This window comes from Echeneis naucrates, chromosome 17 (assembly GCF_900963305.1).
Source record: "Echeneis naucrates chromosome 17, fEcheNa1.1, whole genome shotgun sequence".
Taxonomy (NCBI): domain Eukaryota; kingdom Metazoa; phylum Chordata; class Actinopteri; order Carangiformes; family Echeneidae; genus Echeneis; species Echeneis naucrates.
The window spans coordinates 12,704,943-12,776,828 of record NC_042527.1 but is presented as its reverse complement, the minus strand read 5'-3'; the positions used below and the strand labels follow the sequence as shown (position 1 = coordinate 12,776,828).

The following is a 71,886-nucleotide window of genomic DNA, read 5'->3' as shown; positions in this document are numbered from 1 at the left end:
GATCTATGGCGTTGATGGAGAAAGAGAATGCACAACGATTCCCAAAAGATGTAAGAAAGAAGCTAATCTCTGTCCTGCTTTGCCCCTCTATCTTGACTCTATTGGCAGAATATAATTTTAACAGTCGTGGCGATAACACTAAACTGCTGGAGTACGCCTGATTTTCAATATCTTCTCCTATCATCAGCAGCTTGTGAAAGCAGTTTTGAGCAGAATTCAGCATTGGCATTTAAAACAAAAGCATGTCCCATAGCAGCGTTGTTAGTGTATGTGACCATATCTGAGTTTGCAGATATGCAAGTGATGCAAAAGACACTTGGGGGATGCCTGGAGATTGCACATGCTTTGCTTTCATTGCAGCGATAATGTGCAATAACTGGCTGCATTATCAGGGGACTGCTGGCATGCATATTTTCTTACAACCAGTGCAATTGTGTTTGATTACTTTCTATTCACATTCTAATTGTATGCATTCTGCATCCATAGTTAAATGCATCTACTCTGATAAAATTGAAGATAATGATGAATTTAAACAATAGACAACAGTTGACTGAGGCTTAGACCATTAAGTCTAATTAGATCATTTAATTCCCAAGTCACGTACAAATATTTCTGACAGCTTGGAAAAGGTTTTGTACATGCTCATAGGGCAACACCAGAGTTAGAAACCCTCTCCAGGCAATATGGTTTGATTTTGCTGAAAGCTTCTGTGTCAGACATAATTCTTTATAAACCGCTGTCTGTTCCACACCTTTCCAGAGGCAGTGCAGTCTGTCACCCAAACGGAGCATGTCCATCTGTCCATTCCCATTTACGCCCTGTTGTTCTCACTGCAGCTGAGCCCGTCATGTAACGCAGGCATAGTTGACAGCTGTTTGTTGATTCAGTGCCATGGCTTATTTCCTCTGTCTGTTTGTTTTGATGTCAGCATTCAGCGGGATCAGTGGGTGAGTCAGCATGTGTCTTGTTTCAAGGCCCATTTTTTGACATCAGGACACAGACACCAAAATGTTGTTGCTCTTTTTCCGGTATGTCGGACCAATTTCAGGAGGCCTATTCGAGATAGCCTCTATCACCAGTTTGAGCAAAATCACCCCTAATGTGGATGTTAGAATAATTGAACAGTGTTGGTGATATAATGGTCAATGTGTTCATCATATTAGTGAGCATGCAACCATTTTCTGTCCAGCCATTTTCTGTTTTTCCGTTTCTGGGTCATGGGTGTGCTGGAGCCAATCCCAGCTCACAGTGGGCGAAGGTGGGGTCACCCTGGACAGGTCGCCAGTCCATCACTGGGCAGACAGAGACCAACAACCACTCACACTCACACTCAGACCTACGGACAATTTAGAGTTACCAGTTAACCCAAACATGATGTTTTTGGATGGTGGGAGGAAACCCATGCAGACATGGGGAGAACATGCAACCTCCGCACAGAAAGGCCTGAACCGAACCCATTAAATTCTTATTGTGGGGCGACAGTGCTCCCATTTTACTATTTTGCTAAATAGTAACAAATTAGTCTAATGGGAACGTCTAGCATTTTGCACCGATGACAGTGTTGGATAAATTCGACTTTGAACTAACGATGATTCTACAAGTCAGGGGCTCTCCAAAGTTACTACAATTCTTCCTGTGGGGGTGATGAACAATGAATACCTGTATTTTGTGTCAATCCATGTTGAAAATGTTGAGCTCCATTTCCTCTGGCTATTTTGAACCTTTAAAGTAGATTTTTCCCCCCTCCTTTTTATGATTTTCTATTCAGCTATAAATGCTGACATCAAGGACTAACAGAGCTCCCACATAATTTAAACCTTTAAAAAGGTGGAGGCCCAGGTTAGCATTTAAAACTACATGTGACTAGATTTTTTTTATGGCCGCTGATCTCATGAAGGACCTCCAATACACTTCCTCTTAAGTGCACATTCTCATTTACACAAACAGCTTGCACCTCCAGACAGTGAGTCATACTGTATATAAATAATGCATGAGTGTAAAACATGCAAACAGGGTTGAGAGGTTCAGTAACTGTTTGAGTAAACGATTGAATGAACAGGATGTGATCTAACTAACTTTGAATGTTGTGTGATGGTTGATCCCAGATGTGCTAATTCCAACATAAACACATTCACTGTTCTGGGAAATTCATTCACCACAGAGTTTAGTCGGAATGATGCCACGCACAAAAAGTATGAACAAACACAAATGAAAGCTTTCAAGAAAAGGGAGATTTATGGACAGAAACCCCCTGTTGCTCGGAGAGGTCACAGTGGAATGACAAGCTTTGTTGAAACTGACAGTCAGTCAGAGTAACAGCTCAGTATCACAGTGATGTGTAGGAGGGCCTTTGAAATCAGACAACTAGCTGAAACTTAAAATGGATGGGCCGCAGCAGCGAAAACACTGTGCCACGTTCCACCCTGTCAGCTCAGAATGAGTGAGCATAAATCAAAGTACCAAGTATTATCACCACAGCATCACAGGAAACTTTGGCTGGTCTGAAAGTGTTGAGGTTTGTGTGACACCGTGATCGTAGCGGGGTGACATTTTAGCATATGCATCGACAAATGTGGGTGATGGAGTGAGTGAGGAATTTTCTGTACTTCAGCTGCAGAGAATAACAGGCCCGTATTTGAGGCAGGGTATTATTAAAGTCAGGCTTTTCTTTCTAATTGCTGCTATTTGAAATGTGCTTCTGGTGGCACCAGTTGTGTTGGTAACTACACGTGTGAGCCCAGTCTCACAACACTCAGCCCACAGAGGGAATGAATGACAGGCACATGGAGCGGCCCAGTAAAAACTTAATCGATGTTTTGACCGACATACTATTGTGGCAGCCCACCAGGATTAATCCTGGTGCTCCTGGTGTTTTAAGTACGTCGATGGCGCAAACAACAGTTGAAACAGATATTGACTTTCAGTGTCACTGCCCCTGTCTGTGATAATTGCCGATTTATTTTTATGTTGCTAGCACATGATTTTCTATTAAATATTTATGTTTATAAATACTGCTCATGCTTTTATGTTTCTGACTGAGTAGCACAATCTGCGGAGTTGAAATGGAGAGTTAATGCTGTGTGTTAAATTAGCGTTTACCTTTTAGTTTTGCTGTGTATGATCACATCCCCCCATTCGATCACACATAGAAATGACGAGCTGACATGGTTGGCCTGGGAAATCACACTGACGGCTGTTCAAAAAGAAGTGAAAAACCATCCAGTTCAAAGACATTTAAGCTTGTCAAGCACAGATGAGGCCAGGCTTCCTTATAATGATTAAATACTGCTGCTCCACTACAAAGCTAATGCTCAAATTTAAATATATAAAGCTTGCTGATATTTACAACAGGTTAGAATGTTTCTTTCCAGACAGTATTTGCAATTGTGTGAGACAAATTCCCCCTTTGTTCCATGGCCATTAATTAGCCATAATTGAGTAACATTTGTTGATATGGCTGTAACAGAGCTTTTTCTGGCCAGTTTGTGTTGGGTTTAATCAGCACAGAGAGCTCTAATTAGAAGGCTGGTTTGTGGGTTGACCATTTGAAAATGGCACATATTGACCAATGAAAAAGTACTTGTATCCCCTATTCCACATTGTATTATTCATTTTAAACCAATAAAACCACAATTTCAGAAGCAATTGTGGTTATATTTTAATATTTAGCTGCACAGAGAAGGCTATTCTATGAATATATTAATGGCAGGTATGACAGGGGCTGGCCTATTGTTACATGAAAATCAAAATACTGAATAAATGAAATTACTTCATCACACGGCACTTTTATTGAGCTCTATTTTGAATGTGTCTTTTTAGTCTTTTGTTGACAAACAGATTCCCTGAATAAGTCAAGGTAATTTTTTATCTATCTCGCAGGATAAAAAAAAAAAGAAAAAAGAAAGAAAATAAAGAAAAAGAGAGAAGCAATACAAATGAGCACCTGAATCCTTTGAACGTGCCCCAGCATCTTGACAAAGGTTTGGGAAAATTAAAGTGAACGTGACTTGTCTTCTCCAATAAGCGCAGCTAGTCCATCTAGCACTTTGATGCCCCGGCACTTCATGTGAAACGAAAAGTAGAGCCACTCCTTGCATATCAGATTCATTGTGACTGACGTCTACTGCATTTAGAGGAACATTCAGTTTATCACAAGCTGAAAATGTATTTGTTCATTTATTTCATTATTTAACAGTGATGCTGTACATAAATTAACGTTTTTTGTTAACGTAGCGGTTAGTTAATGGCTAATTTATAGCTGAAGTCTTTTAGCTGATGCCGCTCCCTCCTCCAAACAGAAAACATACATTTACAGATAAAAATTATGAAAAAAAAAAGATAAAAGAAAGTTCTCTGATTAGTGGAGGTTATGCATATATGCCAAACATTAACTGAGCTTAAAAACGTTAATCCGAAAGAGCTGAAAATGGCGAGGAACTGCCCCGACATTAACAAGTGCTACTTCAGGCATATAGTTGGAAGAAAGGCAACGGGTGGCATGCATATCTACACCAAGTCATAGAAATGTTCAAAGGTGTTTGTACTTCTTTAATTCAGGGTCATTAATGCCTTTTATTATTGCTCCTTTTTCCTCATGTGGAGGAGGGTATGCTGTAGAAGAACAACCAATCCCTAAGCAGCAGATGACCTCAGCTACATGGTTCATTTTAATGATGACCAGACATGGTCTGACCCAATTTGGATTCTGTGCTGTGTAGTGGTCCGTCACAAACAACATAATTAAACTGTGTAATTGTTTGCACAAAAATGTTTCAACCTGCATGCTTATCCGTTTCCCTCTGTAGGAGGGTTGGAATTTTGAAATGCAACTTAGTTTGCCAGTTTCCTTTTCCAGTTTTATTTAGAATTTAAAACTGAATGTTCTCTAGCATCTATGCTTGTCCTGCTTGTTCTTTGTCTTCCCACTGTTCACATCATCCATCAGTTTTTATAATTCCCTGTTATCACGCACTACCACTCCAGCTCCTACTGCCACCGGTAGCTTCAAGTTGTGGTGTTGTAGCCGCAGATGGCTCCTGCAGAGAGCTCAGTCCAGACCGGCTAAAGCCTTGGACCACACTAACTGTTTCCACTGTGATCAATCTGCATCAAAATGTCCTTTGTTTTTGTTTGCCTCAGTTTTTGTTGATGTTGTTGTTGGTTGCAATGCCTGGCATAGTTTCTCCTCTTGTATTTACTGTAGCTAGCTAGTTTGCTGACCTTGTTTTATTCCGCATTGCTTTTAAAAAATTCAAAATCTGTGCTGCTCAAAGAAAAGCTCATGGTGAAGTGGGTTGTATTTCAGGGTGATAATCTATTCAGGCTGGCATAGTTCACTTGCATCCTCTTAAACTGGCTGGATGCATCATTACAGGACAAGAACAAGGCATGATCCATTGTAATTATGTCATTTTAATTTAACATAAACTAACAGAACACTATAGCAGATAATTGCACCTTATATAACTGGGAACATGAAAAAAAGTAACTGCTCTGAAACTCCCTCCTGCAGTGTTCCAAGTCATCCACTCTGTGAAGAGATAAGTCAGTTATAGCAGATGAAGGCCTCTTAAGTGCAGCCAAGAATATTGCTTTGATTTCACTCCTCTCACAAATGGGGAGGGATCTCTCGGATCCACCAACACTTCTGTGGACAATGTCTTAAAACAAACTGAGCTCAGGGCTTTTTAGTCTAAAGTAGCTCAGAGTATGCTGTAACAGGAGAGGAGGATGGAGGAACTGAACAAATGGAAGAGGTCATGTAATGTAAGGAAAGACAAGAAATAGTCTTTCAGTCTCTGCTGACCATCTTAAATTGCAGAAATGCAAGTCTGCTCTGTTATGATAATAAGACGAGTTTTCTTCGAAATCATGCAGCATGTTTGAAATGTGTAGCTCTACCGTAATGAAGTCATCGCATGTCCTTATGCTTCAGCGGTATTTGATTTACTGTTTCTTTACAGTTAATTCAAATGGCTCAGTTAGTTTTTTTTGGTAATGTTAATATGAATTTCCCAGTATTCCTTACATTTATCAGCCCACAAGCACAAATGTACTCAAAATGACTGAATTATTCTATTGATGATGAACTAAGCGCTTTACGGTAGCTGCATGACTTTCTGAATTTAGCAGAAATCTTTTAATGTTTAAAACTGGATGGCTCCGCAGCCCAAATGCCAGATTGGTTGTGCAAAATTGATGCCAATGACGTTCAAGGCCGTGCAGTGCGTGACTGTGTGTGGATGTGGTTGCATAAAAGTAAAACATGAGCAATGGAGACATGAGCCAATAATGCAAACAGATGGAGCGATATAGGTTAAGTTTTGTAAGACCAAGACATAAGGCACAGAAAGGCTGGCTTTCAAAACCCTTTTTCTGAATTGATTTTTTTTTTTATTTAAATTAAGGAATATGGATTTTTTTTCATGACTATGTTATGTCAGGATTATGTCAAGATAAGCATAATTTGATCACATGAGTATGAAAGCCGGTCCATCAAATGGGGACAGAAATTGTATTAACCTGCCCTGAAGTACTAATTAGTTATTACAATCAGTAACTGTAACTCAGCCAACCTGAAACCTTCTTCACAACTTCAAACTGGCATGTTATAAGCAAGGCCTCAAGAGGGAGAAAGTCTAAAGGGAGCGTCATTTTAAGCTACTTGATTGGCTCAAAACTAGTCCCTGCCATTGTCCGGGATACACTTTGCAATGAACTGCACCTGTGGCACTGCTCTGTTTCGAAATTCCAGAAAGCAGCCGGGGGATGATGCCCTCTCAAATGTAATCTCCACTAAACATTTTGTGCAGAGCTGCAGCCATTCTACAAGAATGTCAAGGACTTATGTAATGTCCTCTGTCTAAACAGAAATCTAATACACTGTGTGTCATTGTTGTGTTTTGGGGAAACTGGTGAAAATTTAATACAACCTGATGGCCAACGTCAAACCAAAAAGAGAGTGAGAGAGAGAAAAAAAAAAAAAGATTTATCACCCATTGAACACATTCAAGTTTGTGCTTCCAGATAATTCAATGCATTAGTAGCAGCACTAAAGATTTCCATTCACAGAAGGCTAGATAAATGTGTTCTGCTACAGTAAATTGCTGTGTTATCATCAGGAGCTTCACAACACTTAGCAACAGATGAACGAGGAGTTAACTTTTACCCTGTGCACAGTTATTTTCTGTTTAGGAGAATACGTGTAGGTTTAAGTAGATCCTGTACTGTTGAACATTTGGGAACTATCAATTTACCTCACGAGCAGAGACTAGAGACAAAAATGCTGCCATCTTTTCATCTGCTCATTCCAAATGGGAACGAATGAGTGAACTGTGGTACATAATATACTGAGCACAGTCTATAGCCACCTCCCATTGTTGTGGACCAAGAACAAAGAGTGTCATGATGCTCGTATTGATTTTGTTGTAAAGTACACACTCTGAGGGAGTATGCAAACAAAAGGTCAAGAAAAATGAGATGGAACTTTCTTATTATAATGCTGACATTCCCCATTACTTTCCAAATCATGAGCTGAAACCTTAGTTATCACTGCTGCCTTAAGAGTAAAAAAAAAAACACATCAGATCAGAAATGCTTGTTTTTCAAGGGCATTGCACCTTTCTGGTGTGGACTGAGGACTGTTGTGGACTGTGGACAACACCATACTAGCTGGGGTGCCGAAAAGGGGGGAAAAAAGAGAAGGATTTCAGGGGCCCATGATTGAAAGGGGCCCAGAGAAGCTAATAAAATTATAATTCATACAAATTATAAATTGTGAAGATTGTTTTCATCCCTAGTGGTGCCCCTGCATAACAGTAATGCATTGCGTCAGAATCTCAGACCAGACAGTTATGAAAAGAAGGTGAGAAATTTGGAAAGTATTCAAAACGCTTGTAATTTTTCATTATGTTGCCATTTATTGCCCACCAGTAAATAAAACAATACTTTCATTCAGTAATTATGGAGGCCACTGTGATTTTGGGAAGCTTCAGTGCAGCAGGATCGCTTTGGGAGGCATCTTAAAATTTAGGGCTTGGCACCTTCCATTGACCTCATGGTTTGCAGTTTGCTTTGATATTTGTTTTGTTTGCTATAAAAGCTAAGGTGTAATCTAATAGCTGAGCATGAGAAGTGCGAGACACCATGTGAATACTTAGGTCGAAATCTTTCCTTTATTTTATTTTACTTTATCTTCTTGAAGCACCAGTATGAAGCTGCGTCATAAGAAACCGTAAATTTAGAATTCTTTCTAAATGTGCCATGTGTGTAAAGTTTTAATGCAGATAAAGTCATGAAGGGTAAGGTATTATTGATACTTAGTGACTCTGCTCTCTTGGAATTTACTGTAAATACATAATAGCCTCTTCCCTTGATGAGGATAATTATATTGCCTTTTCTTCAAGCAGCTTTCCAGCTCAGCATGGCACCCAGGAGTCTAACTTGGATAAATTTTTCATAGCCTTTCAACAGCGTTCAGTTCCAGGCAGTGAGAAAGTGGCATGAGAGGAACAGGATACTTAGCTAACTCAAATGAACAGCGTTGCTGTGTACAACCTGACAGGAGCACTCGGCACTGAATGTGCCACACTGATATTCTTTTTCCTGAAGAGGTAGGAGCGTATTTGTGCCACTGCAACATGTCTGCTGGCTTCATTTGTGATCTTTTTGCCTCTTCTCTCACTCTCCTATCTCTCAACAAGTTGTCAAATTACCTCAGGAAAGAGTGAGTTTCAGTGCTGCTACAGCCAAACTGGAGACAGGAAAATATCCACCTCACATACTCGCCGACTTTTGCACTACTATAAATGAATTCTCACAAATACTAGGTGTCATTTATCATTCTTTCATTCATCCTCTACTGCTTATCCATTTCCAGGTCATGGAGGGTGCTGGAGCTAATCCTAGCTGACATTGGGCGCGGGCGGGGTCATTCTGGACAGGTCACCAGTTAACCCAAACATGATGTCTTTGGACGGTGGGAGAACGGGGAGAACATGTAGACTCTGCATAGAAAGGCCCCAGGCCTGGGAATCAAACCCACAACATTCTTGTGTGCATTCTTGTGTGCGCCTCGGTGCCCCAGGTGTCTTTTATTCGGCCACAAATACATATTTACAGATGAACTACTGTTGACTACAAGTTGGAGGAAAATGGCGCTTTCAATATCTAGCAGCAATTTGTCATAATAGAAAGAGTCACCACAAACCACTGAAGCGCTAGACATTGTGCACAGGTCAAACAAACCATCCATCGGGCTTTATAGGTTTAGCAGTAGCAGTCAAAGATTGTAAAAATGGCAAAAAAGCTTCTTGCATGATCGGGTGTATAACACAACTTGTCAACCTAATCAAATTTCAAGATGGCTTCCAAATCACTTTTGATATCTCAACTAAATCTGACCTCTGACTAGAAATTAGTCCCACTGTGTTGGATCAGCTAGTAGAATAATTTTGTTTGTACTGTGCTAAGTAAAAAGTTGATGTAGACTTTGGAAATGAGCCTGTAATAAAAGAGGGGATATTTACTTGTGCAAGTCTCCCAGATGGTGCAGCTATTGAGAGGACCTTTTCTTTACTTTTATTTCAGCTGCCACAGCCAGCGCTGAAATGTGTGCTGTTTAGTTAAGAAAATTCAAAGATAATCAGAGGAAACAAGCATATTTGTTCACTTTGGAATTAAAAGTAGTTGCTCAAAAGGCATTGCCCATTTAAAATATTTCCTTATTCACTTTTTTTCTGGAATGACGCACATCATTCACACAAACATGGTCATGGTTGTTAAAAAAAAAAAAAAGTATAAATTTCTTGTTTTTGTGGTTTATTTTTTTTATTGTAATAAAATAAAAGTAGGCAGAAAACTTATCAGATCAATGCACACACTGACTCTCATTTGTTATGACATTATTTCCTTGTGCTATGTATAGAATGGAGAGTTTTGCTCTAATGTGTTGCCATGTGGGAAGAGTCACGAAGCCAGGGGCGAACAACAGAGCCCATCAAAGCCAAAGTCAGAGCCATGTCTGCCCTTCACACGTACCTCCCCACACATATATTAACAGGCCTACAGTATTTCAGCCACTGATTGTCATTGCAAATGACTGTCCTGTGAATTTTTCTAGGCTAAGTACATTCCTCACAGAAAAAAAAAAGGAAAAAAGTTTGCATCGTGTATTTTACAGAGATTATTAAAAGTAATGAAAGCCGTGATTTACATGCTCATCACCCTCTTCTTATTTTTTGCCCAAGAAGCAGGTTTTAGCCCATAAATTTGAGTCTATATACAGTATCTCATGCCTCTGGTGCATGAAGAGGAGGGTTTACCCCTACAGGGACCGGCCTTTGGCAGGCTCACTAATGGGATATGGTCCAGAGCTCCACCTGTTCCAGTGAATTTCTCTCCTCGGATCAGCTGGGCAGCATCACGTGAGGCTGAAATAGGGAGGTAATGAGGGAGGTAGTGGTTTGAGAGACAGCAACGATCATCCCTGATTTCATGGATGTTATTCCAGGAGCCATTTAAAAATCAAACATTGCCACTACTGGCTCCGAGGGGAGGAGGCAAGAGGTTGAAAAATGACAAAAGGCTTCAAGGACAAGAACCAAGCAAAAGAGCCCTGACAGCCCAACTTGTCGGGATTTTTCAGAGGATGCGGCAGTGTCAAATATGATTATTTTATTTGACCACCACAGAGTGACAGCGTGGAAAATTCCTCCGCCTATTCTATTCCAGAAGGGTTTCTCTGCACACGAAGAAACCTATATTATATACAAACAGTTTTTGACAGGTAATTATTTTAGACAACATAATGGGAAGGAAAAGTTAAAAACATGCAGGAGCAAAGGCCGAGTCAAGTCTACAGTGTTCCTTTCACCTCGAGCTGAGGCTCATTAGAAATATAGATCATTTTTATTTCAACGCTCACGCCACCTTATCTTTTCAAATAAACTGTGGCATTATGTTTTATTGAAAATCCATCTGGATAATTGGCATATGCCAAATACACTGTGGACAGAGTGAAACACTGTCACGCACCACCTAGTATGTATGAAGGAGAAAATGTTATTTCACTGGCATTCACAACCTCTGTGTACAGTATATCATGTAAAGTGAGAATGTGCTCTTTTGAGCAATGATATTGCAGACCCGAAGTGACAAGAAGGATGTGATATAAAGAATGGGATCATTAAAATGAGCATTAATATTAAATTGGACTGTCAATCTACTGTTCTCTTATCCTTCAACATATTTATTGCCATCTTACCTAATCACTCTGCATTTATAGCCCCGTTTGCATGCTGGATTTGTGTGTGCGTGTGCGTTCCTGTGTGTGCACAGATGCGTGTGCGCGTGTGTGTCTGACCCTGGGGTTCCTGTTCACTAATAGAGTTCTTTAGTCACAGATCTGTGTGACAGGTGGCCCTGCTGTCCTCCAGTGTGTGCTCAGTGTGTGCTCAAGTGCTCTCCTGGGTGAGAGCTGTCACATCCACTTACACAAGGGAACAATTCCTCAGTTCCTATTCTTTTAAACAAAACTACTTTCAACCTTCTAAAAACATCCTATTTCTACAGTTCCATTGTTCAAAGTCACAACTCAGCCACCTCCTCCAGCCTCACAGCGGCATGCAAGCACATGTTGTATAGCCCGCTGCATGCACCGATGTCTACACAAAAATATCAATAATCTGAAAAATTTACTGGGGAGTCTGGTACCCGAGTTTAGAGCAGCTAAAAATAATAACACCTGCAAAATTTGACCATTTGGCCATAAATACAAACACACAGTGGCTCACAGCACAAACTTCTCCATATTGGACCAAACTGTGTGAAGGTCTTTATGTGTACAGACCCTTTCTGTGTTATGGCTGATGATGCGAGGGCTGCCTCATCACAGAAAACTTTGTTTCTGTAATTTTTATGTGGCAGCTGAAGCAAACGGGGAAGAAAATGTCACTTTTGTTCTCCATCAACTATGTGTCACCTTAGGGAAATCTTCTTCCTATGCATGCTCTCCAAACATTCACTGTGGACTTGCAATTATGCAGTTTGAAGTCAGGCATAAGGGCGACGGGTTCCATCTGAATCTGCTGCAGATAGAGTCTCATGTTACATTATTAAGTACAGGGAAAACATTATCTCACTGGTTTGGTTCATTTGACATTTGGCAAAATAACGCTTATTTGCTTTCATATTTAGATGAAGATGAGAAAATTTCTCATGTCTTTATTGCACAGTAAGCTACCCCGAGCAGCCTGCTCATTTTGTTTAGCAAAAAGCCAGCCTGCGTCTGTCCACAGATTAGAAAATCCACCTAGTAACACTCGTAGAATGATAAATATCTCATTCACTTAGTCCACAGAAAATGAACAAAGGTGTGAAGATAACTCCACAAGGCATTATGCTATGGGCTCGTTCTTGGCAGGATTCGGTAACAAGTAGTCTAGCACATGCAACATGGGAATATTTTGTTGAAATGAGAATTTTACATATCTTTCTTTTTACAGGAGCAGTGAAAGCTGTATCCCCTTAATCCTCAGTCTTTGTGCTAAGCTAGGCTAGCCAGCCTGACTGCAGCATTATATTTACTTCACAGACAAGAGACTAGTATTGATCTTCTAATATAACACTTGACAAGGAAGCTAATAAGCGTATTTCCTGAGATGTCAAAGTGCCTCCTCAGTGTGGGCGGTGTCCCATTCACCACAGTGTGATGGTGCTTGTTTGCCCAGTGCTTACTTTATTTGTCACATAACGAACAGTGGCGGCCCTGGACGTAGTGTCTGGATGGCAAAAGTAAAGGAACTGCCTTATAAAACCTTAATGCTTTCCAGATAGCTCACCTAACAATGGCCCGAAAGCAACAGCTTGTTAAATGAACACACACAGCTGACTTCTATTTTTTTCTTTTTTTGAGCAACCATCGCGTCTTTGGAATTGAAATTCACAGAAGTGCCAGTTTACTGCGCTCTACTAATACAATTACAATACAGAGGTATGCATAATTGCCTCTCCAGCCATGGTTTTGTGCAGCTATCCACTGTTTTTGTACATTTGAGATAACATAAACAGGGATTTTGGCGCAACTGCAAAGCTCCGGTCATAATTTTTATAAGCAAACTTTTCCCTGCTGATGGAGGCACAGGACTGATAGAAAGATGAATAGCGACAGAGTGTTGGCAGGGAACTCACACTGTGACAGAACATCTACCATTAAGTTAGCATTATATAATACCACCAGGGTTGTCACTCAGAAGATAAAATAGTGGGCTTGTGTCGAATCAGTAGGCAGCTGTTGCTGTGTTTCAAAGCACACTGGCTCCATCCGGAGGCACCACACTGCAACTGCATCAGTACTGGGGAAAAAAAAAAGATTATGAGGGTCACTGCCAAGCATCTTTTGTGTGTGTGTGTGTATGTGGGGTGGGGGGCTGCTGTGAGTATGAGTATTTCACATATATATCAGAATCATGTATGGCGTACACTCTCCATGTGAACACCTGCACATTAACGTTTATGTATTATAAAGGGGAAGTGTGGTGATGGTGCAAACTGTCGCCAGCTTTGTTATGTGTCATGTGGTGAGGTAAATGAAGAATAAAATAAAACGTGCATTACACTGTGGATTCAAATTTGACCTATTTACAGTCCTGTGTCATTTCCTCTCCTGCTATTATTAATCTGCTTTTGGTGTATTTGTTTGTTTCGTCACTGGTGTAATAGGAAACTTGTTGCCATTTGATTTCCAGCTTTTTCCACTGTCTGTCTGGGCACGGCTGCCCTTTCAGGCCACCAGGAGGCTCTCTGTTCTATCAACAAGATGACAGATGAAATGAGCAGATGATAGGTTTCTTTCTGTGGGCCCAATTCCAATGGCAGACTATTTTTGGGAAAATGAAGAGGTATAAAATGTTTCAAGGACTGAGCTGGATGGGCGAACAGAGTGCAATGAAGAGGATGTGCTTGGCAGTGGGGCCAAAGAAGCCATGCTGTCCACGAGAAGCAAATTTATTAGTGACTAACAAAGGAGTGCATCAGTGAATATTATGACTGGTGCACCCAAATAGCTTGTTTCATTAATGGCAACAGGGACCACGGGACCCATTTTTGAGAAATTGTTTTGTAAAAAAAAACCAAAAAAACAAAAACACAAAAACATGCTCTTGTTGTTCTTGTTCGGGATGAAACAGACAGGACGACCACTGTATTGGCATACAGCCTGCTTTTATTTCCATTTTTGCATACAGCTTGAATTCTTCTTTTTCTGTACTACTTTTTCATCAGTTTTTCAGTTTTTCAGTTTGCCCAGGACATTAAAAATAAATAAATAAATAAATCGACAGCATCATTAGAAGACCTTTTCTTGTGGATCAGGGTTTGTGCGTCAGGTTATGCACCACACACTGATGTTTTCTTTAGGGGGTTCCCTGTTTCCCCCATTGGCCGTTACAGCAGTATGGCGCAGAGAGGGTGCAGGCTCTGTGCGTCGTCGGCAGTAGTCAGGCAGTGTGACATTTTATACTCAGAGCTGGTGAGGAAGAATAAAGGAAGTCTTTGGGGCTTTGGCAGAGTGCTATCTGGCAACATTTCTGGTGTAAATAAATTATGTTATTCCTTCTTTGCTTTGATGTCTTCAAGATGTTTTGCACAAGGACAAGCTTTAAAGTTTTTAGTTTCTGTTTGCACTGTGATGAGGGCAGTGTTCTGGAGAGTAAAACATGAACTCAGTGTGAAAGTTGAACAAATATGCTGTGAAAATTGCTGCAATTTAGCATGTAGACATTGCATACATTGTTTCATTTTGTTGCCTTATCATAACGCATGGACATCAATGATCAGTAGCTTGAGCCGACACGAACGCTTTGACTTTGTATTCCCACATTTTCACGTTGTCAACAGTCATTTGTGCGTGTTTCGTCTGCTGACTTTGTCTATACTAGAGTATCTTGACATCTGGCTCAATGGCCATAATGAGGCAAACTCAACAGTATGTGATAAAAACATATTTCTTGTGCTGGTAAAAAAGTACGAGCAAAAAGTTGAAGTGTTGGAGGACTTCCAGCTGTCATATTTTTTTGTTTTAAAAGTTTGTTTAATTTTTTTTCTGTTCTTATTCATCAGCGACGAATTTTGGAAACGCTAACCGATTCTTGTGCTAAAGAGAAATATGCTGCTCTCAGTTCAGCCATATTAGTGAAACAGGTAAATCTACAGACTAGCAGAATTAACAGCAGATTGTACACTCAAACTGGACCCAGTGGACTAACACCTTGTGGAAGAGCTGGTTTATAATCAAAAATTCAGTTTGAATGCTTTCCCTTGTAAATATTTTCTTTTCCCTCCAGTGCTGATGCTTGCAGACATCCTATTTCCTTCGCTTTGGGAGTTAAGGCTGATGGTTTTCAGCATCTGCAGTAGGATCCTATGGGTTTCAACTTGACAGGTTGTCTCCATGAAGGCTTGGTAATGAGAAAGACTGTGTTCATTCTGTCTACATGTGTCAGAATGACACAAACACAAGTGTTTGGAGCTTGTGTATGCTGTGGTTTCCCTTGAACTTAGCTTGACAAGTATCGCAGCCAAACACCAGTGACAACATTCCGACATTTACCCACACCGTCTATTTGTCTGAGTTTGAAGTTATGATCAGCAGCTTTTTAGGTCTTTCTGGTGTAAGTTCAGGTGCTTCATCCATGTGACAATTGTGGAGTAAAAATGCCAGGCAGCAGCTTTTTTGGGGGGGCGGTTTTCCCAGCTCTGCTTTCCCCAATCCAAGTGCTGCAGTCACAGAACTAGTTCTGAGTTAATAATGATAGAGATTCTAGTGAAGGTGAGTTAGGAATATGGAAAAACCGAGAACTTCTGAAAGCTTGCTTTGTAGTAGGCTTGTGCTGCTCCACCCAACATTCAACATTAGCACTGGTGTTAGCCTTTAGTGGAGCAACAGTTGGAGCAAATGTCATTTGCATTTTTATCATATTATTTCTATTTGGTTAATTTGGGGCTGTATTGTTTTTGTTATGGGATATGATTATCCCTTTTTTTATTGGCTGACTGATTTTGATCTGTTTTCTGAAATTTTTAGAGCAAGTTTGACAAAATGTCAAATAAATTCTAATAATTACTCTACGTGACATGTTATATGATTTCTAAAGCAGTAAGAATGAGAAATAAATTTATTCAACATCTTTTTTATTTTTTTATTTTGTTTTTTTCACTCCTACCTCATAAATTATATTAGCTAACAAAGAATCACAAGATATGATATATTGTAGGATAAGCTGGGAACTACTGGTAAACTAAGGAAGGGTAAAGAGCTGAAGCATTCAAATGCTGTTCATGCACCGGTGCATCAGTATTCTTATGAGAAGTGATAGTCACGCAAGCAATTTCCTGAAAACAAGTGCTTTTTGCTTATCGCCGTAATTTTTTTCTTCTGAGATTTTTCCATTCAGAACTTTTACTTGTAATGAGGAATTTTACATCATAATATTGGTACTTTTATTTATGAACAGAGTCTGAATGTTTATTCTGCTACTGGGCCTCATACCATACTTGAAATTGGTGTTATTATTTTGGAAAAACTTCAGTCAGTAGTATTTCATAAAAAAATTAAAAAAAACATCAGCCAGAGAAAGTGTCACACTGGGAGCTTAGAAAGTGAAATTCTGTGGTGGGAAGTAACAAGAGGCCGGAAGGTTAATGTTACTGTCTGAAGAAGTGTCTGTTGATACTGTGTGAAAGCTCGGGAACTACAGTATCAGTGTTTGCTCACACTGGCCATCCTACAACACAGAACAATCCGTTCCCCTCCAGTGAGCTCGCCCTCTGCTGAAATCAAAAAAAGGAAAGATGCAAACAAAACCATTAACAGTTCTAAGCTGCTGTGAAGGCAAGATATTTATGATCTTTGCTCACTGCGAGGGACATCAGAAGCTGACCTAGAGAGAACAGGGACATGCTTGGAGAGCCTGTTGTTTCCAGGAAGTGCAGGGGCCAAACGGCATTCTCACTTCACAAATGTACTGAAATGAAGACATGACAAACTGATTTAGACAGATCATCGTGCAGTTTAAAACAGTTTGTATGGCAGGGTGAGGTTTAGGGGTTATTCGGAGGGAAAGTGTTTGTGTTAGTGAGAGCTAAACTGCTTGTTTGTCAATACTCAGATAAATAAACTAAGTAAACCTCTCTGCATCTGAATATTTGGAGTTCAGCTGATGAGTTTCACATATTTGGAGGGCTTCATTTTTTGTCCTAACATGTGTATACATTTTTTGTTAGTATTCTATAACAGTATGCCATGAAAAATTATTATCAGGCCACTGAATCACTTTGAAGTGAACAGAATTGAGTGAGACAGCCAGGGAGATAAATTGGGTCTTAAAATCAAATCCCCAGCAGGTGATGATGACTTATGCTGAAGATGATTTTTTTTTTTTTTTTTTTTTTTTTTACCCCTGTGAAGGACCCTTGTGGCGTGAGGTATACTCACATGACATAAGAGTAGCATATGTTCAGGCCAAGTAATCTATTTGTGGACCGAGAAGCCGACAAATGTACTTTGGATGCAATTTTACATCAATGCAATAAATTCTTTCCATTTTTCGGCGCAATTCCACCAGGGGCATTTTCTGTAATTTTGTATCAAATCTAAACTTTTTTTCCTGTACTGCATGTCTCAGTGAAAGTGGAGACTAAAATCCAACAATCTTGTGAGCCACTGCACAAATCACAATAGTTATCTGTTCTCTGTAGTACTGTGATTATAGCAAAAACCCTCTAAGCCATCTGTAGTTGTGTGTGCATGTAAAGTTTGCATGTTAATGCTGCGGAAATTAGGCTGAGCCTCCAGAACCCTGTGATGACTATCAAAGTGCACAATGGTCGCACTGTTTCTCATCTGCCGTGAATTAAGTGACCAGTGAATGGCAGCCAGACTTAGGCTTCAGGAGCAGGATATTTCACTTTGGCTGGTGGTGGGATTTGTTGGCACTCTGGGGAAATTGAGGAAAGTAAAATTAATGCCCTCACTAAAAGGATTTCTAACCTTGATAACAAATAATAGCATTTCCTATTGCTGATATTTATCTGTGTTGTTGGTTTTCTGGTTAGCAACAGTGGGTAAATTCTGTTTATGTTATCCTTAAACATGTTTTTCGAGGTGAAACACTGCTGGCTGGAGAAAAAAAAAGTGTTTTTATCTCTAAATTTCGACCCAAGCAATGATGTCCAAGTTATTCCAAGTAGAAAATATGGGTATACTCTCTGGATGATTGAATAGGAGTAATGAAGCTTACATGGAATGTGCCCTCTCCCCACAGCAGAAAACACTGGGATCTTGACAAGTTGTTTTTGTCCAACAGCACTATAATCTCAAGGTCTTTTGAGAGCTTCTGAGAGAAACAAAGAGAAAGGGAGAAAAGGGGAGAGCAAAACAAAAGAAAAAAGAAGTGAGAGAGAGAGAGAAAATGTGTGTGTTTTTGGGCCTATAGGACTCGTGCAGACTTCTAAGAAGTGGAACTAATTGCAATTTGACCCTCTGACACAGAGGGTGAAGTTTTATTGATACGTGCAAAATTAATATGTGCAGTTAATGTTCAGCAGTTCGGCTCTGATGCCATCACTTCCTGCAGCACGATGTTTAAGCCTGTGTAGAGCATTGGCTGTAACAAAATCTTCCCCCGCTTGGAGACTAGAATCAGAGCCTGGAGATGGGGCTGATGAAATACTGAGGAGCAGCGAAGATGATGCAGCCTTTACAGCGTAGGCAGAGAAATAGAACATGCAGAGCCGTAACAGTTGAATTCTTTATTTCAATAAGGTACATTGGTTATGTGTTGCTCCAAGTTGAATGTGTGAGTGAAGGAACTAAGGTTTTCCTCATGAACAACTTTTGCTATATCATGCAATGCACTTATTGCTCAAGTGGTAAATTGGACCCAGCGAAGCTTTACCAGGGGAATCCTCTGAATCACAGCCAGTTCTGGCACACTCATTTACAGGCTCTAGCTGTAATATAGGCCATACATGAAACACCGTGCAAAGGCATAATCGCCTATATGAACAACTACAATGACAGTTACACAAATACTGTTATAGTGTTAGGTGCAAAGGTGAAGCCCAGTACAGGCAATGGATCTGTGTGTGTCGAGCTCATTAAGCCCACTGGTACTGCTCCTCTACGACAAGAGTGAGAACCCTATTTCACATCCATTACAGCTGCATTAACCATAACAGCATGACAGATTTATGGCACTTAAGCATACTGCCAATTTACTCCTTTAACCTTCTAGCAAAGAAATCATCCACAAGTGATTCTGGTGACACGCATGGTGGATGCATGCGAGCTGTACCATCCCCTTGCATGAATGCATGATGGGGAGGGAAAAAAAAAAAGAAAAAAGGGGGCCTTACAGTTAAGAGCTTGTTTTTCCCTCTGTGTCAAAGGTCAAATCAGCTTTCACAGGCTGATTGTTCCTATTTGCCTCATTTACTTCAATAAGAATCAACCCTGTAACAAGTGCTGTCAGTCATTTGGCTCCTTGTCAGTTCTATATATTATATAACAGTGCTGGGATTCTCTTCACTGTGGCATGTAGAAAACTTGGCATGGTGCAGAGCTAACAAAGGCGATAGCTTGTGTCTAATGAAGCACAGCAGTATTACTCAGCAAGGAAAACATGTTTGTTATAACAGAGAGTCTGCTCTGTGTGCCACTTTGGTAAAACTCCACAGATAAAGCGGGGAGTGAAAAATTGAAAAACATAACATCACTGATTATGTGGGTGTGGATATATTTTCAATTTGAACTTTTGGGCATTTAAATCTTCAGTTCGATTTAATGATAGATATGTGTGCTTCTTTCGATGTGACTGTGAATACCAGTGGCACTTATGTATTTGGACAAAATGATGACAAATTGATAAGCTCACAGAATGACTCTAAAAGGGTGAGAAGTGCCAAATTAACACATTGCTCTTCAGTGCACATTGAAAATTCCCTTTAAACAAATTGCATCACTTTAAACTAAACAAGCTAATCTGGAGGACAGTTCTTTAATCAAACAGAACTCAAACAGTATCAACAACATTAATTGACTCAAATGTAATTTAAATGCATGCAAATCCGAAGAACTAAGGCAAGCCTTTAATTAGTAAAGAAAAGACTCCTCTGATGTGTGTGAGATGCCTGGAGGAGCTTATATAAACAGGATCCAGGAAAAGAACTCCACATGATTCTGATTAGCTGCTTTATAACGATTTATGTAGCTCATTAATATTCAAGTTTGTATAGAGTGTAGATTTAAATTTCAATGTAAAATGTGCAAGCCTAATGGCCATATTTACCACTGTAAATAAAAGTGTATTGCATGCATAATTGTCACCTTTTGCATGCTGCACATGCCGTGTTTAATGGTATAAATGTATGCTACAATACATTACTCTATACTCTTTGGTTTAACTGAACTTCAGGAGGACATAAATTAGCATTGGTGGGGGAAACCAATAAGTGACTAACATATCTTCCTTCTTTTCCAGACTAGGCCTTTATATCTAAATTAAGACTGCAGAATCTCTGTCTTTAGATGATTAAAAATACTTTGCTCCTGTAATTTATAATATCACAGGAGGGATCAGGTTCACTCTGATGTGCAGTTGTCTGCAGTATGTATGCATGATATCCTCTCTGCACCTCTACATGTTGAAATGCAAGAAGTTACCGTCTAACAACCCAGTGCCCTCATAGAGCAGGTTAAGTATCCAGAGCAAAGGTTGAGTATTAGCCACCATTTGGTCTTACACCACAACAAATCAGTCATCCATTTTTGTAAAACTCTTAGCTGATATTGACACGTTACTGCATACGAGTGCGAAATGTGAGTAAGTGTGTGTGTGTGTGTGTGTTTGGTATGTGTTAGGCCAGAAATGTTTTGGTGCTCACAGGGAGGACAAACGTAGGTCACTGTATTTACGTCATTGTATTTAGCTTCTGACTTCTTTAAACTGGAGTGCCAGAACCTCAATGTCATGTCAGCTCAGATAAGAAAGCAACAAAGACAGAAACCGACAATGGAGAAAAAAAGAACGCCATTTGAACAAAATTTAATCTTCTTTTTTAATTGTCTTTTTTAATGCTACATTGGGCTACATAGTTATCCCAAAATCACCACCACCTCTCTTTTTACCTTCACGTTCCTTTATGGGGAACATAAGTATTGTGTTGACATTGTTAAGCCAGTAAAATCGTCATTGAATGCATCATTAAGTCTGGTAAATCATTGCAAAGTCACGTCCATAAAACATTATATTAAATCAATTTTTGCCTGTTTTCCAAGGGTCTAGTTTACAGAGGATACAAAGATATAGACTTCAGTGTTTCATGAGCCTTCTTTTTTCCCCACAGATAAAAAATTATTGTTGGTGAATTTGTTTCAATGGTAGAATTGCGTTATTTATTCCAAATATCCTGTTTACACCATAATGATCAGTAACAAGGTATTGAATCCAGCATGCATAGAAAGCTGCTGCTGTGTGTGTTACATGATTGGCACTAAAAATGTGAACAAACTGATGAAAATTTTTGTTCGTTTCTTTCATTCATCTCTACTCATGTTTTAATGTTACACTGGGTCGCTGTTATCTTATCTCAAAATCACTTCACTTTCCTGTTGACCTTCCTGTTGCTTGTTGGGAAACAGAACTCTTGTGTTGGTCTAAGGGGGCATTAAGGATCTTTAGAGCAAATATTAACCAACGAAAACTCCAAGGAATGTCCTTTCAGAATATACTCCCTTGCATTGTCATGGAATGCATCGTTGAGTTTTGTCATTGAAAAAGGTGACCGTTCAGTTCTTGTGGATCATCATTGCAGCTTCTTCCTGAATGGAAATCCTCTTGCTGATTTATGATCTGGACATTAAAATTAATTTATTTATAGGCAGGAAAAAATTCTGTTCGCTGCATCAGAGTTCAGTTCCAAGACTAAATGTAACGCTTCACCCTGGACATAGTATACTTCAGACAGCTGGAGCTGTGTCAGAGGTTCAATATTATTCTTAGTTTGAAGTTATGTGGTGCTTTATGCCAGACGACCAGTTTTATTATGCTCACAGTTATTAAAAAAATAAGATGATCAACCTCCTTTTGCAGCACTCTCCTTTTTTTTTTTTTTTTTTTTTTTTTAAACAACATTTATTAAAATTGCTATGGACATTTGTAATATGAGGCAGCTGTTATCACTTACAAAATTCTATGTTTTTGTGTCTGATATGAAAATTTATTTTTATGTAGCCAAAATATGACCTTGGCTATTTATGTTTTTCATACAGCTTATGAGAAAAGTGATGAGTATCCACAAGAAGCAGGATTATTGCCAGAGAGTAAATGACAATAAAGTAATAATGCTTTCAAGCTGGATGTAATTTTAGGTAGACTGCATACATTTAGCATCTCATTTGTTCATTCAAATACCATTGGATTCATAGAATAAGAATGAGAGAAAAATGCTGTATCCCCGAGGGCGCAGTCATTTGTGCATTGCTGTTTTACTTTGTCAGATAAAACAAAAATACAGAAATTGCACAAATGCACCTAACATGTTCCAGAATAAATGTGTTCACGTGTGATGCTGTACTTGTGTGTTGACATTCACTCCAGTCCAGCTCACCTGCTTCTGATAAAATGTCCAGACACAGCCTGAGTTCAGTTTTCAGACTCCGGTGGAACTGCTCAAGGCTACTGAAAGTGATCTGACCTTTGGAGAATGGTTGAGAGCAAAACCTGCGTTGCAGGTTGAATGTGTGACTTAGAGGCAGAATTATTTTTAAAAGGATCTCTCACCTGAAATAGTTTGACTTTGGCAGTTCTCACATGTTTGGCCTTTCCGTCTGAGGGAGCTACACACAAAAAGGCTGTAATGTTAGTGAACTATGGCCTGAAATGCTCACTGCAGACCAATGAAAACGTGGGACCTTATGGACAGCTAAACTTATGTAGCGCTTCAGATTTTTACATTTCCTGACAATCTATGTTAATTTAGCACTTACACTGAATAAATAAAAAAAGGACACCGTGCTTTCCGGTCTGAGGCAGTTTGAGGTCCTTCCTGCGATAATCCACCTTCAATGTGGATAGTTGAAATTACTAAGTAGTTAAATAATTTTAGTCATTGCCATAAATCACATAATAATATTTTCACTCTATTTGTGTATTTGTTGGGTCTTTTCAAACAGAGGTCACAGAATGACAGTGATGAAAACACTTTTTCTTACAGTGATCACCCTCGCCATAACATGTTTATTTCTCAGAGCTTACTGTGAAACTCACAATGTAAAATGTAGTAACACGTGTGTGTCTGTTTGCTTGCTAATGTACAAACCCTTAAGTACTTGATCCAGATAAAAAGAAAATGTGGAAATTCATTTTTCTTCGCACCGAAGTAAACCTGAGGTTAAGCAGTTTCCAAATCTGATAGGAGGATGACTCTATACTAAGAGATTGCTAAACCAGACCTTTGCTGAGGTTCATTTTAAGATCCTGCCTAATACAAAGTAACAAGATGACTTCAGCAGAAGATCAGAGAAAGATATCTCCCCGGAAGAACCTGATATATGTGTGAGACAGATAAAGATAATGATCGTATACATGTGTGTAAGTATATATAGAGAGAATCTCCTACAACTTCAGTACCACAATTCATTCAACATTTTACACCAGTAACTGTCTCAGCAGCAAATTTGGAGCAATAAAAACGAAAGTAGTATTTCTAATGCAGCATAGCCCCTTTCTGAGATTTATGTCACTTCATTGAATCAGTGAAATGACATATGTAGTGTGAAACCTTGATCGCTGTGGAAAAAATGTAATCAAATAGCTGATGTAGTGATGTAGTTCAGTGATGGTTCATAATATTGTGAAAAATACTCAAGAAAAGTATGTAAACATTCCTTGATTTAGTGCACGAGCCAGCATCATGTCATTATCATTACCATATCTTATGCTGCATCTCCTGCGACATGACAACAACATTGCTGTAATATTTTTACGCTGTTTTCCTGGAAAGACATGCAATAGAATGCCCTATTGAGATAAAATGCAAATATGTTGTGTAGTTCTCTTTGAAATTATGCTATCTCCAGTATGTTTTCTAAGCTCTGACATGACTGAGATGCTGAGGCTGACTCAAACAATGTGTGGCTGCACTTTGTGAAACCAGCGGCTCTCTTTGCTCAGGGCTGTAAAGCCCTTTCTAAATCTGATACCAGGATGACTCTATACCAAGAGATTTCTAAACCAGGCCTTTGTTGAGGTTTATTCTCAGATCCTACCTGTTACACAGTAACAAGATGAGTTCAGCAAAAGAACAGAGCAAGATATCTCTTTGTGTGTGTGTGTGTGTGTGTGTGTGTGTGTGATATAAACATAATTAGCACATATTTTTATTGGAAAAGGAAGAATTCCCTCCAACTTGAATAAAAATAGCAGCACTACAATTACTTCAATATTTCACGTGTAAATGTTTTAGCAGAAAAACTGCAGCATAGTCCCTTTTTGAGGTTTGCGTTACTTAATCGAGTGAAATTATAAGAACTGCTGAACCTTTAAAGCTGGAGAAAATTTTAATCAAGTAGCAAATGTAGCCATACAGTTCAATGATGGTTGATTTACTGAACAATCCAGCACTCTGTCATTATAATCACCATATCTAACATAGCTAAAACATCTTTTCATTGTTTTCGTAGAGAGACATGCAATAGGGTATTGTGACATAAAGTGCATTTTTTGTGTGTGTGTGTGTGTGTGTGTGTAATTCTGCAATCTATGTAAGTGATTCTATGAATCCGGTGCTAATTCCACAATGTTTTCAGCTCTGACATGACTAAGATGCTGAAGCTGACTCAATCTATGTGTGGCTGCATTTTGTGCAACCAGTGCTACTGTTTGCTCAGCAAGCAAACTTCGTGACTCCTCCCCCAGAGCAGCCTGCTTAATTCCCCTGAGGTGATGCCCGCTTAGTAACGTAATAAAGTTGCTGGATGCAATCCCGAGACACAATGTGTGGATCATGTTCATCTGATAGACCTGCTCTCTGCTCCACTCCTGCACTCACACAGCCTGCTGCTCTTCTGTAAGTACTGCAGGCCACAGTAGCCTCAGCTTTTAAGTGATGAAGGGAGAGATGTCTGTGCTGGTTGAATAACTCACTAGGACTTATGAATGAAAGCACATCACACACTACGGAGCCAGAGAGGGGGAGAGCATATTCTTGCTTTAGGTAAGTTATAGTCTATATTTGAAGGGACAGCTGAAGTTATCACTGCAACTTTGTCGACTTGTAAGTTTGCTGCAAACCATCTGATGATATTCAATTTTAATTTTCCACCGTTTTCTAAATGCACACTAACTTGCATCTGCTTTAATTCATGTGAGTAAGCGTGCAGACAAAAGAGACTTGAAATTCACTGAATGACAGAAACTAAACATTGTATGCTTTGACTCGGGGTGAGATAATTTGCCCCCATAAAGAATGTTTAAAGAATGCTCTGTGTGGCATTTTGTAATGGAAAGTCACTGGCTTAAATCCCTGGTGGAGTTATAAATGTTGTGCCCAGAGGCAGCCATCTTGATAGGGTTCAGTACTTTTTCAGCCACATGCACACAGCAGGAATACATAAGTAGGCTAATCATTTACCTCATTATTCTTTTTGCCAGGAGGTTCCTGTCCTGCTGTAACTGTCAGAGCATAATGGTGGCATTCAAAGGGATCTGGACCAAGGACTTCTGGAGGGCTGTATCTGGAGAGTACCTGGCCACTCTCATCTTTGTCCTTCTAGGCTTGGGCTCCACCATCAACTGGGCTGCGGGGGAGGAGAAGCCCCCCCCGGCCGACCTAGTCCTTATCTCGCTGTGCTTCGGCCTAAGCATTGCCACAATGGTGCAGTGTTTTGGCCACATCAGTGGTGGACACATTAACCCAGCTGTTACTGCTGCTGTGGTTATAACGAGAAAGTTGAGCCTGGCGAAGGGGCTGTTCTATGTGGTGGCTCAGTGCCTGGGAGCTATTACAGGAGCTGGGATCCTCTACCTAGTTACACCTGCTGCTGTCAGGGGTTCCCTCGGTGTTACCACAGTAAGAATATGACCTTATAAATCTGAAGCTTTGTGTATGAGGGCTTTCCTCAGTCTTTACAATGATAATATTCTGTATTTCGAGGTAAACTCCAAGATCTCGGTTTTTCACGGCCTTCTCGTGGAGCTCCTGATCACATTCGAGCTGGTTTTCACAGTCTTTGCCACCTGTGATCCGAAACGCACAGACCTAGGCGGCTCTGCTGGCTTAGCTATTGGCATTGCTGTGGCAATTGGTCACTTATTTGCAGTAAGTACCATGAAGTTAGATAAGAGATTAGAGAATATTTATCGAGGGGAGTTATTTTGGCTTCTTAGCCTGTTGTGATTTTCCAAAATTCTCGTGACTCCAGCATAAAAACACTGACCCTAACTAAAATACAACAGCCATAGCAATCTTCTGAATCTACATCTTGTTATTGATTGACTCTTCATGCACTCCCAAGCCCCAGTGGTGAAACACTAATTTAACATGAATCTGAAATTCATGTTAAATTCAGTGCAGTGCATTAAAGGGCAGAAAAGGACAAGTACCAAGTGTACTGAAGAATGGAAATCTGCGTTAGAGCAAGTCCCATTCTTCAATGTGTGATGTTACACACTTTTTACTGATTCAAACCCACGTGCACATCTTTATTGGAGGCTGCGATCGCATGGCAACCAATCTCTCAGGGATGCCCTGAACCCTGCAGAGTAAATGAATGCACAGGGAAGGGGATGTTATCTCTTGCACTGCTCAACTCATTTCACCTTCACCCTGTTCAGCAAATGCACGTATGCTATACTTCAACCTGTACACAAGACATTCATCAGTTTAGGAAGCATATTGGTTGAGACTTTATAGTAATGTTGATGATGAAGATGAAATCATTGTGTCTCCTCATGTTGAGTTAAAGTAATGCTATATTTTGTCTTCTAGATTCCTTATACCGGGGCCAGCATGAATCCTGCCCGTTCCTTTGGCCCCGCAATGGTCACACTTAACTTTGAGAACCACTGGGTAAGAAATAATAATTTATTTATTTCTTTTTTGCAGTAGTTTGCATTGCTGAAATATTGTTACTCTCATATGGATAACAATGCTGGCGAGCTTTCGCTCTTTATAAATTGTAAAATTCTTTGTTATGCAATGGTGTCTTGTCAAAATCTTCTGAAATAATAAGCAGTAGTGCTAATGAGTATCTCATTTTACTGTCCTGGCAAGGTCAAGCACATACTGGATAACATTAACTCAGGTTGGAACCTGATAAGGTCACAGATTCAACACCAGTAAAAATAGGTGTGACCTAAAGACAAAATCAAAGCGCAGTCTTTCGCTTAAATCAGTCAATGTAACTGTCAACTGTAATGTGTGACTGCCTGTTAACTGCCTTACACATATCCAACGAGTTTACAACAACAAAAAAAAAAAAATACAGCTTTTCTCCTCCAGCTGCATAAAGATGCCACTGAACGAGCACCAGCTCAGAATTTATTTATCTAGGCAATTATTTTCACGGCGCTATGTGTGCAGCACGTGTTTGTTTAATGTCACTGTCACTGTGGCTCTTATCATTTTTACAAGTGTCTTCTCTTGGTTGCATGTGCTTGATACTGCAGGCACAGAGTTACCTGTCACCTGATAAAGGTTGACCTTCTTTTCTCAATCCGTCACTCGGCAGAGCACGACAGTTTGATGGCTTTGATAGCGATGTTGGAGCTAGATTGTGCTGACAGCAATAAAACATCTCCCCTGGAGCGCTGATTAGCAAACTACCTCCCTGTAAGGTGTTTTGCCTTTCTGTTTTTGGAAGGTGTACTGGGTGGGACCCATTCTGGGGGGCATTTTGGCAGCCGGCATATACGAGTACCTGTACTGCCCTGACACTGAGATGAAGAGGAGGCTGAAACTGGTTTTCCAGAAGGATCCATCGGGTAAATACAGGGAGGTGGAGACGGAGGATATCGGCATAAAGCCGGGGTCCATCCATACCATCGACCTGGAGAAAGCTGAGAAAAAAGACCCTTTCCAGGACTCGACGGCAGAAGTGTTATCCTCTGTATGACTATCACGTGCACTGGAAATGGAGACTAATCTGTAGACCAGATTGAAAATCTAAGTTTGGAGAATCTATCTTGAGCCTGCCCACCACCCCTCTTTCAAAGACTTTATCCTCATAGAACAATATGATGTCTGTCCATGAGACTTGACAACAGAGTTGAATCACTCTCACTGTCATAAAGGTAATACATTATGATGTTATGGCTCAATTGCACAAACTTCTACAGCCCGTTCAAGGTTACTCCTGAGGCCTTGAATGTAACAGTGTTGGCGTGCATCACAAACTGGACACTGCAGAATGACAGCCCAGCAATATGTTGTCTTAAAGAAAAATGTGTAGGGTCAAGCAATTAGGTCGGGTCATCATGCTGAAGGGGAGAAGTGAGGAAGAAAATTCAGCCTTGTTATTTTTGGATTAGTGTCACATTCGGTCCATGTACCACATATGTAATAACAAGACAGATTTTCCTTGTGATCATTAAGCACATTACAGGTCCCAGGCAATGCAACACAGGTCTGACAAGCATTATTATCAGAGTTATATTAAAGTCTCTATTTTCTCTGTTTTCAGTGCATTAGTCAGGGAATCAGTCATTCATCTTCATGCAGATGCCGTGTTTCTGTCAAGGTTCTGTGAATTTCTACTTTCTCATTTTTATCCTTTCTATTTCCATACAATGATTTTATTTTTTCTACTCTTTCATACTCTTTTTTTTATCTTTTAGGTCTAGATTTGCATTTGAGCCTTGTATCACATTTCTGACTTCTGCATGATGTGTTGTATTTCATACTTAAGCATTTCAGTCATTGATAAAACATTTAGCTGATCTGTCTTTGTGATTTGGCGCTTCAGTTGGCAGGTGTGGCGTTAATAATTTCTTCCTGATTTTCTGATTTCCTCAGTCATGAAAGAATTTGCTTTAGCTTTTTTGAGTTTCAAAAATGTGAAAATTGCTGCAACTTCTAAATGTCTATCAAAAAATGTAGCGAACACAGCTGCAAGGTTTTTCTCTTGAGTCACCACTTTCTGGTTTTAGGAGCTGAGCTTTGGGGGATTGAAGGTCCAGATCAAAGATGGATTGGCTCATCTACCTTTAGATTATTTCTCCCTGTGGCCAGATAAACATCTAAAGCGTGTACCCTTTTTGAGTTAGGTCTCTGAGAATAGCTTCATATAATGTCTCTCCATCAGCAGAAACCACAGGAAATGATAGCCTTTTATGATATGAAATAGAGGTGATCTGTTATGGCTACACCTTATTTCCTTTGCTAAAGGAACAGGTGCAATTCAATCTTTTTTTCTGTAATGTGGACAATATGATCAATTCCACTGATACTGCTGCGTCAAGCGAAGTTGTCTTCGAGGTCCAGCTGTAGGTCTGAATGTAGGTGTAATTCAAATACTACATGATATTCACTGCATCTGGGACTAACTCCCCCCTCACCGTCATCCCAACCCCTCCTGCCATACACAGAGAGCTTTTCTTGTGTTATAACAGCATCACCTACTGGCCTCAGTGCAAATCACAAACTGTGCAAATAATTCTCCAACTTGTATTTCTCCAGGGGAGGGCAGCCACGAGCCTTGGATGTGCAAGGTTACACTGCCGACATAAGTCTGTTAAACTCAAAAGTTTGAGCCACATTTTATTTGAAATTGGTCCAGGCCGTTAACTCAGAGCTAAACGGGAGGAATAAATGTTATATCGCCCTGTTACACGCTCCCAGCACACATCTTGCAGCCCGAGAAAGTTAATGCTAAAGGACTTTGTATTCTCAGCATTTTTAGGAATTAAAGAGTTGTTGAATTGCATCCTCCATATTAAAATTCTGAGCCCAAGTGTGGGTGATTGTTGTGATGGTAACTAATGCTGCCCAGTGCTGGTGCTTTAGCTGCAGGCATGGCTTCCCCCAACCCCTTAAAGTTTCTGTCGCTCAAAACCAGAACCCTCTTAGCTCCCCTTTATCATCTTTATAACCCAAATAAATGAGTACATAAATTTCATTCACCGATTGCTTGGTATTGGGACTGTGGATGGGAAATGAGCTCACTCAGATTTGATTGATCAGATGTGAGTGAGCTCCTAATAATTTTAGGATTAAGCTGAAGAAGACAGGATGACAGCGGTGCACACTTTATTTTATAATAAAGCCCACATTGGTAACCGAGCAAAGTGTTAAAGATCAAAAGTCCTTCTGCTACATTTTCAAATGACAATATGGCGGTTTGATGTTGATGGAATCCTGATAATTTACTAAAAAGATGTGCTGTGTGTATGGTGACAAACTACCCACAGATTACTGCCAACATGTTTGCAAAAAGCAAATAAAAAGTCCGTTAACATGTTTGAATCTGTTATCAGCGAGATGATGAGCAGAAAACTGATAGTGTCTGTATTTGCCCACACAGTGGCTGCTCTCATAATTCATTAATTTAAATTCAGACATATTGAAAACATCAACAATGGCTATATGATGGGAATATTGTTATAGCCAGAGCTTCATTTGCACATCATACAGATGCCAGTGAAGTATATCTCAAAGTGCATCTTATGCTTATCTAAATGAGAAAAGACAGATTTCTTGCGACTTCAAAATTCTGATTCTCAATTCCCAGCATACAACGAAAGGGGCAAAAGATAAAACACACACCTTAAAGATCATTAGCAATTAATATTTGGGGATTCGTGAAGAAAAACAGCGTTAAACACTTGTTTAATAATTCATACTATAAACAAGAAAGTCTCCCACTTCCTTAATAATTTAGACGTAAGCTAATGTTGATTTATTCAGGAAGGTCTCTGCCACCAGCACCGCCTGGAGTGCCCAAATTTGAATTAAAGTAGGACAGTAGCAGGCGAGTCTGTAATAACATTTGTATAATTTTATTATTGCTCTGGGCTCAGTTCATTTCCTCCTCCAGTAGCTGCGTGAAATTGTTTGATTCTGGAAACTGCCTTGAGTCTGCGGCTCTGGGGTTGGAGGGTGGTACAGGAACAGGAAGGCATGCGACACTCTCTCTCTCTCTGTGTCTGATGGTGTCAGAGAGACAGACCCACACATACATACTCAACCCTATGTACACACATGCATGGAGAGAGATAAATAACTTTATTACTCTGGGTTTTGTAATACTGTTACATTCTCTCACTTAATAACTCGAGCTGTCGTGAGAACATGATTGATATTCCCACTCACCTTGTCATTTATGATGAATACTTTACTGCATTTATGTGAGGAAAGCTAAGAAACAGGATAACTCATTCATTACATTATCCCATTACATTATCAAATCTTATAAATGTGAGAGTTTATGTTTACGTCTTCTGTCGGCAGAGAGATCGCCATTTCTTGTAAATATTAGTCAAAGAAAGTCACTTGCGCGATTTCTGTGCAAAGAGTTTGTTTGCAAAGAAGCTGATCTGATGAATTTCCAGCTTTTTGTAACTTTACAACTAAGAAACATTTCATTTCATCGGGCCCACGAGGAGGTATTAAAGTTCATAATCATTTTGGAGGTTTACTAAGCTATCAAGTCTTATCGTGTGATTTCTAGTTTGTGGTGTTCCTCTACTATATTGTGATTTTGTTTACCAATGATAGGACTATCATTTCCAAAATGGTAATTTACAAAACTCTGATTACTCTAACACAAACAATCAAGTTTGGGAGGTATTAGCTCGTGTAACACACACCTGAGACCCCGGTGGCTTTGACACAGGAAGGGAGGGTGGAGAAGTTCTGATTGGTTTCCTCGGGGCTCTGCTTCCAACTTCCCACCCGCACACATTCCCTCACTCCTCCTCCTCCTCCCTTCAATTCCTTTATGCAGAGCAGCCCAAACTGCAGTTTGATGAAACACATTTGTTTGACTTAACTCTTGCCTCGCCATCACGACTAAATCTCGAAGGCCTGTCGGTGTAATGTGGCCCAACAGCAATTGGGTTAATGAGAGGATATATGTGCAAGTGTGGGACTTGACCGGAGGAGCTGTTTTCCATTTGGGTTTGGTCTGCTCGTGTTATTAGGGAAACCTTTATTATTGTTGCCCTCTAGTGGGAACCATATAATAGGATTACATTTTATTAGAGCCTCCCAGCATTACCCAAGCAGCCCCCTCCTCTTGTCTCTCTTCCCCTCTCAGTAGTGTCACTCCTCTGTCCACTGTGGGTGGGATGGGTGCATTTGGGGCTGAGAGGGAAGCTAAAGAGCGGAGCTGCAAGTGATATCATACATCAAGGATCCTCATCTTTTCTGAGTCACCGAAAAAGTGACTTGTCAATATAAAATGTTGATTTTTCATAACTTTTGTCAAATTGCATATTGAAGCACTTTTCAGACAGCAAAATGGATTTTAGTGTGTATGCCAGAGTGAAGTGAAATCAACTGTAATAACTCTGTTGTATTCTACTATAAATGTCTAATATCTCTGTGAAGTGAATTTGGATATTGGATGTCAGTGGAAAAAGGCGTAACGACACAACTGCACAAGAGTCCATTGTTAATGTTTAACCTTTCAGGGCCATGATGATATCACTTGATTTTTGTTGCGGCAGCAGAGAAATTCTACAAAGCTTAATTTTGTAGTGCAAAAGATAATATTTGATGAACAGTTCAGGCCTAAAACTGTGCAACCCTGCAGGGCGGATTGAGTCAGGCTCTGGAGCAGCTTCAGCACTTCCCCTTATCCATCCCACACCCTTACATAACCATGGGCCATCAAACGGGTGTGGTGAGTACAGCAGCAGTTATTAATATGGTCTGAGGCTATAACAACATCTCCCTCAGTCCATACTAGTTTGGAAGGATCAGGTACCCCAAATTTCCCTCTGTAGGTACACTGGTTCTTTAAAGTCAAGGCCCCTCAACAGCATTATCAGTAGACGTGAATGTGTTTCGAGAAAAAGTAGTATCTTTATTCATTGGTAATAAAATGCACATTCAGATGCAGAAAAGTCTAGACAGCAATAATGATGATAATACACGGCCTTCCTTTTGGTCTTAAATTGAGATTAGAGTCCAGCTTTAAAGTGAAATTGTGTAATTTCTGATAAACAGCAGCCAATTTAGGTCACAAATATGAACAGCGAAACAAGATTTCAACAAAAAGGAAAGCGGTATAAACAACCAACTGACTCAGTGATGTCCCTAACAACAGTATTGATTTAAAGTTTACCAACATGAGCTACCACAAGCCGGCGGTCACAGCCTTCCAAGTTAGGCAGGAGCTGGAAACACGTCACTGTATCCTCTTGGATTGTTCAACAGTTAACAAATTTAACTCAGTTCATTCCTTCCCGAGATGTGTTCAGTGTTCAGGTTGTGACAGGGAGGATTGATAACCCAGCAAATGATGTTGTTCCTCTGTTCCACAACATTCCTGCAAATAAAAAAAAAAAACAACAACAAAAAACTCAAAAACAAAACAAAACAAACAAAAAAAAAAAACTTCTCCGGGTTCCTCTATCATTCTCTCTTGTGTGTACATTTATAACTCTATGATGTCATTCAGGCTCGGCAGTCTCTGTTTGGGGCAAATGCACATCTGCAACCAATCTGGATAATTTGTCCACCACAATATGGTGTAGTCAGCCAGCGCTCGCCTGCTGTTGCTGCTGCAGCAGTAAGGTTTAAGGAAAGTACCACCCTTCCACATAGCAGCTTTGGAACAATGACAGATCTGTGCTGTTTAGTTTTAACAACATGTGATGCATATTTAAAATACGAAAGTGAGAGCATCCCATTATGAAAGATTTACATTTTTGTGTGGGAAATGGGTCCTGTATGGGCCTGGGGTGTCACCTGCTCACTACAGTTTGTCAGATTAATGGCATTAAAAAAAAAAATATGTGTATGGATTTGTGGTAGTCAGGACTTAGTATATTGTGATTTTGCTGGCTGGTAACCTCTGGGGCAAAGAACTTCATGGTAACACTTCAATCCCATCGTTTGTTTTTCTCCGTTGGGACGTACTGGTCAGAAAAGTGGAAAGTTTAATGGTCTCTGGATTGGATTGGGGATAGGGGATAGCTGGCCGCTCCTCAAGAGCAATTCTGTATATCATCTGCACAAAGATACAGTGAGAGGGAATTTTTTTTGATTGTTAAAAGAAGTGGAAAATGGTTGTGTGAGTATGCATGCATCCATCAGTCACCGGTCCCTCGACATGACTTTCTTATTCCGCTGTTACTTAAAAAACAAATTTTGGATTCAGTCCGCTCCCTGGGCACACTCTTGACTCCTAAGCCTGTTTATAAATATTTCACTCAAATTGATGTTTCCTCTGTTCTTATGATGGATTCTGTTACAATAACATGCCTGGACTGATTTAATGTCATTGCTGCTGTTAAAAACAGTAGTTTTCTGTGAACAGTAGGGGGCGCAAGTGCAGACATTTCAGCCATATTTCATTGTACACGGATATGTTTAGAAAAAAACAAATGTATTAGTTCTATGTCCAGATGGGCACAAAAGATTTCTCAGACAATAATCGTGCATATTTACAACAGGAATGTCTTTAAACAAGTCATTCCTTCACTGTCTCCATCCCCCAAGTAATTCTAAAAGCCTCGGAAGTGCCTCAATCTTCCTGAAATCATGCATGGTTGAACATTTGAAATGAGCTCGACATCACCCTCAGGCACTGATTCAGACTTGATTGGGGCAAGGCAAGCTGCAAGTGCTTATTTATCCAACTACGTCATCTGGAGGTTGTCCAAAGGGCGGAAAAAGAAACTGAAAAGATTACAAAGGAGAAACTACAGAGTGAGAATTTCATTAAGCACGTTCCGTTAATTTCATAAGTTGATTCCCGGCTAATCAACAAGTAGTCTAATGCACATGGCAGAGTGTATGGCGATGTATTGGAGAGACAGGCTGAGATAGGTTAGATGTTTGAGAGGCAGGAAAATTGAAAAAGAAAAGAAAAAAAAAAAACTACGCCAACAATCTATATAATTATCATCATCTGCTGCTTTTCCTCCCTGGCAAAGAAACACTCCATCCATTTGTAGAAATCGCCTCAGGGAACGTTACATCAAAACTAATCATAACGATTAAAATCAGCTTCTCTGAGAGACGGAGGCAATAGGCAGGTTGGAGGCAGGAGGGTGTTGTAAATGCAGAAAGAGGAAAAAAAAAGATTTCTTTATTTGATTTTATAAAAACATAAACTCAACAAAGACTGAGGCTCTGCTGCTGTGTGATCCCCTTTGCTCGCAGTTTTATTCTGCAGATTGGTTTAGACTGGGGCAGAGACATGAGCTAATTGTATCCTGATCTTTGCCTTGAGGGGTTTCGGAGCCCTGGAGCAAGTATTCTCTGTATTTTGTTCTGTCTACCTTAGCCAAGCTATTGCATTTCTCACTGGTGTAGGAAGAGAAGCAGATCGTGGGCCAAATCGGAAGGGGGAAAAGGTGCTCAAAAAGATACTTTGTGCCCTTCTATGTTTCAGGTAAGCGGGGATTTATTTGGTTTGCTATTATTTTTCCGAGGCTGGATGGACTGGGACATTGAGGCGCAGCAGCTTTTACGCATGTGCCAAGCGATTCGAGCGGTACAGTTCTTAAAAAATATTTAACCACTTCCTGGCTATTGTTCCTTAGTAACTGTACAAATGTATGCGCGGATCTACAATATACCAGGCTGTGTAACATCTCGGCTCGACCGGCGGCGGATTAGACTGCGATCTTGTCGAGCAAACACTCTTAGTTATCCACCGTGTGAATTCGCTCCTGGCGCGTTTCAGCTGCGAACACATCACTGTCTCCGTGTCGCTGTTTGCTGGAGCTGTAACTTGTTCATAACTTACTCAAACCTCGCGTTTAAGGTTTCCATTATGTTCTTTTCTTTTTAAGAAGTCAGTTTTGTCATGAAACAGTTCTGCTTCCTGGCTGCCCCAGATCGTCTAATGAAAGACGCCATTGTGGAGTAATTTTGCCGCAGGCTTTTTTTTTTTTTCCCTCCTTCTTCTTTTTTCTTATTCTTTAAGACAGGATGTACCTTTTACACACATCAGTGCAGATTCTGTGAGGCAACCTCTCATAATAAGATACCGAGAATCGTATTTTAGTCAAATGAACGCAGAAAACAGGAGCGAATTTGTGTCCTCTCTTTTCCTTTCCTGGCTCTCTGACCGCGCCGTGCGTAATCAACTCCAAGGTCCGGATGCGAATCGGCGAAATATAGTTTACCAAGTAATACTCTGGGCCTGTGTCGTATATGGGACTCGCAAACGCAAACGTTTCTCTTCGTTAAGTTTAAACTTTTAAAATGTAAATATATATATATATATATCGATCATGCTTGGTTACTTAAAAGGCGTCTCGCCGCGCTGCAGGAAGGACAGGACGTGACGTTGATTTAATGTGACACCGTGGATTAAAAAATCCTCTAACTTCAGGTCACCTGTGAGGAAAAGCCTGTGCTGGGTTCCACCAGATTTCAGGGGGTATGCATGAATAAACCGTGAGGCTGAGCTGTTGGCTGGTCGGGACCGATCACTTGATGGCGCTGTAGCAACAAAAGCGCTCCACTTTACTGTATGTACAGCATCTGTATCCGCCGCATCTGTTCCCCATTAAAATTACAGCTAACAAACAGACTGATCTCGGTGGAAGACAAATATTTAGAAGGCAGATCAGTGAGTCGATGTAATATTTGTCAGTGTGAGCCATCAGCTGCCTGGCTATGTTAGAAGCCCTTGGATGGAAATGCTGCTGCATTTCATGTTATGGCTGTGCCACTCCTGTGCCCTGAGACAGTTCAGGCTGTGCCAGTGAACATGCACCACCTTTTCCAACACCCTGCAGCAACGCAGTGTTCATCAACTTCCTTATCGGTGATGTCACTGCCACAAGAGCTCCACAGTATTTGTGATGAAACACAAAGAAATGATGTGCTGGTGTTAAATAAATACCAGACTAGAAGTGTGACATGGAACTTGCTTGGACGTGAAGTCAGAAACTGTGTAGGAGTTCAGACTGGCTTTTATTCATTGTTAACGGAGAGGCTCAGGCTCTGTTGCCTCTGTGATTCAGGGATTCTCAAACACAGGTTGAGTCGCTTTGATCCAGATTAACTGCAAATGATTATTTCCCTCCTTATGTGCCACCTCTGCCATCAACAGTTAAATGTTTTATTCAGGTATCATATTTTAACCAGCACAGTTTATTTACATTATTTACATTTATTTTCACCCAGGAAACCTTTTGCTGAACGCCAAAGTGTTTTTACAGTTTTGCATTTACACATTTTGCCCCCCCCCCCCCCCCCCAAAAAAAAAAAAAAAACAAACAAAAAACAACAACAACTACTTACACCAGCGGTACTGCTGTTAAGAAATATGCTTTAGGAAAGAAAGCCAGCTGTAAGCTAACTAAAACTAATAAACTGACTACTCCATACAGACATCTGCATACATTTAAACTACATGTATTGAAGACACACAAAAAACTCCACTATTACGATAATTCAGGATTCACCGGATGTCAAACACATAATTTACTGGAAGCTTAACAGTGATATCAGGAAATGATTGTAGCCTAAGCACCCTTGGCAGCTGTGACTAGTTACCTCACACAGACTAATGTCTGTTTCTAAAATGCATGGATACACACTCCTGACCACCAGCCTACAATATACGCCCAGGCCTTTTTGTTATGACAGTCTCTCTACCTGTTTTTTTTTTTTTCCCCAGCGACTGAAGTCAGCCCAAAGTCTGTAGTTGTCTGTGTGTGGACATTTGAAACAAATGGCCGTGGGCACCAAAGCAGAGACAACCCATCCAGATTATGTAAATACCAGTCTGCCTGCCTCAAACTGAATGTTAATGCTCTGATCTGAAATGCTAATTGTGTCTTGTGCGATATGTCGAAACACTGAAATGCTGCATTGTGGGATGGAAAATTTGAAAGCTAGCTTGTTGGATATGCTGATCCCGACAGGCCCTTTGATTGCTGCAATGACAGACATATACGTGCCTCCCAAGTTATGGGAGTGTTTGTGGGTAACAGCCTCCATTATCGGAGACACTGAACAAAAGATGTAGTGTCTTTTGCTTTGTTTTTTTATTCTAAGTACAAAAATTATGATGTCACTGGTGGAAAACAACAGAATACAAACTACAACAACCAACGTAGGCTACTTTATGCTTCAATGCAGTGTGTCTGTTTTAGATTCGCTTGTGTATACAACAAGATTAGACAAACAGAGTAAGGAGGCAGAAGTATACATGTCGACGTCTTGCACACGGGATGGAAACTTTGCACAGGAGCTTTGTGTAGCTGTGTGCTAAATTCAAAATGGCAACAGGTAGGAGAAGAGTTGATGCAGGGGATCTGGAGTCTGGCTGATGACATCAGTGGTCAGTCCCACGTTCACATGTTGTTGATGTCGTGACCTTTGAACTGTCCTTGAGATACAAGTTTTAAAGGCAGCTATCTGGCATGGACGTTACTCCCAGAAAGGGTCCGCGACACGTTACTATTACTTCCACCAACTTCGAATGATTCTGTGATATAAGCACACAATCCCACCACCCGCTACCCCCTTCCACCTCCCACCCAGCCACCCATTCCCTTTCACTCTCTCTTCTCTCTCCCTCTGCAATTTTCCATAATGCCTTACAGATTTTACACTCAATCCACCTTTGCGATGACAAGGCTTTGAGGAAATCCAATTCCACCAAGCTGTTTTCAGAACTTACTCTCCACAGGCACACACTCACCCTCACACTCACACACACACACACACACACCACCATCTCCACAAATTAGTCAGGGAACAAATTACCTGCATTCTGAGTGTGATCCCACGCACTTTGCCGGCTGCCTTACACAGGTCCCCTTTTGAAGAGCAGCCATGTGATTTCTCTCTCTTCTGCCCTGCAGGCCCCTTTGCCTTCTGCAAGGGATTCTGGAGTTGAATTTTAAAACTATGTATGGCTGCTGCCTGCGCTTATCAGAACGTGCACAAGCGGCATGCAAATCAGACCAGGATCACACTCCGCATTGGAGGCCTACACTCAAAGGCAAGCTTAATTGCTAATTGGGTATCTAGGTGTGAAACTCACACTGCCAATGAGAAATGCGAATGTGGATGTTTTAAGGCCAGTGGTTGAACTAATTAATTTTAATCTGAATGTTATTAAAAATTGTGGATTCCTTGCATTTTCTATGAAAAACAGCCTAGGAGAGTGCTGTGGCAGTACTTTTAACAGCAGTTGGACATGTTGTGTCTGATTTTTTAAAAATTTTTTTACACTCCATGATGTCATTAGTGGGGTGGCCTTAATTTGCTGATGAACATGGTCATCCATTGTTGTACAGTAAATCTGACTTTTGTGAGGCTTTAAGCCAAAGGTAGACTCTTCTCTGTGGGGGGTGGGGGGGGGGGGGGGGGGGGGGGGGTTAGAGGGTTATGGTCTGATACTTTTAATGTGATGTGTTTGTGTCAGTAGAAAGATGTTGACTCAGTCAGGTGGCCACTTGTGTGTGTGTGTGGTAAATAAAAGGTGTATTATTATTCAGATGCTGGGTTAGGGTACTTTTGGTTCGTCATCTATTGAAGTTGGGGACTTTGCTGAACTGTTGTGTTGAATGGGGTTTTTGCTGCTGAACAATGGGGCAGCAACATCAGGAGTCCCATTCAAAAAAAAAAAAAAGAAGGGGGGGGTGAAGACCAGCTGTGGAAGGTCCATCCAGATGTGCGCTTTGACCAAACTGGCACAATCCATTTTATTTCTTTATTTTGATTTGTGCTTTTTTTCCCCCTGTCAATGAGCCTTTGCTGGCTTCAGTTTTTCTGACTAAATGCGGCACACATACCTGCCGCTGAAACAGCGACAGCCCAAAAAGAGCCGCAGGCGCTCCGATGCTAATGTTGTCGGGGGCTTTGACTTCTCCCAGCCATTGCAAAGACGCCGCTCCGTGTGACAGCCACGGCGCCGCGCCGCTCTTCCCCCGGTGCCTCCGTTCAGAGCCGCTCTTTTTGCAGGTGTGTTGGACAACAGAAAGGGGAGGTGGGAGGAAAAACAGAAGAAAAAAAAAATCGCCGATCGCGTCACATCTGTTAACCTTTAATTTAATATATTTTTTTTTTCTAACAAAAGAAAAAAAAAAAAAAGCACCAACAACTCTGCGCGCTAATGGACGAGACGGATATCATGGATCTAACGCATCAGAAAGCGAGAAAGCGGCCGCGTCCAATCAGTTCCGCGGATGAGTCGGTGCACGCTTCCCTCAAACGGCTGCCGATCCGGGCGGCCGACTGCCGGGATCCCTCTCTGATGTTCTCGGTCAGGGCTGAGCCGGTGCCCGCAGCGTCTCTCAAGCAAAATGACCACTCGGTGACTTCATCTCCAACCACAGTGATGCCGGCGCAGGTAAACGCGTAAAAAAAAAAGTCTGCATTTGTGTGGAGAGAAAGAGGAGGAAAAAAAAAAAAGAGAGACACTGGGGGGTCAACCTGTCACTTCTGCTGGAGGAGCCGAAGTGAATGGCTTTTATTGAATGTGTGTGTGTGAATGGATTGTCCTTAAATGTACACTGCCCGCCTCATGGTCACCTTATTACGGCGCCTTCTGTTTTCTGCTCTCTGCTGTAATTTTTACTTAAATCTTCCCTTTTCGCTCTCTTTCTTTGTACATGTTTGGTACATCTAAATCTACTAATCCCCACTAAATGAGATCTTCCAGACATGTTTTCTCTCTCTCTCTCTCTCACACACTCTCTCTCTCACTCTCTCTCTCTCTCTCTCTCTCTCTTTCTCCCATCTTCATTCAGGCTCTGAAACTTTTGGGGATAAAGTAATTTTCTTCTGTGAGCTGAAAAGAAATTGTCTTGCTAATGGTGTTTGTAGGTTAACAGGAGACAGTTTCTCCAAATCCTATTACAGTATTCAAATCGAGAGTCATTATTGCTCATTTCCAAGACTGCAAGATTGATGCTCCAAATTAATTTGGTTTTGGAGATTATGGCCCACAGGAGTGGATGCATGTGCTTTGTGGCAACATTCAGGTCAAGGTCAGTCTGCTCTAACTTGCACAGGAGAGAAAAAAAAAAAAATCTTCCCTTGCTCTCCTGCTCTGTTTGAGTGTGTTGAATAGCAGAAACGTTTCGTTTTTCTCAGGTCAGGTTGTTGCTATTTCGCTCGAAATATTTGAAATGTTATCAAGCTCGCCTAAACGTGCCATCATGTTTTGTTTCGCTTTGTTTTTTTTTTTTTGTTTTTTTTTTTTGCCTTTTGTGTTTTCTGAAACAGGATAATCGCTCAAGCATGTCCAGGCCCATGATCACACGGTCACCAGTGTCTCCCTTAAGTAACCAGGGCATCCCCACACCTGCACAGCTCACCAAGTCCAACGCTCCCGTGCACATCGACGTGGGCGGACACATGTACACCAGCAGTCTGGCCACCTTAACGAAATTCCCAGAATCCCGGTGAGTCTCCTCTGCCATGTTTGTGTATTTTGAGTTTGCGGTGGAGCCCAAGTTTGTGTTTTTGTTTTAGTTTTTTTTTTTGCCCACAAGCGGAACAGGACATGAAATTGTGATCGACTGTGAGGTATTTTTTGGTTTAATGTTCCAGTCTGATGGTGTCAGCATCAGAATTCCCTCACTGTTTTATGCTTAATGTCATCCTGTGACATTAAACAGTCAAATGTCACATCTCTTCAAATCACAAAAATACCTTACGGACGCAGTGAGTTTTTATCAAACATTTGCTCCACGTATCTCTTCAATTAATCAAGTCGTATCACAATATGCCCCCTTGTCACGCACCAAGCCCACAGTTATTTTGAGTAGTAAACAATTTGTGAGTGCTTTCAAGTGCAGCATGCAGCACTCAGACAAAAGCAACTTGGTTATTCTGACAGATGTCACAGCAGCAGTAAAGGGCCAAAGGGCATGGGGCCATCTGGAGGCTTGGAGGCCGCGCTGTCGCTCCAAGCGTGGGCCTGGGGGTGACTGGCACCCTGCCTAAGGCAACCAACAACCAGCTGGGCCTGACCTCTGTAGACCACCTCTGTGTTTAGTATTTTCCTTTCTTATTATTTTTTATTTTGGTCTGTCTCTGTTTCATTCTGTCTGCATGTGTGTGCTAAGGTGTGAAGAAACCTTTCTGAGCTTGAGAAAATTGAGTGAGTCACAACCTTTTTCACACGCTTCTGCTTCTCTGTGTCATCTTTGACTCTCTTTCTGCTTCTTGAATCACACCTATTCTCTTCTCCCACATGCGGTGCAGGAGTGTTCTCCACAGCAGTGCTGTACAGATTCTGTTTTAAGTGGAAGAATACAATGAATTTTTATTTATTTTTTTTAAATTTTGACATGTGCTTCTTCCTCCCTCCCTTTCTATCTAACCTGCCCCCCCCCCTCCTGCGTCTGTCGGTAGAATTGGTCGACTCTTTGATGGCACAGAGCCTATAGTCTTGGACAGCCTGAAGCAGCACTACTTCATTGACAGGGATGGACACATGTTCCGCTACATCCTCAACTTCCTCAGGACGTCCAAGCTCCTCATCCCAGATGACTTCAAAGTGAGTGGCCATCCATCCTAGAAACTAGTCAGCAATCCTACAACTTAACACACACAATGAATGCAAAGGCCATGGTCCACTTTTGCAAAATATATCAGGGCTCTTCCAAACAAAGCTCGACCCTGATGCTTTACTCATTATGGGATGCAGTTTGATCCCCTCCAGCCAAAGAGTCTTTGACATATGTAAGAGAAGCGATAAGTTTGCATCCATGGCATCAATGACCACAGTGCACGTGTTCTACTGTTTCTGCATTGCTCCGTGTTCTCATACTCCTTCTCTGTGCAGGGTGAGTTTCACTTTATGTGACACAATAACATTCCTTCTTTTTTACTCTTATGTGTCATTTAGTCAGTAATTACTTAGCTTGCCCCGAGAGAAAACAAATAACCACGTTATCTGATGGACTGTCCACAGTGTGACTCAATCAGTGGAAAGTATGTCAGCTAAAATAAGCAGAGACAAAAGACAGACTCAAGTTCATGCTAAGGCCACTTTCACATTGGTTAGAACAGTGAGAGGCACATGAGAAAAGTTTTAAGCCCTGCAGTCCTGCAGGTAAAGGATTCCCTCCACTGCCCGTCGCGCCAAATCTCCTCCACTCTTCATCTTTTGTAATTTTTGCAGAATATTTTCTTGGCTAAGGGTTTATGGGGGGGGGGGGATGCACATTAGAAAGAAAATCACAACCTTAAACTGATTAACTTAAGTCTGGTTTTGGTTACTTTGTTCTTTGGCAAAGCAACATGTATTCTGTGCTACATTTAGCAAGGACTCTTCAGTTCATTTCAGCTTGTTTGTAGTGTTGTGTGTTAAAATGTTTCATATTTCCAGTAATTATTTCAAAGACCAGTGAGCCATTATCTCCGCAATTCTGTCATTTTGTTGGTCCAGTTGTGGAGCAATTTTGACTAGTTTAGGATTAGTAGACAAGAGACAAGACAGAGCTGGCAGGTGAGAACCTCAAAGCCACCAAGAAGTCCCAAACCTGCTCCTTAAAAAAGATGTTATGTTAAAAATGTATGAATATAAACAGAAGAACAATATCAAGTATTGATTCATTAATTCTGCTGATCTTACATAGTACCAAGCATGTAGAAGATAATATCCACATTTCCTCTCACTCTTGCAGGATTACAGTCTGCTGTATGAGGAGGCGCGGTACTTCCAGCTCCAGCCCATGCTTGCAGAGCTGGAGCGCTGGCGCCAGGACCAGGAGCTGGGCCGGGTGTCGCGTCCCTGCGAGTGCTTGGTGGTGCGTGTCGCACCTGACCTGGGCGAGAGAATCACACTCAGCGGGGACAAAGCCCTGATTGAGGACGTGTTTCCGGAGATCGGTGACGTCATGTGCAACTCTGTCAATGCCGGCTGGAACCATGACTCCACGCACGTCATCCGTTTCCCACTCAATGGCTATTGCCACCTCAACTCTGTCCAGGTAACAGGAGATTTGAATGGTGTGGGTGAAGGGTCATTTATATTGAGCTTATTCCTCAAAAGGTATAAAAAGTCAAACATGGATACAGTTTTTTTATATTTTTCCCTTCCATTGTGAGCTCAAGGAACTGAAGTGATGACATTACACTGTACACTTTTCAAATTGTACTTATGTCTGACTGAAAAATCGTATCTTTTTTTAAATCGAATCAAATTACAAAAACAGCCTCGAAGAAAAATAAGTTCTTTGATGGGTTCATCAAAGCATCAGTTTAGTAAGTCATCATTACACAACTCTACCACCATCTTTACTTTTCTGTGATCTGACTGATAATTATTTTCACTTTGGGTCTGGAGCTGTCTAATATATAATATAAAAACAGTCGGTCTACAATAGTTTTATTTATTTTTATTTTTTATGTAACCCCTTGCGACGCTCCTAATACAGCCTCCTGTATTAATTACAAAACCGTTAAAAGTTTAAACATTCAATCTTAAGATTACGTTCGTGCCAACCTGCTAAAATTGTACCATCAAGTGCCTTATTGTAGACTTTATCCCATCAAGTGAATGATAATTGGGCTTCTGAAATCAAGGTGGAGAGTTACATGAATGTGCAAACTGGCTGACAGCAAGAGGATGTAGACAATTCAAGATGCAGTGGGACATTTAAGTAGACATAAAATGAGATGATGCCCCTGAGTGTCTGAGGGGGTTGGATCAATGCTCAATTTAAAATCAAAATCAAGCCAAGCAACTCCATATATTTTTGTTAGGGAACAGCCAAGAAACAAATTGGTGGGACACATTTTTAGTAAGATTTCTTACCAAATAGTTGTTCAAAGATAGACTTGCACGGATCCAAAAGAATCCAGATGAATTAGTGTGGGACTAGCACAATTTTTGTGGAGGGTAGTGATACAGTTCTGCAGCAAAATAAAGCAAAGTTAGAAAACTCATCTTGCTGTAACGCTTTTAAGGTGTTGGGAAAGTTGTGATTTGTAGAGCAACGAAACTGTGAGTTGAAGTCTTCCATTATACAAGTTTCATTGGAGGACTGAAGGCCAGTGTAATCTTGACACTGTATAGAAAGGATTAAATATTATTCTACCCTCTGGGTTCTTGGCCAGACCATACTTGTAAGACTAAAAAAGGACTGTAAAATCAAAGCTTCTGCATTCAGAAAAATGTGTTGAATTCATCTCTTACATTCGGCATGCATTTGGCAATATTGTATTTTTCTAATTGCATATTGATATTCTACTAATTCATTGATGGTGAAATCCTCAGTTATGCATCAATAAAAGATGGAGGAGAGGCATATTTAAAAAGATTTCACAATCATTTGGACTCTGTCTCCGTCTGAGGAACTCAAATCTCCATCTCCTTCCCAAAAACACACAAACAAACCCGCCTCTGAAGTGTGTGAGTCGTGGAGAGCGAGCAAGAGAGTGAGCATGCTCCCTAGCAGGTTATCCCCAGGCAGGGCCCATAATCCTGTTTGGTTATTAAAGCACGCCGGCGGTGGATGCTGTATCTGCGGCTAATGGAGGCAGGGCGGGGGTTTTGAGAGAAAGAAGGGGGGCATAGAGAGCTGCCAGCATTAGGGGGACCTTTGTAGTTTTGGCGGAGGCTTGAGCCTGGGGCAGGGGGAGAAACGGAGAGAGGGGGTTTTGCTGAGCAGCCCACACTGAGCCAAGTGGCAGAGAGAAAGCCTCACTGCTCCCTGGGGCCTCTTCGATGGAATGTGATCCTACAGCACCCCCGGACACGTCTGTAGATGTCTGCAAGGCTGCGAGATCAGGAGCTACTACACACACACACGCACAAGCACACATATACGCAGGAAAACAATGAAAATGAGGCATGAGGCAAAATGAGAGGCTCTTGGTTCTGTGGAAGTCTCATCCAAATTCCCGTCACAGGCCGTATGTCACTGCAGCTCGCTCCCAAAGCTGTTTCCAATGCTAGACTTAGTACTAACTGTGCAGTGGCTTTCCAGTTTTGTAGTAATGATTTAAAGGGCAAAGGTTACAAGAATGTGTTTGCACCACAGCTTATGCTCCACAAATAAATTCATCTGGCATCTGGATTACAGCGTTGATATAATCAAAGATACATGAGGAAGAACTGTCGGTCACTGGGCTGTTTACAAAGAGTGGTGATGATGCTCATTCCTTCTAAAACCATTTACCGGTATTATCACTGACAGCTCCCTCCTTCCTCTTCCGACTCTATTATAGGTTCTAGAGCGTCTTCAACAACGTGGCTTCGAGATCGCCGGCTCCTGTGGCGGCGGTGTGGACTCATCCCAATTCAGCGAGTACGTCCTGAGGAGGGAACTGAGGAGGACAGGTCAGCGAGGACCCAATTCAAACAGGATAAAGCAAGAGCAGCTGGACTAGAACCCTCCCGAGCAGTAGGAGGTGCTAGACTTTTCTGTGGCAGAAAAACACTTGATGCTGCAGAGCTCTGTGGACTCAGTTTTTCTTTGTTTCCTTGTTGATGTTTTTGTTTTCTTAAACTCGAGAACCATCCAGAGAATAAAAAAGGTGCAACAGGAGATTTTTGCCATAAGAAGATACAAGACGTTTGATAAGTTTGAGATTGCAAGGACATTTGTGATTGTCTAGCCCCCATAAGCCAATTTAAAAAGGATTTATATACGCTGGATCCCCAAACAAAGTTTGTTTTAAAACTTGGAGCCTACATTAGGTTGAATATGATTTCTATTATACCCATATAAATTAAAAAAATGATTTTATGGCTTATGTAGTATGTTGCATAGCTTGTCACCAGTGACTTGATTTTGACGTCTCACTGGCAAATTGGCAAAGTCTGTTTTTATCCCTCGCTGTAAAAAGGTCACTAATGTGTTGCTTACAGTACAGAATGTCTCAGTTGTCATAAACAGTTAGTTTCAACAAAGCAGCTTTTTTTTTTTTTTTTTTTTTTTTACAATTAACATGATGATGAATATTGTGATACAAATGAAGTGGGCTTTTTTTCTTTTTTCTTTTAAGTTTAATGGAAGTCATTTTATTAAAGTATAGTTGACATTAGTATCATCAAAATTTAACACCAGAGACCATTCTATAAGCAGTAAAGAAAATAATTTAGTAAATTATTATGTCACACCATTTGCCTCATTGGGGAGTGTGAACTACTAACCCCCATGTGCTATCTTGGGAATTATTTAATTGGATCATAATATTCCTCTGAGTGATGACCTGTAAAGCTTTTCATTGTATATGTGTTTGTGTTTTTTTTACATTGAATCTTTTTCAAGCAAATTTGTTGCCTCAGACGTGACTGAACAGATTAAAAGCTTATTGTACTACCCACTCCAAAATCACTCTTACTTGTAGCACATATTGATATGAAGTTGAATATAAAGTATTTCTAAGACGACTGACCCACCTACGCTCCCTAGATTTGAATAAAGAGGAATGTAGCAAAAAATGTGAAATAAATCTCAGCTAAAGTTGTCATGGTGTCTGCTCGCTCTTTTTACATCGCTGTAGGGACGGCTTTCGCATTTGCTATTTCTGCCCTGTGCAGCATTTCAAGCACAGTGGTTAGATAGTCGTTCTGTAAACTTATATTTACTGCAGCCATCCTTCCTCTGAAGGTTGTTTCTATCATTCTGAATGTGTTCGGTGGCAAACAAAGCAAAATCTTTGTACTTTACATTCTGCTTTGGCCCTTCAACCAGAGAGGTAAAGCTAACTTTACTAAAGCAAAATTGTACCTTGGAGGATATATGCTGGCGCATTGGTGACTTCTCTGGGCATCCTTTACTTAGTTATATTGAATAGAGCCGACTTCTCCACGCAAGTCCTGTCAGTTGTGCTTCCTCATATCCCTGCAGGGCCAAAATCCAAAGTGAAATCCCACACAGAGCCCTGTCGTCTTGTCTTCATCGCTTTTGGCAGAATCTCCACTTTCTTTGGCTATCTACATTTTATGCTATATGTCTCCCTTTCAGGCCTCTTTGCCCCAGATTCCCTTTTGACTGACTGTTATTCTCACAGGCTAGAGGTGTAACTGTGATGTGAGTGGTGCACAGCAATGCTTTGCTCTCAATCATAAAATCAAAACTTTCTGTGCCTGTGAAATTAACAAGAATTCATGTGGCAGTTGCAAAACACGCTAACTCCCAGTGGATGGTGCAAGAATTGTATGCAGAATTCAAGTGTTCAGTGCTGATGGAGCACTTATGTTTTCATAAATTGAACTATAATCAGATCACACATTAGACTTGTACAAAGCCATTTTTAAAAAGCGTTTCCATAAATTGAGAGTGTTCAGCATTTCACATTGGAAAAATATTATCTGCTAAGTTTTTAAAACTTTTCACAATTCTACTTTGAGCATTTGGGAAATTGCACGTATTTGTTTTCTTGCACACAGTTAAATGAGAAGTGGGTGTTCTTCTTAAATATGTGCAGTGAATATGATTCTAAGGCAAGTGGTCGATTAGCTTAGCTCAACATGAAGCCTTGAAACCAGAAGGCGATGACCCCATCCCGATGTAACAGAATCCACGTACGGGTACATTGAAAATGGCTTATTTACCTGTGCACTGGCTGGTAAGTGTGGTTAGCTAGACCAACAACGGACGGTGAGTCCTAAAATAAAATGATTGTTGAGAATGGTGTAAGAGAGAGAAAAAAAAAAGTGAACGCGTGTTTAGTTTAAAATTCAGCAGTACTTTTTATGCACCCTATGTGATTTTTAAGTTTGTTACCTGTGGGGCAGCCGATGTATAATGAGACCCTGTCCAGCCCTATTTTCTCCCACTTCCTGGATTTAGACTAACTTGAAAAAGAATTAGAGATATGTTTCTCTCAGGACACAGCCTGATGGAGAAAAGATGAATGGTATTAAGAAACTGACTTCCAGTCCTTTGGAGGACAGGGGTTTTGAGGAGAATAAAGTAATTTGAGATCCTCCTCTTTTCTGTGGCATGTCTGTGATCATGTCTCTTTCACTTCCTTTCTCTCTAGTGATTATTTCTAGTCATCAAAAGGCAGAGCAGGGCCTGGGGAAAGTGGCTGTGGCCATCTTTCCCTTGCTCCCCAGGCTCTGCTTACTCACCACTACTGAAGGTCAGTGGATGGACTCATTCACCTCCTCTTTAAATCACCAGCCCTCACTGTGCTCAGTTCTACAGACTAGTGCAAGCAGTGGCTATGCTCCTAATGAATGTCCTGACTAAATACACTAATTAGATGATGATATACTTTGTACTTTGGATTTATTCTTGTTCTATCTGCAGTCCTCATTCTCTTTTTTTCTGTGTTGATCTGTAGGTAATATTTTGCACTGTAGGTGCCTCCTAACTTTATTGAAAAAGCCTCTTGGCCATTTTTTGCCAGCAAGATAATTATAAATGTAACCTGTGGCAAAAAAGCAAAACACAACTCCCACACCTCTCCCTTGCCATTTCTCTCTCTCTATCTATCTATCTCTCAGTCTCTTGCTTTCTCTCTTTCTATCTCTCTCTCTCTCTTTCTCATTGTCTCTCTCTCTCTCTCTCTCTCTCTCTCTCTCTCTCTCTCTCTCTCTCTTGCTCCCTCCCCTCCTCCCCCACCCTCAGCCTCAGGAACTGATTTCAAATTTTCAAAGATATCTCATAGTCAGGCTGTGAGACTGAAGTCTCATAAATACCTTTATTATAATATAATGGCCACATATTTCGAGCCATTATTTCTAGTGGAAAAATTAGTTCATCTGTGTGATGAATGCCTCCACAGTCTTTGGGGCTTTAAATGTTCTTAGATGGACAATTGCTGGTAGGATAATATCTCAAATGGACACTCGCAAGTACAATAATATGTCACAGCAGTTTTGCTTGAGTTACAGAAATTAAAAAAATTTAATTTGTAAAATCAGGTCAGTCTAAATATGAAAAAAAATGTAACTTAGCCCCTATTGATGAATTCTTGGGCTGTAAATTCATCGAGAAGTGTGCTGCATGCTTTGTTTATGCTGGAACATAGTAACATATAATCTTTTATATCTTTCTGCTTGTTGGAACTCAAAGCAACTTTCAACTGCCTGCCTTAGTAGTAGAATTAGTAGATTTACTATTAAACTAGCATGCACAAGGAAGATATTTTAAAAGACTGCTCAAAATGTGTGCAAAGGAGCTGAAATATCTGTTCAGTCCACACTATGTGTCTAGCTGAAAAACACTGAGTCCATTTTGTATTGCACAACCACCATTTAATGGCTTTTAAACGCCGTACTACAAGATTGTAAGTATAGAGTTCCAAGGCCTTTAGAGTTACAGTTAACAAAACTTCTAATCACGATAACAGCTGTAGCCTATTTAACACAGCAGTGCGGTGAACAGAGGCAGCATGCTTGCAATGCCAATGCTAACATGATGATGTTTATCAGATATAATGTTAATAATGTTCACTGTATTAGTTCACTGTGTTACAATATGAAGTTCATAAGAAGATGTAGTTTCATCTGTGATAAATAAAGCTGGACAGCACAGCGTCTCTAAACTGGTGCTGTGTCAGGAAAACCTTATTAAAATTGAAAGGAACTGTTGAAATCAACACTATTACAACTTCCTGAGGTGAACACAAATGTAGAACTGAATTTCATTCCAGTGCATTCAGTAGGTTTTGCAATTTTTCTCCAAAGCCGACGGGTACATGTTACAAAGCACACTGTTAGAATTAAGTCTGGACTGAAGTTGTGGGTCAACCCATAGACTGGTATTTTTTTAGCCATGCTGCAAGCATGAACATTAAAGCTAAGCTCCAATTACTCAAATGATCTCTCAATGTATTTTGTGAGACACCCCAAAGCTTCTCCAGAGCCAGAGGACATTACACAACTGTTATTTTGGGATATACATATATTCTATATCGCCACTAAATTGATTTGTGGTGTACCGTTTTAAGAAAAGGGGAAAGTAAAGAACTCTTGTTCCTCTGTTAGCTCTCTAAATCCTGACTGAATCATTTGTAATTATTATTATTAATTATTAATGTTTAATTAATAATTTTTGATGGTGTTGCTTACGTGCTGTGTTGAGACAGAACAATTCCACTTGGCTTTTTTCTTTGTCAAAATAGTCGATTATTATACACCAACCTTTATCACACTCACCTCTGCTGTAATATGTGACAGTGCTCCAAGTGGAGGATTTGAGGTAATGCTCCACAACATGCTGCACTTTCCATTGTTTATTTATCAGTCAGGCCTTGAGTTATGGTGCGCTTGCAGTGAGGAATTTTAGACCGGACTATGGTCGCTGCAGGCCCCCTGGCATACACTGTACACTGAGAGGGAATCATTTATATTCTACTCCAGAGGTAACAGAAGAACATGAGATTGGGAAACAGCTCAAACAGCACTCTGCTTGTGAGGCTTAAGGCACAGAAAAGTCAAGCTATTTTTTTGAGGGGGGTTGGTGTGTGTGTGTGTGTATGTGGTGGTGGTGGGGGGGGTTACATATTCAAGCAAGTTCTGTTTTTCTCGCCTATATTTTTTATTAAATAGTTTTTTTAAAAAAAACAAAAAAAACAACAACCCACAACAACAAAAAAATCCTCTCCTAATACAAACGGTGCGCTGCTTTCGGTGGCTCTTATCACTGAAACTGACGGTGTGATGGAATGTTGGCTTTGGTAAAATGTTCAGCAGTAATGAAATCTGTCTGGTGATGCTACCTGTAAATGCTGTAGATGTCCATGTTCTGACCTGTTTTGAAAAAGCCTGGAGGGCATTTTCAGCCACTGAGATAATTGCGAATGCACCCTTTGGCAAAAACATCAGCAAACTGCCTCGGTGTGTTTTCATGACTCCACCCCACTCCCGCTCCTCCTCTTTTGGTTGAGAATTAATAATTAAATGATTAAAAGGTCTGAACTGTACTGTATTGCTCACCGGTAGCACCCCTCCCTGCACAAGACTTACCCATAGGTAGTCCTGCATGCAAGGAGTGCTCTAATGATTCTGGAGTTTGCCATTCGAGGGCCACACATCCATCATAGTGGTAAGGCCAGCGGCTTTATTATAATACAGAGGACAGACGTGCTCTGAGGCTATGTGGGACACAATAGAGGTCTTTCAACAGACCTATAAATACATGATCTGTCAGAGTTGCTGTCCTCAGGGCGCTCTCAGCCAGGCTCGAGCCCTCCGGTCGGCCATCACTTATGCTAAGATATGCGCCAGCCCCCGGGCTAAGGCTAAGGCTCAGTTCATTTCAGCCCCTCATCAACCACCACAGTCTACCTCCAGCCATGAGAATAAATAAGAACAAGATGAAAAAAAAGTGATTCATTATGATGGAGAGCAAAACCTTAACCAAACAAACAAATGGAGGAAGGGAAAACAAACAGTGATAGCCTACTATTGTATCTTTGGCAGCAGCACCTGAAAAGTTGTTGCTGAGATAGAACAATCCAACAACACACTGCAATATAAAGGAAAGGCTGACCAATCTGGTGACATGCTGAGTTGTTGTTGTGCTATCTCACCAGTACGAACAGCTACGTTAAAAATTCACGTGCGAGTGAGTGCGTTAAATTAAAGGCTTGTCTCTTAGATTGGTGTGACTTCAGAGGAATGAGAGGGGCGCTGCTGCCTCCCGTCAGCTTTTCCTCCAGTATTATGTTTTTGTAAGTACATTTTAAGTGAAATAAGCAGCTCCTCCTACTCCTGCTGTTCCTCTCCTCACCTTATCTCAGGTGAGAATCTCCTTTCACTGTTGCCTCCGAGCCAAGATCAGTAATCTGGGAGTTGGGTGTGTTCTTTTGGAGATTAGTGTGGATGGAGGCTGTTGCATGTTAGAATAATAAACAGGTGAACACTTTAACTTTGCATAATTCTGTATCTCTAGGCCACCTTAATGTATTAAAATCATATTCATCCTGGGGGCAGAAAACCAGCAGCAGATTATGTCCAGGGCACGGTGAGTGGAAACCCAATGACAAATCCCAGCACTCGCACAACAATGATCACCTGGGCAGGAGGTTGCTATTTATCACGCTTTTCACCAAATCCTGGCATTTAATGGTGTGATTTGTGCCGTTTGAATTGTAAGTATTGCTAATGTGAACAGTGATGTGTTAACACTGGGACCCACTGCGCTGTATCTACAAACAACACCTTACTGAAAACACATGTTCACGTACACTCCTCGCCCCCGCCCCCTCGTAGTTTTCTCCTGTTCCAGAAACATGCCCACTCCACCAGCCCCCTCTTTGAGTACTCCAAGGGTTATTCCGGTCCCCTTGACAGCCAAGCCAGGTAGGGGGTAGTGTTCATAATGGCTGGTGCTCTCAGCTTTAGAATTTAGTTGCCCCCCCCACCCCTACCTCGATCCTCCCTCCCCACCGAATCTCTCACACACAAATGCACACAACAACGCCCCCTGCACCAGTCCCATTCACCCCCCAGCGCTCCCACCTCAACTCACTCTTCTTCTTCTTCTACTTCTTCTTCTTCCCCCAGATCTCTTTTTGCCACAGCTGCTGCCTCCTGGCTTTGCCCAGAGCTTTCAGGAGGCTTCCCAGCTCCCTCTCCCTTCCCCTGCAGTCAAGAAGGAAAAGCAGGCAAAGGAGGAAAATAAAACTTCAGGCACACCACGCAAGGCCATCTGGGTAATCTTGTTCAAAAGGCTTGAGGTGATAGCTGCAATTTACACAGGCAAAAAAAAAAGAAAAAAAAAGGGGGAACGAAAAAAAAAAAAGACCAGACCTCATTTCCATACCTACCAGCCTCAAGGAGATGAAATTGAATAAACTAAGAATTAGAAAAGAATTACAGTAAAACCAATACGGAATATTCAACATTAGTTCATTTTGTCCTTGCAACACCTCCTCCTTTGCTCACACATCTTCTGATTCTTTCAGAAAGAGTAGAACAGTTGCACTGACATGTAGGTGTCGTGGACAGCTAACAGAAGAGCACAAGCGAACACACTCGGATACATCAGCACGGCTCCACTCAAATACACGTGCAGGCACACACAGCCGAGGGGAGAAACAATATTTGCGATGAAAGCAAATCAAACTGAAATCCAACATGTTAAAGTCAAGTTGATTAGTGTGAAAATGTAAAAGCATCTTCAACTGGCATATCCCACAGTCATAAAGATATGTTAATTTGTAACTTAATGGCTGAAAGCATCATTTTGCTTATATAAACCTTGAAACGTGCTGCATTTCTGAAATGTGCCTTAATTTAATGAAGTAAACACCACCAAAAAAAAAAAAACAATAAATGCCCCAATTAAAGAACAGGCATGAAGAGAAGTGTCTATTTCCCATTTTGCCCCTGCGGACATATGTACCCAAGCGTGTCTGTGCATTTACTCACACACAGAAGCATATGCATCGTGTGCAGCTCATAAACATCACGCTTTCACATTTCACATTAGCATATGTGCTGTGTTGTTTAAGATGTAGGTTATCTGGTGTGAGATCCGGGGCTACATGTTTATGGCAATATCACTAAGCACGCATGCATGTACGTGTGTGAGCGTCTGTTGGGGGGGTAGGAGTGCGTGTGTGTGAGCGTTTGGATGCCTCAGTACATGTGATTGTATGCAAGCGCATGTCTGTGACGGTATGGTGTTACTGTATAATTAGTGCATAATATAGTCAGGGTTACCATTCATAATTGTATGCATGTTACTGGAACATATTGCGTATTAAAGACAGGATGTGCCATCCTCCATTCTTTCTTCCTTCCTTGCTTGCCCCTGTGTCTGTATGTCATCTGGCCTGCTTCGCACTCCTGGGGGGCATATCCCATCAGGCTCGCTGTGCTCCAATGTGTCCAGACAGACCTGATGTGATCTGAGTGGCTGACGGGTTTGTCCCTGCTGCCCGCTGTCTTTTCTCTTCCCTGCTTCACTCACACATGTGCCTAAGAAACGCACAGCTTGATGCAGACGGACCGGATTTTTTTGTACTGCCTGTGGAAATCTACCAATCAGTCCACGTGTAATTATCTATCGCATGTGCAGCCACAAAAAAAAAAAAAAAAAAAAAAAAACACATCCAGAACCGGAGTTGTGCATGATACCTTACAACAATAATCTCGAGCTGGATCTTGAGTTTCAGTTTTGCCACGGATAATTCAAGCATGGAGCATGGTTACGTGTTTCACTTCTACTTTTAGTATCCATTTGAATGAGTGCATAAATCTGAACGTTCAATTATGAAACCCCGCTGGAGAGAAACAATGCCCTCTTGGTTCAGTAGCCATCTTACACACACAAACACAATCATATACACACTCACAGAAGCCTGAGGGGATGCAGAAAGAGTGGGGGTTGGATACCATGAGTCTAGGGCATCAAACTGGGGCTTAGAGACAGAGATATACCAACTGGAACCTTATACCTACAGGGTGTGTGTGTGTGTGTGTGTGTGTGTGTGTCTGCCTACATCCTTGTGTTAACACAAACTCACACATATGGAGGAAGTAAGTGTCATATTGAGGAAAGCAGAATGCTGCATAGGGGGAATACGGTTTGTGGAGGCTGTATGTGTGTGTGTGTGTCTGTGTGTATGTGTGTTTGAATATAATCTAATTGCTTACTAGTGGAGGACAAAATTGTTTCGCCTGCAGGTATAAGTATGGGTGGTGCTGATGAGAACTGGTCTGATATCTCAATCCACCAATCAGCTATGCAGGGCCACCCCACAGCTTACCTCTTCGAATCATGTCCTTCACGTACTAATACTGTCAATGTGAGCAGGACATTTTTTCTTATAAAATCTGCTTATTTGCTTCTAATTCTTTCATAAAATGGACAATGAAAATGAGGGGCCTTTGAAGTCTCTATTCAATAGCAACAGGGAGCATCAGGCCTTTAGCCTTTAATTAAAAAAAGATCAGGGGGATTTGTATTGATATTTTTCTATGCACTTTAGGCGGAGAGCTATAATGCCCCAAGTCCTCAGTAATGTTTTTTTGATCAATGATTAACTACCTTAGTCAGGATCTTATATCACCTGTAGGTGCTCCTCACAAGCTGGTTTGGCTTGTGGCGAAAAAGGAACTACGACATGAAGGAAATGGCTGCAGAAATGGCTCAGGGAGGACAGTGACGAAGCAATGTTATTATCCATTGTGTCCATTCAAGCAGCAAGGTTCAAGTATTTGCTTGAGCTGAAGGTAAAGGTCCGACAAGACAGGTGCTTTCTATCACTGAATTTGCTTTCAGTGACTATTGTAGCATGATGGATGGCTTACTGTAACGCTCAAACTTTTTCCACAAGAACATTGTTGCAGCTGTACTGCTTTAAGATGACACATGAAGTTTGCCATTTCTGAGCATGATGTTTTGACACTGTCAACTTAGGAAATTCTTTTTTCAAAAGCCCAAGGACATGACCGCCATTTTGTGTGTGTGTGTGTGTGTGTGTGTGCGATGGGAGGTGGGGGGGGGATTAAGCTGTCTGTGATTATTTCGACTGGCTCGCCAACAGGAGGGGAGGGGTTGCAGGAGGCCGGGCAGGTCAGGAGTCACTTGAGTCATGTGACAACCCTGAGGCTTTGTTGGGGAGTGACAGGGAGACCAAGAACCAGAACTGTGATGTAGCTGCAAGCCCACGGGTGAGAAGGAGGTCAGTGGCCACAGGAAGCAGGGCAAAAGTGCCCAGAGCTACTGTCCTTAATGAGAGCACATCCCCTGGGGTGTATATCCCAGCAGTCTAACTGCCACATGAAAAACTCCAATCTATATAGAGTGCTGCAGGCACCACAGAGCAGCCATTTTCATGGTCCATTCCCTAAGCCAGGAGCCATCTTGTGAGGTAAACAAACCCAAGTACAAAGATGTGCACCTCGGTACAGGGCCAGTGCTATTCCATCATTCACACTGCTCTCTATGAGTCCTTGTCTTGTCATTTGTTTAGTTTGCAAAATCTTCACTGCTTGAGTCTCAGTGGCCTCCTACAAAGCACACTAAATTGATTTATTAATAAAGTTTGTTTGCTGCTAAAGAACAGCGGCTAGTAAAACAGGATCCCTATAGGGTAAGTGGAAGAAATATACCTGAAAATAAACTTTGAGTAACTCATTAGATTAATAAAATCATAAGAATAATAACCCTAAGCACTGCCCGGGGAGGAAAATCTCATTAACAGGTTTTTCGATTCCACCTTTCAATACATTTGTTAAAAGTGCCAGAGTGTTCAATTATCACCCGCCCTCTCACCTCCAAGACATAGGGTGACAAGAAACCCTGGAGAAACCTGCAGGGCTAGGGAGGGGCTGTGCGCACAAGAACACACACACATGCAGACACAAAAACACACACACATATATATATATCTTCATATATATATACACACACACACGTACACAGGGTTTCATTTCATTCCCCCTGAGTAATGGGCTTTATGACCATTTGTTTAGTATTGTCAACAAACAAGACAAGAGCTGGAGGGCTACTCAGGCAACGCAATTCCACTGTTGAACAAGTATGAGCACATGAAAAACACTCTCTCAGGTCTGTACATGTCCAAGTGTTCAGAAAGAAGGGAGCTTTAGTCTATTGAGTCTTTTAACAAAACATATTTCTTATATTCTAAAGAAAATGCTTTCATCCAGCTGGCTTTCATATGAGCAACCAAGGGCCCCACCTAAGTTTCTGCCTTTCATCTGTTTCCAATCTTCATATTGGCCTCTGGGCTACAGCCTCGAGGCAGGAGCCTTGGAAGGCTATATTTTCTCTGGAACCATTTACCATGCCCTCCTACTTCTCAAGACATGGCAGAACACCCAAGGGTGGGGAGTGGGGTGCAACTTGGCCCACCTGGAGTGCTGTGTCTCCACCTAACCCCCCCTCTGGTGGTAGTCACCAACACTGTGCAGTATTAGATTGTGCCTCGCAGGCCTCCAACTAAAGCAACTGCTTGGAAAGACATCACAATCTGGAGATCAAGATTGAATAATGCCAGCTTCAAAACAGCAGTTTGCACGGCGCAGAGCTGAGAGAATGGATTTGAAGCATATGTGGCCAACTGAATGCTTGACCACAGCTATGTTATGGCACAACACACATGGCATTCACAAGCTGTTGTTTCTTAGCAGTGGAGATGAGCGGTTGCGTGGAGAGAACGTTAAACTGTATGCTCAAAGTGTACCCGTACTATTTCCGTGTTTATTTCTGGTATCTACTGGCTACCAGTTAGCTTCACTGCAGCAACACCTGCAGCTAACACATCTTGCCAGCTAATTTTCCCCAAAATAACCTCCAAGATCCATGCAAAGAAGGCGTAAAATGGACTTGCGATCATAATAACTAAGGCAGCTAAGTAGCTTCCTAATTAAAAAGTAAGACTTTTTGAGACATGTGAGGTTGGGCTGTCAGCGAATGCCAAACTCAGAATTTTGCACAGGCTAAAAACTATTTATGTTTTCACATAAAAACAGAGCAATTGAAATTCTTTTTACTTTTGCTAAAATATGTTAATAAATTGTATGATTTGGGAGGTGTGTATGTTTCAGCCCTGCGTATGTGTGTGATATTTACTTTGGCTGATCCTGGCAGAACGATGGCTTTTGTGGACTTTAGAATATGTGGTGATTTCAAAGGCCATGAACCCCCAGAAAAGGTAACTCAACTATCTTCTTCTCAAGCAGAAAAAAAGATTTGAATGGTCATTTGTAGGAGAGTGCCACATAACACAGGTTAGTGGTTGCTATCACTTGGTATATTCACACACAGGTACATACGAGTCTGTTCTTATGTAAAGAGGCAAGATGATTTGCAGATAGGTAAAAATATAAAAAAAAGACAGTATCAGCCTGAAGGCAAAAGAGAAGTCATTTGTTTTTCAGCCCTCTAGCAGCAAACCTGACGTCATCCATTTCCATTTCTCTGTTGCCTATGCTGCTGTTAAAACTGTAGCCTGTGCTTGGCTCGTTCCATTTTATACTCAGCGGATCGGCATTTAGTGTGATAGGAGAAAAGAATAAGTGAAAAAAAATCAATCCTGCAGCTGATGAAAATGGGTTTTCATCAGCTGCAGTGTCTGATGTTGTGCTGAGTTAATGAACAAAGGCACAGAGTGGCATTGATGCAAAGCTCTGGACACCAGGACCACACATTATCATCCAACCACAAAGCTGCACTGGCGACAAATTCACACCTGCAGTACCAGTCCGATCGGTGCCAGCTTTTAGAAAGAAAACAAACTGTTTCTGAATGTATGAAGATGAAGTGCAAATTAGGCTTTTTCTTTCATTTCTCATCGAGAAAAAGCACACAACTGCTGTTAAAACAACAGCTCTGTTTTGTTTTTGTGTCGCCACTAAGCCATTACGTTAAGACAGTGGGCCGATGCGAACAATACCAGGAGCGGCTGAATGGTATTCAGCACCATTAATTTTATTATTTACACCTGTGTTTTTCCCTCTGTGACACGTTGAAATGTCTTCCATGACAATGGCCTAGCTACAGGCGACGAAAGTAAAACCTTCTGCAATTTTGGCATTAATGCCGCCTACAGGCAATTAGGACGAGATTGATTTTTCCTCCTTTTTTAAATCTGTTTTTCTGTTCTGTTTTTAAATCTGTTTGTGTGTGAGTATATTTGAGCATTTGAAGTTAATGCTTTGGCTCACTTGTCTGAAAAAACTTTACTGGTAAGATCAGTTCATAATGGGGAAAATTCAGGAGAAATTAATTAACAAAATATTCATCTTTAAACATGTAGTGCTTTATATCCCTTATTTGCTATTGTATTCTATATTGGATACAAGGAACTTTATCCTCATACCAGCTCACATTTACATGCTTATGGTGCAAAATTTGGACTCAGGTCTTGATTTTAGCCTAATAAATATAAGAGTAGAAAAGTGTAAAAGTGTAGCAAGAGGAAAAATATAAGCAATTTAAATAAGAAGCCGAAGTTATTATTAGCTGAGTACTGAATGGTTATACAGTACTAATATAGTATATAATATGAATAATATAGCTTAGTATTTCAGCATGAAATTGGATTAAGTATTCCATAATCTTACATTATGACCATTAGTTTTATTTTAGCTCATAAGTGGAAAAACGAAGGAATCATAGTCGTAGAAAGATTTAAATAAATATAAATGAAAAAACAAAAGCAGTACCATTCACTGCCTGTAGGTGATGCAACTGTGTACACAGCTTTGGCTGTAGGTGGCGATAGCAGCACCTGCATGCAGGTCTGACCTGCTGTTAGTGGCACACGATTGGATGTGTTCAACAGGCCTGACGCTGACTGAATAGCTTCCTCTTGTGGAGAATCTGAAGCACGCTTAACATGAAAATGAGTTAGTGAACGAGATAGAGATGATTTTAATTGCGTGATTCACATTTTTTCTTTTTTTTTTAATGAATAACTTGATGAAGTACTGTTGCAACATTTTTCCTACGTCTGGAGAGATGGATTCGTTGCACAGAACATTAACAACGTGCAAAAAAATATATAATAATAAATCAAAGAGTAAACTGAAATGAGTAGTGGTGCATTCATGACAGAATGTAGAGCAAAAAAAAAAATGCTGGCATACACATACACACACATGCAGTCAAAGTTTTAGTGCTTAGTTTTGATTCAGCTCTTCATTAGCCACAGGGCCCAACTCCAGTTAGCTCCAGTATTAGGCTCAATTAGAACAAGATCCAATTAGAGGGCTCCTTCCCCCTGGGGCAAGGAGAGGCAGGAAATGGAGACTGAGAAATGTATAAGTCGACAACATGCGGACACAGCCAACATAAACAAACTTACTTTGTTGATCTCTGCTGTTGCTACGCAGGAGTCCTCTGGGAGTTAAAGCCCTGCTAGTCTAAGCTATGAGATAAAACAAAATAAAAAAAAGCCCTGCAGCAAAACATGAACTCTGTGAACACAAGGGCTCCGACACCATGAAGGGAACGTCTGGGCCCAGAAAATGAAAAGCCCACAGGCGTTTTCCATTTACAGCTAAAAATCCAGCACTAGCTTCTAGCCAGGGTTAGTATCAGACTCTCAAAATGAACACTTACACTACGGGGGGAACAAATGAGTATCTTTCTATTGTCACTCTATTAAATCTGTCGGTTAATAGACATATACCTTACTACTGACAGAAATCAATAATGTACAATAAGATAAAGGGTAGGTGAGAAAGAAAGAAGAAAGAAAGTGAAATAATTGGTGAAAGAAAGAGAGAAAAAAGGAGAAAGACAGAGATCCAATAGTGTGATTCTCAGCTTAGCATTTGCTCCTATCCGTATGGTTAGAGGTGGTGATGGCGGCAGTGTAGTGCGAGCTGTTTGGGCTTGCCCTTGCCTTGGGCCTCCAGTGTTCCTCCCCCAGGCAGCATGTGAGGGAAATGGTGTGTGGTGCGAGGGTAAACCTTGACCTGCCTGCCAGGAGGCTGCACACGGAATGAAATGAGCACAAACAAAGTGGGGGGAGAGAGGAGGAGGAATAGGAGGAGGTGGAGGAGGAGGAGGAGGTGTGTCAGGCCACAGCGGAGGAGGTATGTGGCTGTGCTTGTGTCACCACTACAAGCCCTTTTTTCTTGTTGTCTGATCTGACTCTGAGTGGCAGGATACATATTGTACAACCGTGGCAGAACACACACATCTTGCTCATTTGGGAGTGCTCAGGTGTTGTGGGTGGAATCCTGGTATGTGGCAAAGATGGAAAGTGAAATGCATTTCCCTTCATGCTCTGCCAAGATGTGTTTCAGGGAAAGATGGAAATCCCATTATGTCACATGCCTAACTTGGCCCTACAAACTCTGAAAGTCATTTGTGAAAACTGGGTTCAGATCTTAATTTGTTGCAAAGTGGCTACGGTCTGAAAAGTCTGCAGAAGATATGTTTGTTGAAACATCAGTGAAAGTGCAGCTATGCAGAAGCCACAATTTAGAGTTACAACGAACTTGCAACCTGAAGTTACAGCTCAACTCTGTTGGTTTCTACCGTTTGATTCTGCAAACAGTAGGTGTTTGAGGAGATGAAAATTTGTTCATCTCTTTCCAGAGAGGATTAAATGAATTTAAAAAGGTATAATCGCTCCAAACCAATATGTTGACACAAGTGTATCCACCATATCACCCTGCTTACCTGTGAAAGCCCAGTGAAATCCATTACATACTTTAGAGACAACTCATGAATGGAATAATTAGCACAGCATGCTTTCCGCCCGGCTGGAAGTCTCTCTCGATAATGAACAAAGGAAAGGAAATTAGCTTTTGTCTCATAAAGTCACAACTTCAAAGATCCCTGCCATTGCATTAATACAGCCATAGCCTGCAGCAGCATGGAAGAGAATAAAATAAGCACTCTCACTCAGACCCCATTCCTATCAAGGTCTTTCTCAGGACAAATACCAGGAGCTTGGCTCTTATAGACCACACACACTGGACTGGATCAGTAAGAAATTAGGAGAGAAAAAAGTATGCAAAGCCATTCCGGCCGAATGGATTCCGACACAAAACATTATTTACATCAGTTAAAAAAAAAAAACAAAATCTCCGGGAGTAACACTATTTCCACGTATTATCCCCTTTGTGCAGCTGGATGTACATTTAATCACATCAGGTCAACACTTTGGCCTGGGGGTTCCCAGCTGTGGCCTCGGCGACCTGCGACGGCCGTCTCGCCTAACTGCAGTTGCAGTCTGCTGCCCTCAGGAGTGTGAGTGGTACACTGATCCGGTGGCTGGGTCATTTGGCCTGGCACTACTACATTACAACACAGTGAAAAAGACTGAAACAAGCAACCGATGCTTGTGGTGGAGCTGACACGATGGATGATGACCGATACAGTTTAAGCTCACAAATTGAATCAGTGTGAGGGAATTTTCCAGCTACTGTGGAGACCATAAACATGTGAAATGAAGCCATGCTCTGATAAACATATATCTTACAAAAAAGGGTTTCTTTCTTACTGTGTGCTTAACCTACTCATCATCTACATGTTCTCCCAACAGTGAGCATTGTCTTGAAGCTAGGAAGCAGCAGGATGAGGTGAGTATTGTCCAAGGCACTCTCTCTTCGCCTATCTGCTCCTTTATCTGCCAGGATCAGTTGTTAGTGCTGGCAGTTTTCCTCTACTGTCCTCTGGAGAGAGGTGGCTCTCAGCTGGAGAGAGCCGCCAGAGGCTATGCACTGTCTCCATTGTGTGGAGAGACACACGGAGGACTTGAGAGACTCAGTGCAGGTGCAGAGAGGAAGAGTGAGAGGGAACACACCTGAGGGGGTTGATTTTTTTTTTCTTCACAAAAGTCAGGCTTGTTTTTTTTTTTTTTGAAAGGCCTTTTTAGTGCGGGGACATTTGTTGTTGGGAGGACAGATTTACTGGAGGTACACTATACTGGAGGGGAGGAAAGGGCCCTCAGTTAGAATGCTTCCTCTTTAACTGCCAGAGATCTTTGGTTAAAGCTGCAGACTGCCAGGATAAATAAAATTTTTCAGAACTAAGGATAAAACACAGGACAGCGATATCACTGCCAAGCTACCAAAGCAGTCATATGAATTCAATGATTCAATGCAACACTTAGTTTGATTGTATAATGCAACGAGATGAGGCAAGACTCTGGTCCATATGTGAGGTCATGTTGCTTCTGTGGAAAAGTGGGACCTCCTGTATGGACAGGACACACCAAGCTGAATTCGATATTCTCACCTCAGAGTGGGAGGCTTTCTTGTGAAAGTGATCCTTTTGCTAACTGTTTGTTTAAAAGCTGACAGCCTACAAGAGTCTCTGTGACAGCATCTATTCATCTCAGGGTGACAGACGGAGAGAAAGAGGGAACAAGGGAAGGCTAAAGAAACAGAGAGAGAGGGGGGAGGCAGATTAAGAGAGATGGTGAGAGAAAGCCCAGAAAAGAGTAAACAGGGAAATCGGTGTAATTTAACAATAGGCTAGATTTACCTTTAGCTTTGAAACATCTTCAGATCATCCTAGCAGCAATTTTGGAAATTCATCTGGAGAGTGACTGAATGAGTGCTGATGTTTTCATCACTTTGGTTTTAATTATATGTCTCATTCAGCACAGTCTTCCCTCTACTCGGCTAATTTAGATTGAGATCCTTCCAGGCTTTCCCCTATCTTTCATTTCCCTCCCCTCCTTCTCTCCTCTCTGCATCCCATCAGCCCCTTTGTAGAAAAAAAGAGGAAGGAAAAAAACCTTCATGTCTGTGACTTTCTTGCCCTCCAGCGTATGAAGCCCTCTTTTATTTTGATCATCGCAGCACAATGGATTCATGCCATTCTGGCAACTTTATTCAGTATCAGCCCAAATTTACATACTGCTTAACAAGTTTGTGCGTGACTGTTGATGCCTCTGATCAAAGTGCTTTTGGAAATCTTTCTCATCTGATTTTTTTCCCGTCCTTCATTTCAAATGCATGCTGCAGACAGGCATCTTTAACTCAGGGGCAAAGAAAGGTAACCTTAGTGCTGCACAAGCCCAAATGTCATCCAACAAGGAGGGCTCATGTCCTGGGGATAAAGATAATGTAATCTAAGCAGTATACAGTGTGCGACTGTGTGTCTTTGAGTGTGTGTTAGTGTGTGTATCTCTGCCCGCCTTGGTGTTTGTTGGAGGCTTGGTTTTGGGGGCGGAGGGAGACAGGGGATGACAAAAGTCAAAGCAGTCATGTGTCATTTTCGGTGCTGAAGGGCTGGGACCTGCCTCCAGGGCTGTCCTCTCTGTCAGACGCACTCAGATATCTGCGCTGAACTCTCTTGCTGTCTCTTTTTCTTTTGCTCTCTCCATCCTTCTCTCTGTCTTTATCTAATGCACGCGCATCTATGCAGCTGCTGCAACTCGCGCAACAATTCACGGGTTTGAAAACTATAAGGTAGGTAGATCTAAATAATAGAGGTATGAAACACAAGATTTTGAAACCTGAACATCTGCTTTAGGTATACAAAATGCAGTGACTCACTTCATATTCCTAAATAATTGCGTGTTCTTGCATTGCATACAGTCTACAACCACAGAGCAACTGGAAGGGGCTTGATTTGCTTCATGGCCAATGATACATGTATCCCACAATACTGTGAGGGTCCATTAGGACAAGAGGGGAGGGTTTTTTTTTCTTTTTCTTTTTCTTTTTTTTTTTAAACAAAGATCATGTTGTAAATCAAGCCATCAGAGGCCACACTTCGAACCAATGGCCCATAAAATTCCCATGTGGATGGAAGAAGGGGCTGCACAGAAAATATACTGTGGCAACCCATTGCCTGAGCACAGTAGCCTCCATTTACAATAATACAGTACATGTGTAAATATACGTGGCTACTAGAGCAAACAACGGAATTGAAAACATTAAATAAATGGGAATGAAAAATGGATTCAAAAATACAATGAAAAGAGGGTGTGGGTTGAAAGAGAGGAATCGTGGGAATGCAAGATTGCACCTCCCTCAGGCAATCGAATTATCCTATGGGCCGATGGTTCCTCCTTATGCGTCGGCTGACATTTTCCTGTAACCCCATCCCGAGTAATGCTATGTGATGTGTGTGACTGGCTTCTGCCACAACTCTGAGAGGCCATGAAACCCCAAGGCAATTTGCTTTTGGCCCGCAGCATCACAGGAATTATTTATTTTAGCTCTGTCTGCTCCTTTTTGCCTCTCCCTCGTCTCTCCTGTTCTCCCCGTTTCTCGGTCTCTTTATCTGGCCCAGTGGTGTCTACTTTCAATTAGATGAGGATGCACTTGTATTCTTCTGAGACAAAACCCCTGACAGGTGACTCTTGAGGGGTAACTCAAAACCATGCCTTTAGTCTCTTCATACAAACTGTTAGTATTCCAGCACCTTTCAGAAAGATACAAAGGTAAACGCCAAGTGAGGCTGACGGCAGTATCTGTTACTCAACTGTATATGTTGCTCTGCGTGATGGTGATAAGAGTGGAGGGTGTGTTCATGAAGAAAACAGTTGAAAATCAAGATCTGCTGTGTTGTGCATGTGTGCAAAAGAGAGAGGGGGAGAGAGGAAAGAGATTTAAGGACAGAAAAGATGAGATGTGTGATATGAGATAAAAGAATGATATTCAAAATGTATCCCTGGAGCTAGAAGTTAAAAGGGAACAGTGAAAGAGAACATATTTTGATCGCTTATGGATATGTAAGCCAGCACACCAATATGCCCAAACTTTATTTTATACTGCAGAGCCCTAAAGGACTAAAGCGGAGGCGGGCCGATCTGCTATACACAAACAGAGTATGTGTGTAACTGTCGACATGTGACAAGCAGAAAAGGGACAGTGTTCAGAACGTAGCCTTTTATGACCCAACACACTTTGACAGCTTGGCCATTGCTTGAGGACACAAGCAATGTTGCTTTTTCATCTGACAATTTTAAGCAAAACAACTCTCCCTCGATGGATCAAATTGTTCAGAGAGCCTTTGTGGCTGTGTGTTAAAGTACAGAGACAAAAACACATATCAGTAGCCCGTAGATTCCACTCATTGTTAGCTGCAGGAGTCACACTGTCAATCTGTAGGACAAAAAGTGAGATGAAAGTGTAAGTGATAAGATGGAAAAGCTGCTTTTATGCAACACTGCACTCTGCTGGTGTAGAAGGTGGCAACACCTTGAGTAATTCAGTAGCAGGAGTGAGACAGTCTTAACAGAGGACTAATGTAACCTTAGTTCCCTTGAGATGCAAGTGTCTGTGTGCTTCTACCCTTGAAGCAGTTGCCTTATTTGGACCTAAGGACATTGTGCACTGACAAATTTTAAACATCCCAAGAGGGCCATACTGTGAAATATGGCCACGGGGTGGCACATTAGAATGACAAAAATGTAGATCCTCAAAGTGAAATTTGCCTGTAACTTTGAGCCAGAGAGGAAAGCAATGGATTTTGTTAAAAAGGGTCAAAGTATTGATGTTGGATTGAAACAAATATTTCAATCTGATGAGAACACAAGGAAGGTTTTTTCCCAGTAGTTTGCTCTATATTAACTACAACATGAGAGCACGCTTTGATTAAGTGCATGTGCGTGACAGATCAAGAGAAAGAGATGGAGACTCTGCTTAAAAAAAAAAAATAAAATCTGTTGTGTGTTCACATTAATATGGTTTTTGCTATGCGTATGTGCAATGGGCCTGTGAGCTGTGTGTGTGTGCATACAAACAATGCACTCAGTCGACAGCCCGCAGCAGTGTGCATTCTTGCTTGGAGAGTACATGTCCTCAGGCCTCGTTCCTCCGCCGATGACCTCTGGTGAAGCCATTATTTTCTGCATTAATGATGAGCAGCAGCCAGTGATGAGAGAGATGGACTTTGTCCTGAGGCATAGTAGCACTGATTATGGGCAACAACAATGCCAGCACAAATAAATAAATAAAAGAAAGAAAAAGAAAACTTCCCACAAGCAGTTCAAAAGCAGCAACACAGAATAAGCTGCTCTGGCTCTATTGACAAGATGGATCAGATAACCTCTGTAGCCAGAGGATTACCCAGAATAAACCAGTTAGGGCTAACATAACTTGTCTCTCTGCAACATGAGCACCAACAAACGGGTAACTGTGACGACACAATCAGCTTCTCGTGTTCTGACCTAAAATATATCCGTACAAGGCAATTAGTGTACGAATGAAAGGGAGTGAGCCACATAAACCCCATCTTACATCCCCCCCCCTAGGATTTAATGACATCATGTATCAAAAGTAATATTAAGAGGCTTAATTGATTCTCTGACATCAGCCCAAAACACCAACCTGTAAGACTCACAAACAAGACAAATTGCAGACAACGTGCAATTGCTCTATTCAAGGCAGCCAGGGCACCCACTCAGGAAATCCTGGCTTGGGGAGATGACTCTAAATGAAGGACTTTACCATTCACCATTATGTCTTTGGTGAGAGTCAGAGGGAACCCCCCGGGGCTCTTCAGCACAGCACGGCACAACTTTTCAAAGGGCTCCAGATTAAAGTCACTGAAAGTTCCCACTGGGGTCTGAGGCCAGGATCCCATTAAGCAGCCCTACCACACCGCCGGCCATAATTGTGTCATTGAGAATTCAGAGCAGTGGTTGCTTGATAAGCGAATTTAGGGTGAAATAAAAAGAAGAGGCAAAAAAGGGGTCTCGTTGGGCCACCATTAGACACTTCATTCGCTCATTGCTAATTTGTTTTAAATGACAGAGGGAGAGGTGAGCACTTTATAAAGCAATCTGAGCTACCCTTCCCAATTTCCAGGTCTGCACGACAGAATGCTGATAAATGAAAAACATTGCCTTTTATAGCCACACTGCCTCCAGTGGTGTTTTAAACTCTGGTTATCTTTATCACGCTACTTGCTTTGCAGTAGGATTATCAATAAGTCCCACTACTCTCATCTTGTGGAAACCAGTTAGTGCATTACTAGTAGTGACAATTATTATTTGGATGCATTACTACTACCTATATGAATAATATTAATAAATGCTATAAACAAATCAGCTTTTATTGGGCATTTAGTTTCATTGTGGTTTTGAATGTTACAAATGGTTATTTCAAACTTTGAGGTCCATCACTGACAGAGCTGTTTGGTGAATGATATAAAAACATCCTGCAAGCGAAGTTTGAGAGATCATCCTTAAACTTGAGATTCATGGATGTGTTTTACATATTCACCAACTCAATAGCCGGAGTTCTCGAACTAGTTATTTTTTGCAACTGATGCAGTATCAAATGTGTGGACATCAGCAGATCTCAGGGTGTGATTCAGCTCTATACAATGAAATACATGAGTAAGCCTTCCAAAACATCCTAATATTTGCAAACCAAGTGCAATAAATGAAAACATCTGAATTAACTGCTCAGGTGGATTTTTTCTGTTTCTTTTTTTCTGCTTCTTCCTCCTTCTCCTTCTCAATCTCAGCCACCAGTGTTTCAATTTCCTTTGATTCCAAAATCTGCAAACAGCCAAGATAATCAACTGTTAGTGTTTATACAAAGTGGCAGAAAGCAAAATAAGAAACATATCATTTGCAGCAAATCACCTTCAGAGGCTGGTTCCGTCTGATGACAGCAAGTTCAATGTTCTTTCCTCCTGACTGGACGACCTGTGACAAAATAAGAGCTTCAATGTTACAAATCCCTGAAAATCACCATCAGTTGTCTACTGTAGCCTCCAACTCAGGTCCAAGTTAAGAGGATGTGAAGAATGCTTTTGCAGTATTTAAAGTGCAAATAAAAACAACAAAATAAGTCTGATTTTAGAAAGGTCCTTTTCCATTGAGTGCAACTATGATGGCAACTTATAGTTCAAATGTGTCAGCAGGTGGTGCTCTTTGATAAACTCCAGGTTGGTTTAAAATCCAATGTGACAATTTCCGCAGCTATTTTTTTTTATTTTTAAAACATTTACATCCTGTCTATTTGTGACATGCTCTGCATAAAAATGCATTCAGAACATATGTATATCACATTTGGGTAATCCTATTTTAAGACAGCTAAGCAATAGTTCTGCTTCAGTATAGATGCATAATCTTACAAATATACCTACACCATATTACCTTACCTCAAGCAAAGCTTTGATAGCCAACTTGATTGCCTCATTGTCCCCAGCAATGGCTTCATCTGTGTAATTCTTCTCCAAGAATTCCCTCACAGTTTTTGCACTGCGGCCAATTGCATTTGCCTAATTTTTTCAAGAATAATCAAAAACATTACATCAGTAAATGATGACTGTCATGGTAATATGACATGTGCTGTATAGGGTAACAAACTAATGTTCAAAGACAAAGTCACTGACCTTCCAGGCATGATAGGTTCCTGATGGGTCTGTCTGATACAGCCTTGGAGTTCCATCATAGTCAAAGCCCACAATTAACGCTGAGATGCCAAATGGCCGGCGTCCATTGCTTTGAGTGTAGCGCTACAATATGACCAATATACAGCCTAACGTTCAACTGAATCTTTGTTCCAAATATATTTGTTGACACGCAAAATAAAGCACAAGAGCTGAAACTGTTGTTCTTGCCCATTTAATGCAAAATTAAATATATACCTTTTAGCAAATTAATAGTAAACATAAAATGAAATAAAATATAAAGAATAAATACCTGTTTCAGTGTAGCTATGTAGCGTGTGATGTATTCCACTGTGACTGGGTCCTCAACAGTTAGTCTGTGGCTCTGACACTCAACCCGAGCTCGGTTTATCACGATACGGGCATCTGCTGTCAAACCTTAAAGGCATTGAAAGAAGTCAAATAGTGAACAACGTTCAAAGAAGACAACATGAAATTATAGTTTTAAAGTACTGCTATCTGATACTATTACTGTTTGTGACAAATGGGTGCTATATCACAACAAACTGAACTGTGACAACACTGTATTAGCTGCTGGTCTCCTACGCTGCTACATGATGCAAGCATGAGTGAGTTATTGACTGTATTGTTTGGAATACCTGCAAATGCCATGCAGACATGCTCATCCAGGGCACATATCTTGCGGACAGTCCTTTCCTCCTGCAACTTCGCTACAGATTTCTTTTCCACACCAAGGACAACAATGTCTTTACCTCTAATTCCCACCTGCAAAGAAGACAAATCAGAATTTATTTCTCTCCTTACTGATATTACAATGAGTAGCAGGAGAAAATGTACAAGACTAACCCAACAAACTGCAACACTGTTTCAAAAAGGAGGTCACAGGATAACTAGTAAAAGGCATTTTAACTTCATATTTGATTTCTTTTTTCCACTTGAAGAATGCAAAATACCTCAACATTGACTTCTACGGGGATCTTATTAACACCTTTCAATCGATCTATAATCAATCAGTGCGACTGAAAGGTGTTAGAAGTTCTGTTTCTCACTTCTTACAATACTACTCCTTGAGTGTTAACATGTTTTAAAGCGGGCTTTGGTTGTTCTCGTGTACGTCGAACAGACTCGTTATAGTTAGCTGATTAAATCGACGTTTCTTTAAAAAACCTCCACGTTATTATATAACTGGTACATTGTTTTTTTTTTAGGTTTAACAGATTAGTGTGAATAAATTCTATGGGAATTTCCTATAAAAGCTAATGAATTACGCTTAGCTCGGAATAAGTCATCTGTATCAGACATGAATGCATTTACAGTGATTTAGAGAACATATACTTTAAGTTAGTGATCAGCGCTAGCTTTGACTTTAGTGCACTGTACTTGCTTTGCCTCATGTAAGCCAACATTAAACATCATCGTAGGTCTTTGTCTTTAATGCTTATATTATATTATACTTTGATAGTTTTATCAAACCACAACCTCTTTAACCCAGGTGAATATGAAAAGTGTTTGCGGTGTCCTCTTTATGAAATTATCACACAGTGAAACTGAAACTATTGTGAGAGTGACACAGCGACAAAATGCTCGCTAATCGTAATTTGCTCTCATCAATTCAAGAACCTGGTTAATATTTTATGTAGTTCGCGGGGTAGTTGAAACCCGGCAGTTTGACGCCATATTCAGAATTACTACACTTGAGTATCACACTTTATGGTAACAGTTTCTTTCCCTTATGAGCAACAGAAGAGCCTACTACTTGCTAGCTTGGCTACTTGGCTAACTACCGCTCCGGAACGTTAGCTTTAGCCTCAGCTTCATTTTAAGACTTACCGCCGTGGAGCCCTTCTTTACTGCTTCTTGTGCATACTCCACTTGGAAAAGATGTCCGTCAGGAGAAAAGACGGTAATAGCTCTGTCGTATCTTGCCGCCATTGCAGTGCAATGCACGAACAGTCACAGGAAAATGGGAAACCAACCAAAATGATTCAGCTAGTTAGCA

At 41.0% G+C, this 71,886-nt stretch overlaps 3 protein-coding genes across 6 annotated transcripts in view; 2 read left to right on the top strand and 1 right to left on the bottom strand.

The window, feature by feature from the left end:
• The first annotated feature begins 25,728 nt into the window (after window positions 1–25,728).
• On the top strand, window positions 25,729–28,171 carry aqp4 (aquaporin 4). Of its 2 annotated transcripts, XM_029524829.1 has the most exons (4): window positions 25,729–26,127; window positions 26,212–26,376; window positions 27,046–27,126; window positions 27,920–28,171. In XM_029524829.1, exons 1-4 carry the CDS (start codon window positions 25,744–25,746, stop codon window positions 28,169–28,171), a joined length of 882 nt encoding a protein of 293 aa, XP_029380689.1. In that variant the 5' UTR covers window positions 25,729–25,743. The 2 variants fall into 2 exon arrangements, with proteins under 2 accessions (XP_029380689.1, XP_029380690.1); XM_029524830.1 differs by lacking the exon at window positions 27,046–27,126 and having other exon boundaries at window positions 25,741–26,127.
• Window positions 28,172–35,208: 7,037 nt separating this feature from the next.
• Window positions 35,209–47,617, top strand: kctd1 (potassium channel tetramerization domain containing 1). 2 transcript variants are annotated; one of them, XM_029524828.1, is made up of 5 exons: window positions 35,209–35,620; window positions 41,428–41,606; window positions 42,562–42,706; window positions 43,839–44,144; window positions 46,387–47,617. In XM_029524828.1, the coding sequence occupies exons 1-5, from the start codon at window positions 35,612–35,614 to the stop codon at window positions 46,546–46,548; spliced, it is 801 nt and encodes a 266-aa protein (XP_029380688.1). In that variant the 5' UTR covers window positions 35,209–35,611; the 3' UTR covers window positions 46,549–47,617. The 2 variants fall into 2 exon arrangements, with proteins under 2 accessions (XP_029380688.1, XP_029380687.1); XM_029524827.1 differs by lacking the exon at window positions 35,209–35,620 and adding an exon at window positions 39,597–40,549.
• Window positions 47,618–68,555: 20,938 nt separating this feature from the next.
• psma8 (proteasome 20S subunit alpha 8) overlaps window positions 68,556–71,886 on the bottom strand; it is a 3,380-nt gene continuing 49 nt past the window's right edge. The window contains exons 1-7 of one of the 2 annotated variants that reach the window (XM_029524833.1): window positions 71,718–71,886; window positions 70,640–70,652; window positions 70,180–70,304; window positions 69,870–69,992; window positions 69,636–69,755; window positions 69,115–69,177; window positions 68,556–69,027 (exon numbers count right to left, since the gene is read on the bottom strand). The exon at window positions 71,718–71,886 is cut by the window's right edge and continues 49 nt beyond it. In XM_029524833.1, coding sequence (XP_029380693.1) covers window positions 68,932–69,027; window positions 69,115–69,177; window positions 69,636–69,755; window positions 69,870–69,992; window positions 70,180–70,304; window positions 70,640–70,652; window positions 71,718–71,819 — 642 coding nt within the window. In that variant the 5' untranslated portion in view covers window positions 71,820–71,886 and the 3' untranslated portion in view covers window positions 68,556–68,931. Of the gene's footprint in view, window positions 69,028–69,114; window positions 69,178–69,635; window positions 69,756–69,869; window positions 69,993–70,179; window positions 70,305–70,525; window positions 70,653–71,717 lie in introns of both variants that reach the window. The other variant, XM_029524831.1, reaches the window with a different exon arrangement.

Bases quoted from the DNA above. Each gene is read 5' to 3' on its own strand.
- aqp4 (XM_029524829.1), top strand. From the start codon at position 25,744: ATGGTGGCATTCAAAGGGATCTGGACCAAGGACTTCTGGAGGGCTGTA. The intron at 26,377-27,045 runs GTAAGTACCATG...TTTGTCTTCTAG, and splicing joins CAATTGGTCACTTATTTGCA to ATTCCTTATACCGGGGCCAG. The intron at 27,127-27,919 runs GTAAGAAATAAT...TGTTTTTGGAAG, and splicing joins TTAACTTTGAGAACCACTGG to GTGTACTGGGTGGGACCCAT.
- kctd1 (XM_029524827.1), top strand. From the start codon at position 40,313: ATGGACGAGACGGATATCATGGATCTAACGCATCAGAAAGCGAGAAAG. The intron at 42,707-43,838 runs GTGAGTGGCCAT...TCACTCTTGCAG, and splicing joins TCATCCCAGATGACTTCAAA to GATTACAGTCTGCTGTATGA. The intron at 44,145-46,386 runs GTAACAGGAGAT...ACTCTATTATAG, and splicing joins GCCACCTCAACTCTGTCCAG to GTTCTAGAGCGTCTTCAACA.